We start from the raw sequence: 71,864 nt of genomic DNA, 5'->3' as shown, positions 1-71,864 counted from the left end.
ACCTGGAACACTAGGTGATTCCCTTCAGCCCGGGCTTCCTTAGACCCTGGAGGTCCATACCTGATTCTGAAATCTGAGACCCTAAGCAGACACTGTCAACCTCTGGAGCAGCGTTGCCTTGGATGTGTGTGTTTGTGTGTGTGTGTGTGTGTACCAATGAAACTTCAGTTCCCCTTGTGCTCCCCCAATAAACTCAATAACTTCTCCCCCTCCCAAAAAAAAAACAACTCAACTTGCACTAGCCACATTTCAAGGGCTCAGCAGCCACCAACGGGGAACTGCTACCATATTGGACAGCAGAGGAATAGCAAGAGGCCACCACAGTCCTACCCAGTAATACCAGTACCACTGGCCTGATATAGTGTCTGAAAGTGCATCACAAGCTACTCTTACGGCCAGAAGCATCATCTTCAGAAGGCCCCAGGTACCTGCAGATGCACCACCCAGGAGGGTTAAAATATCAACCCAGTAGACTATGCCATTAGCACACTACCCACTTGGGCCATAATGACTTGGAGGCAGAAAAGGGGCTGCTATGATTTTTTTTGCCCTGCCCTCAGTTATTTAGGAAGCACTATGTCCTTAAATGAAATGCTTTCCTCTTAAATTCTCTAAGCCCAACTGGCTGCTTTGAAAGCTCCATGCTTCTGGTTCAGTAAAATTGTCTCCTGCCCTCTTAATGATCTCACCTGAGCAGTCCTGGATTGTGGGCCTGGGCCTGTGCAGAATTACAGTGGCCTAAACCCCACCTTCCTTTCTGGACCCTCTCTCTGCTTGGTCCCCACGTCTTATCCCATCACCAGCCTCTGGGGTCCTATTCCTGTAGGATTTTGCCATTAAATCCCTTAAACTGGGGTCCAAGCCAGTGTGAGCTGCCTGAGCAGGACAAACTTAAGCCAGAAATCACAATTCAAGATGAAGATATTAGAAAGCTGCTTCTTGAAAAGACTCAGCTGCTAGAAACAGCCTCATTTTCTCATTCATCTCTCTCTATCCCAAAAAGTAGGTTATCAAAGTTGTAAGAACTTAACATTGTTTCCAAGGGATACAGTAAAGCTATTTTTGTATTGAATGAGTGGAAAATGCCTCTGTAAACACTTAAATTTTTCTTAAATTAGCAGTTGTGTTAAAAAAAAAAAAAAGAAACACCCAAAAAACAAACAAACGAAGAAGCCCAAAGGATTTCCCAGAGCCAGCAGTTCCAAAGTTTTGGGGTAGGTCAGTAAAATTCTAAAATAAAACAAAATAACAATAAAAAAGAAACAAACAGAATGCCTGGGTGGGTCAGTTGGTTAAGTGTCTGCTTTCGGCTCAGGTCATGATCTTGGGGTCCTGGGATCAAGTCCTGTATCGGCTCCCCAATCAGTGAGGAGTCTGATTCTCCCTCTCTCTCTGCACCCCTTCCATACGTGCCCACACTCTCTCTCAAATAAATAAAATCTTTTAAGTAAAAAAAAAAAAAAAAAAAAAGAGAGAGAGAAAAAAACAAAACCTTTAGGCATGTTAAGAAAAATGTTCCAAAATTTGGAACTAAGGAAAGGGGATCATTATTATCTTTCCTTTTTGAATCATGCTAGCTGAATGTAGGAAATTATTATTATTTTATTATTATTACTTTAAAGATTTTATTTATTTATTTGACAGACAGAGAGACCGAGCACAAGCAGGGGAAACAGCAGAGGGACAGGGAGAAGCAGACTCTCCACTGAGCAGAGAGATGGATGTGGGGCTCGATCCCAAAACCCTGGGATCATGACCCAAGCCAAAGGCAGACGCTTAACCAACTGAGCCACCCAGGTACCCCTGAATGTAGGATATTAATCAATTTTGTATCTAAATTAGCAAACTTTTGCAAACATTCTTTCTCTTCACCGTTCTAAAGACTTCACTCTCTCCAATTCTCTTTGTTCTTTTTGTTTTTTTAAAGATTTTATTTATTTATTTGAGAGAGATTGCAGAGCAAGAGAGAGCGAGAGCATGGGGGGGGGGCAGAGGGAGAGAGAAAAGCAGACTCCCCACTGAGTAGGGAGCCCGAAGTAGGGCTCCATCCCAGGACCCCGGGGTTATGACCTGAGCCGAAGGCAGACGCTCAACCACCTGAGCCGCCCCTCTCCAATTCTCTTTGAACTAGCCTTACCATCTTGCTGGTTGCCCATGAGTTAAATAAATATTTGACATTTGCTCATTTTTTTATTTGCATGAGATTGTTTTTAACTTTTTGTAAATTATACTTTCTCAGTAAGATTGGCAAATTTTATTATGTCGAGTAAAATTTGTACTATATACATAAAGTTTATACCATCTACTATGCCTGTAAAAGTGGAAGTATTTACTAGAGAAGAGCAGGAAAACTACAATGGGATGGGGTGTAGGACAGTATTTAAATGGGCAGCGTCCAGGTTGTTGGTTCCCTGAAAGGTGGCTAATGAATGCAGAAAAACATTCAGGTACTTACTTTTTTTTTTTTTTTTTTTTTAGATTTTTATTTATTTATTTATTTGACAGAGATAGAGACAGCCAGCGAGAGAGGGAACACAAGCAGGGGGAGTGGGAGAGGAAGAAGCAGGCTCACAACAGAGGAGCCTGATGTGGGGCTCGATCCCACAACGCCGGGATCACGCCCTGCGCGGAAGGCAGGCGCTTAACCGCTGTGCCACCCAGGCGCCCCAACAGGTACTTACTTTTTAAAAACAGCTTTGTTGGGGCGCTTGGGTGGCTCAGATGGTTAGGCGTCTGCCTTCAGCTCAGGTCATGATGTGGGGTCCTGGGATGGAGCCCCGCTTCAGGCTCCCTGATCGGCAGGGAGGCTGCTTCTCCCTCTCCCTCTGCTGCTCCCCCTGCTTGTGCACACGCTCTCTCTGTCAAGTAAACAAATAGAATCTAAAAAAACAAAACAAAAACCTAATAGCTTTGTTGAGGTATAAATGACATACAATAAACTAAATATATTTGAAGTGTTCAAATTGGTAGTTTCCCACATATATCCCCCTGAAGCCACTGCTTGGGTTCTACATAGCACCATGGCATACTTAATATTTTAAGTTAAAAGAGTTTGCAAAAATGGCACCTTTCTCCCCTGAAATGGGTCATAAAACCCTCATGTGAGGAATGCCCTCCTTATACTGGAGGAAAGGGGCATACCTGTCTCTGAAGACAAAGAGACGCCAAGAAAAATCCTAACACACAGGCTTTGTTAAGTTTCCCCCAGTTTCCTACACTTAGCTCATTCTCTCTGACCTACTAGATTCTTCCATGACTGCCCACTCTTCATCAAACCTAGAAGGCAAATACTCAGATCTCTTTCTTTGGGTCTTCATTTCCTTATGAAGGCTCCCGTATCATATAAAATATATATTAAATAAAATTTTTAATTTGTCTTTGTCAGTTAAATTTTTAGATCCAGCCAGAGACCCTACGAATATTCAAGGAAAATTTTTCCTCCCCTACACCATCATCATAATCAAGAAACTTATCCATTACCCTGTGCATTTTATAAACAACAGAACTTGTGAAAGACAGTGGTCATTTATTTTTGGGGGGACCACGTAAAAGGTGGGTGCAGAGAGACCTGAGTGGGAAGACCATCTTTAATGAGAACCTCCATTCTTTAATGAGCACATCCTGTTTACCAAGCCCTGAGCAAAATCTAGGCAGAAGGTTGTGTCTTCTGAGTTCCTGCGTGGGTAGAGGCCCAGGACTCACCCAGCAGGAGGCCCGCCCTTGGGCCTCCCACTGTGCCTCTCCCCTTCCCACAGTCAGAGAGGGTCAGATACGGTGCAGCTGAGACCTTTTGGGTATCAGTGGTGCTGAGGATGAAAAGTGTCTGCTGGAATTACCCCTTTTCTAATAAAGAGGTCACTTTAATCTCAGAAACAAGATGGAGACGGTATGCTTGTCTGGAAAAGCTGTCTCCAGGGACAGCTTCCCCACTCCTGAGCAAGTTGGTTCTAATACAAATAGAGGCAGCAGTTACTGGACACATTAATTTCCCTAACTGATTGTCTTTGATCCCAAGGCTGGGTCTTTGCTGCTCTACCCCAGAAGGCATCACACCGGCGCTGGCGTGCATGCTTAGGAGAGCCGGCTGTGAGTGGGCAAGCCTGGGCAGAAGGGAGGAGGATGCCCAGAGTCATGCGGGACAGGATGGAGAACCCAGTGCGGTCTCCTGAACCAGCTGGAGAAGGAGAGGGAAGGGGAGGAATGAGGGAATGATTTCTGTGTAATGATAGTCTCAATGGAAGCTGAGCAATGCATGAGATTTTGCTGGATCGGTACTACCTTCCTTTTGAGAGAGTAAGTGAAAAATGTTTTGTTCAGAGAGAAGGACTACCGGTACCCAGCCACACCATCAGACTTCAGCTGAGGAGGATTACCGATGGATGAGGGTAACAGGGTGAGAACCCTGGGGCTGTGACGACTAGAGGTGGGAGCAGAGTGTGGGACACCTCGGGGGCCAGGGGTGCGCCCATAATAACTAGGCAACACGAGGGGAGGTGGGCACTCCTGGAAGACTGGAATTGCAGGGAATCTAAGTGTACTTGGTGTTAAAATATATATCTGGAACCCGCATAAAGCCAAGAAGATGACTGTGAAGGGATCTAGAATATGTCATTTTAAGTTTTGTGTATGTGTTTTCTAGCTCCTCTTATCTGCCTAAGAGCAGAGCCTCCCCCTAAAAATCAACTGTCATAAATGCTCTCCTTCAGGAGCTGGCAATCAGGGCTAAGAAATCACCTAAACACACATTGCCACAAAGCTCTCATCTATCTCCTATCTGTTCTCCTGAGGGCCCACTTACCTTTCCTAAAAGTCATTTGTTTCTTCAAAAAGGCCCTTTCTCCTCATCCCTTCCCCTATTAGGACAGCATAAAGCCCCAAATTCTAACCGGCTCTTTGAGTCGCATTTTGCTATGAAATCCCACATTTGTGCATGAACAAAAATGCTTTTTTCTTCCTAATCTGTCACTTGCAAGTTTAATGACAGGCGGCCAGTGACTAAACCGAAAAGGATAGAGTAAAAGTTTTTCTTCCCTGATGATTGTATGTTCTTTTAAAGATTAACTGTTTTTGTGCCACCTGGGTGGCTCAGTTGGTTGAGCCTCTGCTTTCTGCTTGGGTCATGGTCCCAGGGTCCTGGGATCGAGCCCCACATCAAGCTCCCTGCTCAGCAGGGAGTCTGCTTCTCCCTCTGCTGCTCCCCCTGCTGGTGCTCTCTCTCTCTCTCCCTCTCTCTCACACACACATGCTTTCTCTCTCTCGAATAAATAAATAAAATCTTTTTTTTTAAGAGAGAGAGAGAGATAGCAACAGAGATAGTGAAAGAGATAGCGAGAGATAGCATAAGCAGGGAGGAGAGGGAGAGGCAGGTTTCCCACTGAGCAGGGAGCCCAACACAGAGTTCTATCCCAGGACCCTGGGACCATGACCTAAGCTGAAAGCAGACGCTCAACCGACTGAACCACCCAGGTGCCCCAAATAAATAAAATCTTAAAAAAAAAAAAAGAATTATTTTTTTAAAGATATTATTTTTTAAGTAATCTCTACACCCAACATGGGGCTTGAACCCACAACCCCAAAATCAATGTTGCATGCTGTACTGACTGAGCCAGCCAGGCACTCCTAAAGATTAATTTTTAAACAGAATGTACCATTGTTTGGCTTTGCTAATTACTATTAATTAAGGGCTTATATTCTGTGAAGTTGCATCTGAAGATTTGTGTCTAGTAGAGATGCATATGATTTTCATATGGGAGAAAAGATAATCCCAATGCTTACCATTTATTGCCTCATGGGACATTATCCAATTTTTATATATAACGCAGCAATCTTATTCTAACATTTCTTTATTAAATTGTCTATAAATACCCAACTTCATATTTTGACATAACTGTAGATTCACATGCAACTGTAAGAAATAATAGAGATTCCGATACTCTTTACCCAGTTTCCCCCAGTGGTAACATGTTGCAAACTTAGAGCGAGCTATCACCACCGAGATACTGACACTGCTGTCGTCAAGCTGCAGAACAAATGCAACGGCACAAAATCCCTCACCTTCCTTTGTTATAGCCCCACCCACCACCTTCCCCTCTCTACCTTGCCTGCCCTGACTCCAGAATGTTCTTTCACTCAGCCTTACCGTCTCACTTCTTCCCTCATTAATTAGAAAGCTGAATGAAATCTTTAGCCCGATGTCCATTTTATATCTGAACGAATCTCGTTTTTAAATCTAATTGAAAATTGCTTTGACACCGGGAAGACTCAAAGTTTTGAAGCTGGGTGTTGAACAGCTTTGGGGTCATTCCCTCTTCAGCACGCCCCTTTCTCCGCAGGCAGATCCAAGCCTACCCCATCACTGACTTCTTCGGGGAATTTGACTTAGCCTGACCTCCCCGGGCAGGGCTCCCAGCTCTTACACTGCCCACCATTCGGATGGTGCTCATCAGTTGAAACACTTGTCAGCTCTCCTCCCTTCAACACACATGGCTCCAGAGCGAGATCTCTCTTCTGTGGTTCATCACAAACTGCCTTTGATTGCATTTTTCAGGGCTAGCTTCCGAGAGGGCTGCACAGGAGACGGTCCATCTCTGTTCCTCCCCAGCACCAAGGCCTTGTCTGAGAGGGCTTCACACAAAAGAAACTCTAATTTCTTTTGTAGAATTTCTGGAACATGGAGGTGGAAAAGCTTTGTGATGTTCCCTCAAAATACACACAGGAGACTGCCAGCCCAAAGCTGGCCCAGGACCTGCCCGTGATCCAGATTACTGGTCCGACAAAGAGAATCTGCCTATGGACACGAGGTTCCCATGGCAGAAGGGAGGTTTCTAGGTGATCACCCAGCTTGTGTCTCTTCCTTGGTGTTGTTCCCACTCAGTCCTGGTAAGTCAAAGTCACATACCAGGTGAGGTCATTGAGGAGCAGAGAAACTATGTGGAAGCAAAGAGTGGAGAGCAGAAGGAAGGCTCCCTAGGAGGTAGCAGGGAAAGCCTTGCTCCTAACCTCCCCAGTCCAGGCCCCTGGGGGCTTTCCCACTGCACGTTTTCTAGTTCCTGAATGCCTGTGAGATTGACAGCCCCACGCACTCCCCGTTCAGAGTGGGCGTATGTCTCGTGAGGCCAGACACACCTAATATGCCTCGCCTGTTTAGAACGCAGCTATCAGTGCCTAGAAGAGCTTCCCTAACTGTTCCAAACGCACAGACCTAAGATGACTACTGTTTGGGGCAGGAGGCGTGGCAGATTGTGGTCCAGCACCATTCCGTGCCTGTTTGCAGCCCTGGCTGCTCCAGAAGAGACTCCACCTGGAATTCTGGACAGGATGGCAGGAGAGAGAGAAAATGACAGGCAGAGGTGACACTCCTGAGATGGTCAGGGAGCAAAGAGAGGCTTCTGCTTTGAGACTGCTTACAATCAGTTGCAATTTTCCAGAGCTGCTGAACTCAGGGCTGTGGTGAATAGAGACTGTCCTCATATTTCAGACTCTTGAAACTGATATGATTCAGTTCTTTGACTGGAGGCTCAAATACAATTACATGCCTATGATCTTATAGGGGAGTGTCTCTTTGGCATGTGGAATATTTTAGGCTGGTTGTTTTTTTTTTAAGATTTATTTATTTAAGAGAGAGTGCACATGTGCATGGAGGGAAGGGCAGAGAGAGAGGGAGAAAGAATTCCCCCAACAGACTCCGTGCTGACCATGGAGCCCCATGCAGGATCTCATGACCCTGAGATCACAACCTGAGTCGAAAACAAGAGCCAGCCTTTTAACTGACTGAGCCACCCAGGTGCCCTTAGGCTGATTTTTTTTTCTAAAGATTTTACTTAATTTGACAGAGACAGCCAGCGAGAGAGGGAACACAAGCAGGGGGAGTGGGAGAGGAAGAAGCAGGCTCCCAGCAGAGAAGCCTGATGTGGGGCTTGATCCCAGAACGCTGGGACCACGCCCTGAGCCAAAGGCAGACAATTAATGACTGCGCCACCCAGGCGCCCCTGATTTTTTTCTTTTAAGATTTTATTTATTTATTCATGAGAGACAGAGAGAGCGAGGCAGAGGGAGAAGCAAGCTCCCCGCAGAACATGGAGCCCGATACTGGACTCCATCCCAGGACCCCGGGATCATGACCTGAGCCAAAGGCAGATGTTTAACAGACTGAGCCACCCAGGCACCCAGGCTGATTATTTTTAAGAAACAGAAGGCTCAGTGGGGCTTCTGGGTGGCTCAGTCAGTTGGGTATCTGCCTTTGGCTCCGGTCATGATCCTGGAGTCCCAGGATCGAGTCCCACATCGGGCTCCCTGCTCAGCCAGGAGTCTGCTTCTCCCTCTGATCCTCCCCCCATCTCGTGCTCTCTCTCTCTCTCAAATAAATAAATAAAATCTTTAAAAAAAAAAGTGAGAAAGAAAGAAACAGAAGGCTCGGGAAGAAACTTTGACTTTCCCCTTAACTGCCTAAAAGAATTTAAATGGAGGACCTGCTCCAGGAAGGGAGCTGTCACGTAGATAACTGTGTGAACAGTATATGAACTGGGGTGGTAGACAGCCAAGAACCTAGCAAAATCTGTTTGTTACAGTTCCTCTCCATGCCCCGCTATTTCGGGATGGCATAGCAAACATTAGTTTACCAGACATTTATTCTTTTTCATCTGTGAATTATCTTCCTTCCTTTTCAAGACCCAGACACACACCCCCCTTAGCTCTGGATGGCAGACAAGCCTCAATTGCCTGACTGCCTGTGGGCCTCATATCCTTAGGGAGCCCCAATATGTATGTAATTAAATTTGATGTTTTCCTGTAAATCTGTCTCATGTCGGTTTAATTCTTAGACCAGCCAAAAGAACCTTGAAGGGTAAAGGAAAATTTTATTCCCCAACAATCTCTCTGATTTTTCAAATCTATCTTTCCAGCTCTCACTTGCCCTCATTAGCAGAAAATCCATTATTCTCCTCTAGAGGCTTCTGACTCAAATTATTGCAAGTGTTGATTGGCACTGCTTTTGAAGGCAGTCCTGCACAGACCACCAGAGCTTGCCCCCTGCTGCAGGCTCACACCCTGTGGTGCCCACACCCTGCTTCCCGGGTTGATCTCTCTGCACTGTAGAATCTCTGTAATGATCTCTTCACTGTTCCCAAATTACACTGCTGCATGGCCTTGTCTGGGTCCAAGTTGTCTTCCAGCCTTGGTCCCTATGGCCCCTGTCAACACCTCACAGAAGCTTTGGTGTCCTTTGCTGTCCAGCAGCTACATTCAGAAGCTACATCAGACAGTAGAATTTGGGGTACCACGACCTTCTGCAATGGAGAAGGCTTTACCACCAGGCTCTGTATATAAAGGGAGAGGGCAGCCAATCTTCTGGTACTAGAAGAAGGGCCTACAAGTTTTACTTTTCTATAACAAAGGGAGTCCCTCAAGCAACTTCCAAGAACAAAAAAGACTAGTTCCAAGGTGGCTTCGATGCCTCCACACACAGAAGAGATTGGAATCACCTTTTTAAGTGAAATTTCACAGTTTGAAATAGTTCCACATATAGCTGTAAGAGATAATATGGACAGATCCCATGAGAAATCCCATGTACCCATCATCTAGTGTCCCTCCCGTCCCCATAGTAACATCTTGTAAAACTAGGCTACAACACCACAAACAGGATATTGACATGATACAATCAAGATGCAGAATAGTTGCACCACCACAAGGATCCCTCTCATTGCTCTTTTATGGCCCCACCCACACCCATCCACACCCTTGTCTTCCAGTAACCACTAATCTTTATTAGTTTGTCACTTCGAGAATGCCATATAAATGATGACAGTACATAACTTTTGGAGATTGGCTTTTTTCAATCAGCATCATCCCCTGGAGATTCATTTAACTTGCTGTGTGTGTCAACAGTTTGTTCCTTTTCCTCATAGAGTATTATTCCAGTTTATTTAGCCAGTCACATTTTTAAAAAAGATTTTATTTATTTATTTGTCAGAGAGAGAGCACTAGCAGGGGAGGGGGGCAGAAGGCAGAGGGAGAAGCAGGCTCCCCGCTGAGCAGGGAGCCTGATGAAGGGCTCAATCCCAGGACCCTGGGATCATGACCTGAGCTGAAGGCAGATGCTTAACTGACAGCCACCCAGACGTCCCTAACCATTCACATCTTAAAGGTCATCTAAATCCTGTACAGTTTTTGGCGACTACAAATAAAGCTGCTCTAAAAATAGTACAGGGTTTTATGTGAGCATGAGTTTCCATTTCTTTGAAATAAATGCCCAAGAGTACAAATGCTGGGTTGTATGGTTATTGCATATTTAATTTCATAAGAAACTGCCAAACTGTTTTCCCAGAGTGATGATACCATTCTACACTTCTCCCAGCAATGTACCCGTGATCTGGTTTCTCCTCATGTTCTCCAGTGTTTGCTATTATTGCTATATATTTTTTTTTTAAGATTTTTATTTATTTATTTATTTATTTGACAGAGATAGAGACAGCCAGCGAGAGAGGGAACACAAGCAGGGGGAGTGGGAGAGGAAGAAGCAGGCTCCTAGCAGAGGAGCCTGATGTGGGGCTCGAACCCAGAACGCCGGGACTACGCCCTGAGCCGAAGGCAGGCGCTTAACCGCTGTGCCACCCAGGCGCCCCTATTATTGCTATATTTTTATATTGGATATTCTGAAAGGTGGGCATGCTATCACCTTGTGGCTTTAGGTTGTGTGTCCCTAATGACAAATGACGTTGAACTTCTTCTCATGCGTGTATTTGCCATCCACTCTCTTTGGCGAAATGTCTCTTCATGCGTTTTGCTAATTTCCTAATTGGACTGTGTTTTTGGTTTTTTTTTAACTGAGTTTTGAGGGGCGCCTGGGTGGCTCAGTCGTTAAGCATCTGCCTTCAGCTCAGGGCATGATCCCGGAGTCCTGGGATCGAGCCCCACATCAGGCTCCTCTGCTGGGAGCCTGCTTCTTCCTCTCCCACTCTCCCTGCTTGTGTTCCCTCTCTCGCTGTCTCTCTCTCTGTCAAATAAATAAATCTTTTTTTAAAAAATGAGTTTTGAGAATTATGTATTCTCAAGACTTGCCCTTTGTTGGGCTTGTGGTTTGCAAATATTTTCTCTCTGTCACTTGTCTTTTCATTCTCTTAACAAGGTCTTTCACAGAGAAAAACGTTTCGTTTTAATGAGGTCCAGTGTATCAATTTTTTTCTTTTATGAATCATGCTTTGGGTGTCAAGTCTAGGAACTCTGCTGGCCCTAGATCCAAATTTTATAGTGTTACTTTGTAAACTGAAGTCCTTGACCCTATGGAGGCCAAGGACAGACCTCTCCAAAATGTACCATTTTGGCATATTGGTTATTTTAAAGTTACTTAAGAAATAGCCAGTGTGAGAGAATGTTCTGACTCCCATCCCACCTTGTCTCCAGAAAGCAGGAAATAAATCTACCATGTGAAAGTTACCCTCCCTGTTCCAGGAGTAGAGAGACATCCTTACCACGAGAGAGAAAGAATTCAGAGCCAAGGCTAGATAAACAGACCTGGTTACTTTTTACTAATTTACTACCCCAGCACAAATTCTCTTTAAAATTCCTTACTAACTGAAGCTCCTGAAAATAAGTTTTCTTTGTCCTGTCAGTTCCCCCCCAGAGTTGCTTCTTTGTCTAAAGCACATAAAAGCTGTCTGCCTTGATCATTTCTTTAGGTCTCAATTTTATTATTGGTCCTCCAAGCCCAGGTAATTAAACTATTTTTTCCCTGTTAATCTGACTCATGTTAATTTAAGTCTTAGACCTGCTAGAAAACTCTTGAAGAGCAAAGGAAAATTCTTCCTCCACAACAATCCATTTTGAATTAAAAACTTGTCTCCCAAGTTCTGGTGTTAACACTACCGAACTGGACGTCCCCTCCCAGTCCCTTACTCTGGGACACAATTCTTTGTCCAGGAGAATCAGAACTCTGTAACCTCAGTACCAGCTCCTCTTCCGCTCGCTCAGGCAACACTGCTGGTGGCAAATGGTGTGGCTGTGAGCTCCTAAGGCTGCGTCTTCTAGTATTTTTGGATCCCCCAGTATCCAGCTGACGCAAAGATCTAGAGAATTCACGAACGCGTGACAGACATGGGCAGGGAAGGCTGCTCCAGAGGATAGGACTTTAGAGGACCAGGGGCAATGAATGGGGGCCCACCAGAGGCCAGCCCCCCCCACAATTCAGCTTTTACAGTGAGATCAGCTCAGTTCTCAAGTTACTCCTACCAGGTCTTTGCTTGTGCATGCGTGTGTGTGTGAGATATTCCAGGCAGTTTCCTGAGCCAAGAGGAGCAATGCAAACAAGAAAAGTGTCTGCAATGTACTCCATAAATACTAGGCTAATGAAAGAGGTGAGAGGAAGGGGAGGAGAACCAAGAAGGGGCTTTCCTGGGTCTCTGGCACCCAGATCACCCCCAATAGTCCCTGCAAATTTTTATGCCATGCCCTGAATGATGTTCTCCCCAAAACTCACATGCTGAAGCCCTAACTCTCAGTGTGACTGTATTTGGAGATTGGGCCTTTTGGAGGTGATTCGGGTTCACTAAGGCTGGGGCCCTAACCTTATAGAACTGGGGGTCTTAGAAGAGGAAGAGATCCCTTCTTGCCCACACACTGAGGAAAAGCCGTGTGAGGACATAGCAAGAAGGTGGCCATCTGCAAGCCAGGAAGAGAGCTCTCACCAGGAATGGAACTGGCTAACACCTTGATCTAGGACTTCCAGCCTCCAGAACTGGGAGAAAATAAATCCCTGTTGTTGAAGCCACCCAGTCCGCGGCATTTTCTTATGGCAGCCCGAGCTGACTAAGACAGATTTTGGTACACAGAGTGGGGTGCTGCTGTAGCAAATATCTAAAAATGTGGAAGCAGCTTTGGAACAGGGTAATGAGTTTTCAGACGCATGCAAGAAAAGCCTAGATTGTCCTGAAGGGACTATTGATAGCAATATGGGTGTGAAAGCCTGTGCCTGGCCGGCTCTCTGCACAAGTCTGCCCACCTTGGCCATAGCTCTCAGACCTGCCGGAACGCAGGACTCAGGCTGCCCGTGGACCTGGCCAACGCTGTTCATCCGTAATCTCCTGTGCGTCAGGGTGCTGTCAGGATAGAAGGGCTGGGAAGCCTTTCCTGGAAGTAGACATCCCAATGCCCCCACCTCTACCACCCTTGCAAGACAGCACCCGCTTCTATCCACCTCAGTGTTCCCAAACCTCACTCCTGTACTCCATGGTTTTTACATCTGTGTTCCACCTTCCACGTTACCACTAAGTGTACTTATTTTAATCAGCTCTGCTTTTTCCACTTGAAAATAGGTTTTCCTTAAAAGTAAACCATATGGGGCTCCTGGGTGGCACATTCGGTTAAGCATCTGCCTTCGGCTCAGGTCATGATCCCAGGGTCCTGGGATCGAGCCCCGTGTCGGGCTCCCTGTTCAGTGGGGAGTCTGCTTCCCCCTCTCCCTCTGCCCCTCCCCCCACTTGTGCTCTCACTCTCTCTCTCTCTAATAAATAAATAAAATCTAAAAAAATAAAAAAATAAACCTTATGTCCTTAACAATGCCATAAAATGGAACACATGGTTCTTATAAGGAAGGAAACTCTACAAATATAAATACAATTCATTCATTTGAAATATAGTTACGGGAAAGTGTTACCTAACCTTGCCGGCACTTGCTGCTCCTTTTGCCTACCATGCTCTCCCCCCCAGTATTCCATGGCTCACTCTTTCTCTTCCCTCAGGTCTCTGCTCAAAGTTACTTTATCAGTAAGGCCTTCCCTGACCACCACATGTAAAATAACTGCTCCTCCCCTTTACTCTGACTTGCTTTCTTCAGTTATACTTAAAACCAAATGGTGGTATTTTATTTATTCTTTTTTTTTTTTTTAAAGAATTTATCTATTTGAGAGAGAGCGGGAGAGAGAGAAAGAGAGAGCAAGCAAGCATGAGGCAGGGGGAGGGGGAGGGGGAGAGGGAGAGGTAGAAGCAGACTCCCCACACGACCCCGGAATCATGACCTGAACAGAAAGCAGATGCTTCACTGACTGAGCCACCCAGGTGCCCCTATTTATTCCTTCTTTTTATGGGTCTTTCTCTCCTCATTAGAAAATGAGCTCCCATAAGGTAAGGTGTATATTTTTCACTGCTGTACCCCACAGCTAGATGAAAGCCCAGCTTAGGATAGGTTCAGTGAACATGCTTGAATGAACGAATGAATGGAAACATGTTACACACACATATGCACACAGAGCTGGGGGGAACGGGAGAGAGGCCAGGAGAGGTTTGTAGCCCCAGGGCCACATAATGCCCCAAATGGGTCTCCTACATACTGGTGTTGGGCCTGAGTCCCTGGTCCAGCCTCCTCATTCCCCTCTGGGGTCCCCTGTGTCATCTCATCTCAGTCTACCCTGGGCCACAGCTATTTTAAGAAAACACATCTTCAAAAGGAAAGGGGTCAGAATCTTTATCTTCTGCTTCCTGAGAGGCTTCTGCAATGGTCACCTTAGAATTTATCGTCCAAACTGGCACGTGAGTGGAAAGGGGGCGCTGTTCACATACCATCAGTGCAGTGGGCATGGACTGGAAGTACATCCACCCTCCCCAGCCTCCCTCTGCAAGTAGCCTCACTCCTACTCTCCAGCAGTCAAGTGAGAGCTCCTAAGCATAGAGACAGAGTGAACACTTGCCTAGCAAAACAAAAGACAAGAACAAAACACACTGGCTTACAGCTTTCACCCAGAACAGGGAGCAGCAGAGGTCTGCAAGGGGTGACCTGAGAGCTTCCCACTACTGTACTGGTGGGGAGCACTGGGCAAACTTACAATGGAAGGCTTTCTAGCTGAAAGGAACAATGACGTTTTTAATGTTCTCATCAGATAGAGCTAAATCAAATTGACCTCTGAAGCTAAAATATAAAATATTTACTGGATCAGAGCAGAGATATACAACGTTTTATGGTGAGCAAATAGCTCCTCAGTTCCCAAAATACCCTAATTGAAAGAATCAACACGTCAAAGGAAGGAATCCACAGATCAGAAGCGCTGTGTGCGAGGAGAGAACCACGAAAGCAATCAGCTTTCTGCAGCTGTATCCCCGGAGCTGAGGTTTTCAGACGTTGAGCCTCAGAAGAATCACCTGGAGACTCGGTTAAACCTGCAGCTGCCTGAGGCCAGTGCCAGAGATGGTGAATTCTCAGGTCTGGAGTGGTGCCAAGAAATTCACGGTTGTAACAGACACACGTCCAGATGGCTGTGTGACAAGTGGCCTTATAATGGGCTGTCTGCTAATTCCAGCCATTATGATCATTGACCACTGTCCACCTACTCAGAGTCCAGTGCTCACTAAGCAACCTCTGGTGACCTCCTGGCTTTCCTTGTGCTGGTCTTACCCGTCAGTCTTTGCGGGCTTGGCTACTGTGAGATGTTCTACAGAGACTGATCACCTGAGGGTGCACAAGCAATGAATTTCTGAGCCTCGGGAATGAAGCATCAGATGGGATGGGATGCCCTCACAGAGGTCTTGCCACCCATTGCCCTTTCCACGGGCCACCTCCTTCAGTTGGAATAGCATGCCGTCTTCAATTTGCCAGTCTTAAAGCTTCCTGGAGGAAAACTCCATGCTGCTAGATAAGATATCCACCAGTCAGTCAGTCAGTGAGTTCACATTGTTAAGGGAGGAAAAATTTGTCCTCTACCCTTTTATGTTCAGTAATTGGAGACTTGTAAATTAAACTGACATGAGACATACTAGCATGAGAAAAGACAGATTTTTATTCATTTACCTGTATTAGGGAGTTCACAGAAAAACGGGACTCAAGACGGTGGTTAGGATCTGGGGCTTATATACCATCTTAAGACAGGATGGGGAGGGGCAGGGGGGCACTACTAGGGAAGAAGTGACTTTTAGGAAAAATAAATGGCCCCTTTGGAGAATGAATGGGAGAACTGATCGTTTTATGACAGTGTCTATTTAGATGATTCCCTCTCCCAGTGCTGACTTGTACTGACTTCTTAACTTTCGTGATAAAGTCAATCTTCCCTGTTGTGAAGCTCCTGGAAGAGGGGATTTATGACAGTTGAATTCTTTTGGGAGACTGCTTTTAGGAAGCTAAAGGAAGTTCAAAAAAAGCTCCTTCCTGCAGCTGTTAATTCTCAAATGTCTTCATCTCAAAATAATCCTCATGCCACTGTGGTGAAGGGTAGCAGAATTTGCCACCCTAAAATATGCCGCTTTGGTATATTGATTATTTTTTGAGTGGTACGCACTTGAAAACCAGCACAGACAGGGAGAGGCTTTCTCTGAACTGCCCTTATCTGCTTAACGACAGATCCTCCAGAAGGAGTTCTGTTGTCATAGCTCTCCTCCGGGTTTCACCAACCCGGTCAGGTTGACTCGTCACAGGAGAGGAGACTGAAAGTCTGCACCACACCCAGACAACCTTCGTCACAGACTACCATACCCACCCCCACTCTTCTTCCGGGGCCACTGTCTTCCCTAAAAATCATTCACTCTCTCTCCTGAGGCCTGCTTTCCTCCCTCCCCTTCCCAAATTGGAAGGCATTTAATCCTGAATTCTCAAGCCACCTCTTTGAGTTACTCATTTTTCCCTGGGTATCCCCCATGTACACATGAGGTCTACATAGTAATACATTTGTTTGGTTTTCTCTTGTTCATCTGTCTTATCACAGCAGTCTCAGCCAAGAACTCAGAAGGGTAGAGGAAAAATTATTTTTCTTCCCCTACAGTGGCATATTCTGGACCTTTTCATCATTAAGCTGAGTCTGGCGCTAGGCCTGGAGGAGAGGAATAGGAATGAGTCGGCACAGAGGGAGGAGACGACATCCCCTAAGTCCTACAGCAGCCCTAGCTCCAGGGCAGAAGGCACTGTCTCCATGTTGAGGGAGCTCCTGGCCTGACTCCAGAGCCATAAGTCAGTCTCTTAGGAGGTGATGGGGGGGGGGGGGGTTACAATAAAGGCAGAGAATATTATATGTAATAAACATACAGTAACAGCCACCATGGATTGAGTGCTTACTATATGTCAGAGACCTTACATGCTTTATGCGATTTTTGTTTGATTTTCTTTCTTTCTTTCTTTCTTTCTTTCTTTCTTTTTCTTTCCTTCTTTCTTTTTCTTTCCTTCTTTCTTTCTTTCTCTTTCTTTTCTTTTCTTTTTTCTTTTCTTTTCTTTCTAGATTTTATTTATTTGACAGAGAGAGAAAGCACAAGCAGGGGGAGTGGCAGGCAGAGGGAGACGCAGGCTCCCCTGCAAAGCAGGGAGCCCAACGTGGGACTCAATCCCAGGATCCCAGGATCTGACCTGAGCCAAAGGCAGTTGCTTAACCAACTGAGTCACCCAGGCACCCTGTTTGACTTTCATAAAACTGTTTTTCAGGTAAGGAAATGAGGCTCTGAGAGGTTGAGTAATGTGTCCAAGGTCACACAGCAAGTAAGGGAGGGGCAGGGACTTGAAACCCAAGCATCCTTACTCCGTCTCACTGGAGGAGAAAATCTTGAGCCCGCTTTGCTCCTCTTCCTATAAAAACAACCCTCTGAGTAACCTGAAGGTGTGAGGAGAATTGTAAACCAGTGCTAGGATGTTCCACATCTTTTTGGATTTAATTACTCATAAAATTAGCCTCCTCAAGAAACCTGAGCTCCTCTCCATGCTTCCAACCACATACACACCCGCTTTTCCTGCTGTTGGTATGTCCAGGGATATGAAGAACTTGCTGGGATTTCCAGGAATGCAAGGCTCCAGGTCAGGACTCACTTGAGGCACTGCAGATGGTTGGAGGACCTGAGGATACTCTGAGTGAGGGCCTAAAACACCTGCTCAAAGGCCTCCGAAAAGCTTTCCTTAGAGTTGAGGCATGGGTTTTCAAGTGGAGCCTGGGCAAGAGTTGGGTGGAGGGTGCGTGTGCTCCTGGGCTAATCACAATATTTCAGAAAACCCAAGTGAAAGCTTAAAATTTCCCTGAGATGAGCTTTACTGCTAAGTAAAGTCCCAGCTCATTCATTTTCAGCTGGAATGACATCATCTGTGTGACATCTCATACTCACCAGAAGCTGGGACTGGTGACTACAATGACTTCTGGGTAATCAAACTTGGAAGCAAATTGATTACTAGAAAAATATCCAGTTTGCCTTCTAGAGGCATCATTGGTGGAAGAAAGGCTGGAAACAACACTAGTCACGGGACTCCGCAGATCCTGGGTAGAAAGCAGCACTCCCCATTTCCACCTCCTTCCTTCCTCCCCGTCTGCCCTCCATGCCTCCCCAGTGAACAGAAGCAGCACCCAGGTGCCCTAGGCCAGTGTCCAACACACACTGAATGACCTCAAGTCAAAGTCCTTAGCAGCTGGCCTCAGCAGTGCAAAGATGGTCTCTAGACCCAGAGACGGGGCTGGGGGTGGGTGGGGCGCGTTTCAGTAGCTTACGGTCCTACCACATGTCCAGCCTGGCTCAGCTGCTGGATGGCGCGCTTGGCTCCTGGTTCCTCTGGCACAGGGCAAGAGGAAGAGTCCAAGAGAAGGCTCAGAGGGAAGATGGGGTTGTTCAACAAGTGAGAGGCCAGCAGGCCAAGCCAGAGCAGATGCTGAGGGAGGAGATGGGCTTCCTGCCCTGGCCAGCTCATTGCCTCTGGTGTGGGAGTCAAACTTTAGGAATGACAGTAACACATTTAGAGAAGCAGCTGTGACAGGTTAGGACTGCTGGTTTGACCACTTTAAGGAACGACCCAGGCCGGCCTGGCCTATCTGTCTGCGTGGTAATCGGGAGTGGCGTTTCATAAGGTCCAGGGGTATAAGGAGGCTCCAAAGGGGAAGCCAGGATTATTCCCCTGTGAATAAGGAAAGGGGGTTTGAACTGCCACCTGAAACAATTAGGGTAAACACAGAGGTACCAGGGGCCATTCAATAGGGTGCTGATCTCTTGCCTGAGCAAAGCCTTCTGCAACCCCTGCCCACCAGCAACTTGTACCTCACCCTGAGCCAGGTCGCTTCTTACCTTGCCTTAGGCTAGAATGCTCATCAGCTTGACCTCCAATTCTCTAACCCCTACCCATCCCGAGGCCAAGTTTATGGACCCCCACCTCTAAGACGCTCTTGAGAGCAGACACTTGTTTGCCGGCTCTATGAGTTCAGATTAGGCTGAGAGCAGCTGCAAGGAACCAACTAGAAAAGTATTTTCCTCTCTCAATCAAGAAGCCGGGGGCGGCAGTCTGGGGCTGACAGAGCCCTCCCGGAGCCAGGGGCTCAGGGTTCTTCTAGATCTGCCATCTACCATCTCAGGGTGTGGCCTACAGTGGTTTTCAGGTTCCAGCAAAGGCCAGAGGGCAAGGACAGGAAGAAGGGGTGAAGAGCACATGCTGGCTGTCCTTTACAGATCACTCTGGGAGCTGCCCTAACTCTTCTGTCCGCATCTCATTGGCCAAAACTTGGTCCCACGGCCTTCAGCAGCAGCCTGAGGGGCTGGGAAGAACGGTCTCCATTCTGGATAACCCTGCGCTCAGCCAAAATCTGGGCTCTGTCACCTCAGAAACAGGGGAAGTGGATACTGAGGACAAAAAATTCAGGCAGAGACCCAGTTTGTCCGGAGGCGGATCCTTCTCCCACAGGACTCAGGAAGGATGTCCGCTCTAGAGCCCCTCGGCTCCCCGATCTCAAGGGCATCGCCTCACTGCTCTTTCCAGACCCCTTGTATCCAGAGTGAGTCCCCTCTCATCATCCCTACTGCCACCACCCTGCTCCAAACCATTGCCAGCTTCCTACCACAAACCCAGAAAAAGATGCCCAACGTCATTAGTCATCCAGGTGATGAGGGAACGGAAGGCAAGCTGAAGACAGAGCAGAAGCTGACACCCTGCAACCCCCCCCCCCCCTGCCATGGGATGTATGTGACATTCCTCAGGCACTCCTGGCTGCCCTAAAGGACAAAGAAACAGTCCTTACTACCTATAGCCCATTGACAAGTCCTTGAAACAGGCACAGTGACTTTCCTCTAGGAACTCAGCTGCCTCGATGTTAATACTTTGCTAAGGGCAAAAGGCAGTCCTAGCCTGATGCCCTCCCCTCCACCAAGATCCTGTAAGTCTAAACTTCCTTTATCTCTAACCCCCCCAAGATATGTGTTGGCAACCATCCCCCAAGCATATGGCCCACCGATCTACCTCTGAAGGGTCTCATGACTCAGGTTTTATTAGACGTTAATGAATGACTTTTTCTCAACAGTAGCTAGCCCCCTCAAGGTCCTGGAGACCTTGCTTCCAAAATTCCTTAGAGACTTACGCTACCCCTAGCCCCCTCCCCACTTGAGGGTATAAAATAGGCCATTCCTCACAACGCCAGGGCAGCAGCTCTTTCTGCCCACAGGTCCTGTCCCCGTGCTTTAATAAACCACCATTTTGCACCAAAGACGTCTCAAGGTCTTCGGCTTCGGACCCCACCCCACTGAACCTCACCTGTACCTCATCACAGGGAGGAAAAATTAAAATCACAATGAGATACTACTATATACGCACTCAAATGGCTAAATTAAAAAGACCAGTAATACCAAGCATTGGCAGGAATGTGGCTCAAGCGGCTTCTCACACATTGCTGGCGGGAAGGCAAAATGTCCAGTCACTTTGGACACTGGTTTGGCAGTTTCTCTTCAATGAAGCACACACTTACCAACTCTGTGGTACCAACCTGTCTCCCTGCTTCCACCCTTGGACCGTATAGACTATTCTTAATACAGAGTAATCCCTCAGAGCCAACATCTGAGCACAAGCCTCTTTTGGCCCTAACCTTTCACGGGTATCCCTTGAAGAGAAGATGGCCGCAGGGACTCCCGGGTTACTTGACACCGCCCCCCCCCCCCCCCGCAATCCTTCCAGCCAGGCTGGTAACCACCAGTGAACTGAGTGGAGGTTCACAGATGCTGTTCCCTACTGCTGCCCAGAGTAACTGCTTTTAAAAAGGACACTTCCCGGTCAGAAACCCTGCCCAAGAAAGAGCCCACCCTCCAACTGTGTTTCTCCGAACCTCCAGGCAGCCTCCTGGCTTAGATCTTTCCAGGCAGCCTCCTGGCTTAGATCTTTCCGTCTCTGTTCCCCGCCCCTCCACCAGGCCTCCTCCAGACATCCTTAGGGCTTCCTCCCTTTGACAGTGACTGAAGCATCCCATCTTGTTTAAAATCACAATCCCTTCCTTACCCCATCCCGCAGCTCTGCTTGATTTCCCTAGGGGCCTTCCCCGCCTTCTAATTCTCTGTGGCTTTCTTATTGTCTCTTCCCGCTGAGGTGGCAGGAATTTTTATCTTCAGGGCTACATCCCCAGGGCCTGACCCCTGGCTCACAATGGGGAACTCTTCCTGAATGAATTGAAGAGGCCTCCAGGGCTCAGCTCGTCCCTGAACACCCCCCTGCATCCTTCAAGCCTCAGTCACTGGGTTGTTTGTTTGGGGTTTTTTTGTACCCTTCCTTTGTGTCCCCTCTCCCTCCCACTCCTGTGCTGAGGCCCTTCAGGGCGGGATGTGTCTCCTCCTACTCTGGTATGCTGTGGGTGTCCAGTCAGCGCTCAATTCAGGTTTTGTGGGAGGGAATTCTGTACTTTATGACGGAGAGACAGCTGGCCCTCACCCCTAGCCTTGGATGTGTGTGCTGAGAAAGTTCCCAGATACAGGACAGTAACGTCAATCAGTCATTTCCCAGGAAGAGGTTCTTAAATAGAAGAGAAACTGAAAAGGAAAAGCCAATTAGGATCAGGGAGACTGCTGCCCTGTTGAGCCCATTTGTCCCTTAGCTGAAGTGGATTTTTGACTGGACTGGCCTCTCTCTGAGTTGGAGCAGAAGCTGATGGAAGGCCCGTTTTCTTACTTTGCAAAGAGCACGCTGTTAATCAGAACAGTGGGAACAGTGAGAGTTCAGCCTTCAGCTCTGCATTTATATAAAAGTGCCCTTGGGGATGAATGTGCAACAATTATCCTGACCAGAGTCCTTTCCGGGAAGGACAAACCCTAGAGGAGCGGTTAATGTCGAATCCGAGGAAATCATCTCCACACCGTGCTATTTCCGGCTCAAGACCATCTGGAAAAGGGGCCTGTGCTTTCAAAATGGAAAGAAAATGAGAGAGTGGGCTCTTTTTTGAGGGGGTGGGGGGAACGCTTTTTAAAGCAGTTAACCTGATGAGGGGGCACTTTGGGGTGGAAAGAAAAAAAATCTCGTGTTCCAGTTTAGCGTTCTGTTACTTACCAGTTATATGATGCGTGCAAGCCGCACGCTTCTGTCAGCTTTGATTTCCTCATTCATAAATGGAGGCGATGATTTCTATCTACCTCCTGGGACAACTGCGTTGATTAAATTAGATTGCATACAGGACAGTACACACAGAAAGTAGAAAGCCTTCTACAAATGTTGGACGTAGCATTGATTGAGCAAAGCCACCCTGTGCCACTCCACCCTCCAGGAACGCCAGCCTGGTTGGGGAGAGGGCACAGGACAAGGTACAGCCCAAGTGTGAACTGAGGTCACCCAGTCCCCTGAGGCACCTCATGATGGCTTTGAACCCCCACTCCACAGCTGGCCCTGCCTAGCATTTCTCTGCGTTCTTGGGGGCGGGGGCAGAGTTTGCAACCTCACTCAGTAGAGGGGATTAGGAGGCAGTCTGGCCCAGGGATTAGAAAGAGGGGCTCTGCTTTCACACTGTTGGTGGGACTGCAAGCTGGTGCAGCCACTCTGGAAAACAGTACGGAGCCTCCTCAAAAAGTTGAAAATAGAGCTACCCTACAACCCAGCCATTGCACTACTAGGGATTTACCCCAAAGATACAAATGTAGTGATCCGAAGGGGCACCTGCACCCCAAAGTTTATAGCAGCAATGTCCACAATAGCCAAACTATGGAAAGAGCCCAGCTGTCCATCAACAGATGAATGGATAAAGAACATGTGGTGTATGTATGTGTGTGTGTGTGTGTGTGTATAATATACACACATATATACATATAATGGAATATTAGCCATCAAAAAATGAAATCCTGCCATTTGCAACAACATGGCTGGAACTAGAGGGTATTATGCTAAGCAAAATAAGTCAGAGAAAGACAATTATCATATGATTTCACTCATATGTGGAATTTAAGAAACAGTGCAGAGGATCATAGGGGAAGAGAGGAAAAAGTAAAGTAAGATGAAACCAGAGAGGGAGGTAAACCATAAGAGACTCTTAATCATAGGCAACAAACTGAGGGTTGCTGGAGGGGAGAGGGGTAAGGGGATGGGGTAATCACTAGGTGATGGACATTAAGGAGGGCACATGATATAATGAGCACTTGAGCACTGGGTATTTTATAAGACTGATGAAGCACTGAACTCTACCTCTGAAACTAATAATACACTATATGTTAATTAATTGAATTTAAAGAAAAAAAAAGAAAGAAAGAGGGGCTCTGGATTCAGATGGCCTGGGCTGGAGTGCTAAGGCACCAGCTGTGTGATCTTGGGCAAGGGATGTAACATCTCTGTGCCTCGGTGTCCTCATCTGCAAAATGAGGATAATGGCATATACCTCATTGGATTATCATGAGGATTGACAAAGATTCTTGGCTTGACCAAACTTCAGTCAGACTCCTGAATCTTCTTGTGGGCACACCTGTGCACTTCCTTGTAAAATCCACTTTTAGCAAGACCCCTGCTAATTCAGTTTAACCAGAACCCCTCACCTCGATATCTCCTCACCCTCAATATCTGATCAAATTCCTCGTCCTCCCCCTCCTCTGGGTGTCGTCTCCAAGGAGGTCGGTTTAGCTAGCGTCTCCATCACCCCTAATGTTCCTCTCACCCACCACTTCCTTCCTGCTGCCTAGCTACAAATTCCCATTTGCCCTGCCTTATTCCGAGTGGAGCACGGTTCTATATCAGAGTTCCTTTTCCCCTACTGCAATAGTCCCGAATAAAATCTGTTTTTACCCCTCCCATGACTGTCCCACTCTGGCTTTTCTGTGGCAGAATTTTTTTTTTAAAGATTTTATTTATTTATTTGACAGAGAGAGAGATAGCCAGAAAGAGAGGGAACACAAGCAGGGGGAGTGGGAGAGGAAGAAGCAGGCCCCCAGCAGAGCAGGGAGCCCGATGCAGGGCTCGATCCCAAGACCCCGGGATCACACCCAGAGCCGAAGGCAGATGCTTAATGACTGAGCCACCCAGGCGCCCCTTCTGCGGCAGGATTAAGCAAAGTTAAGGTCAAAGTGCTCCAAGCCCCGTGAACAGCAGTCCAGGCTGTAGGCCAAATGCCCATCGCAAACGTGCTGCCCCTACCCTTGCCAACCGCAGAACGCCGCCCCTCTCCTTGGAGTATTTTGAACCAAATGAAGACAAAAATGAAAGTAAAAAGGCTGTTTCAGTCCTAGCAAAAGTCACTGAGGTACTGAAAGAGGTGGAGGAAATGTATACAAACATACGCTTTACAATTTAGACAGCCGAGGACGCCTGGGTGGCTGAGTTGATTAAGCATCCCCCTTCCGCTCAGGTTATGATCCCAGGGTCCTGGGATCGAGCTCCACATCGGGCTCCCTGCTCAGTGGGGAGCCTGCTTCTCCCCCTCCCTCTGCCATTTCCCTTCTTGTGCTCTCTCTCTCCCTCTCTGTCAAATAAACAAACAAACAAACAAATAAATAAATAAATAAAATCTTATAAAAAAACAAATTCTGAACTGCGCGTCTACCAACTTGGCTCCTGCCACATCACGGGGTCTCCATCCCTCCCTTTTGCTGAGCAAATGTCTTGTCTTGGGAAAGTAGTTCTGCCCTCACTTCCTTGAGTTGCATCCCTCCAGGTGCTGCCCAGGGCCTATCTTCTCACAGCCAAACCCCAGAGTTCTCCTGAACAAAGACGGTTTCCTCCCTGCGCAGGATTCTGGCGCTCCTGCAAAGATGACCCGTACTGTTTTCTCACTCTACCACAAACCCAAGGAGAAGGTGGCTGGTATCGGGGTCATGAGTGTTTAACGGCTGGAGGAGAAAGGGGTAGCTCGCCGATGGAGACCCAGGGAAAGGCTGGGGAAGAACACGGGGTGGGGGGCAAGGGCACAAGACAGGGAGGAGGAGGGAGCATGAAGTGTGTCGTCCGTGTCCCTCCCCTCCCCCGCCCCGCTGCAGGCACAGACAGGAGTCCTGAAGAAAGCTTTGCGTCTGTTCCAGACCTCCCCTGCACCTCAGGGCTGGGTTGGCAGAGGAAGCCAGAGGCACCTTCTCCTCCCAGTTTTTCAGAGCTGGCCTTACCCACATGCAAAGCAGGTGGCTACTCATGCTATGTGGTGTAAGCACCCCTAGAAAGATCCCGCATTAGTTTCCTAGGGCTGCCGTAATAATTTACCAGCAGCTTAGAGGCCTGAAGTCCAAAACGACTCTTCAGGGGTCAAAATCAAGGTTCTCTTTGGAAGCCCTGGGGGAGAGTCTGTTTTCTGCCTCTTCCAGCTTCTAGAAGACCCTGTGCTCCCTTTTTCACATCAGCTGACCTCTTACTTCTGTCCTCACATCTCCTCTCCTAATGTCCCATGTCCCTCTGTCTCCATCTTACAAGGATACTTGGCATTACATTTAGGGTGCACTCGGGTAATCTGGTGTCATCCCCACAGCAAGATCGTCTGCCAAGTCCCTTCTCCCATATAAAGTAATAGATTCACAGGTTCCAGGAATTAGGACACCTTTGGGGACCAATAATCAGCTTACTGCAGACACCCTTCCTAGAAACAACCTCAAACCCATTTCTTGCCCTCAAACATCCCAGCAACTAGTTTGGGGGTCAGTGTGTACACGTAGACCCCACTTCACAGTTGTGGGGCTGGGAGACGCCAGGCAGCTTGTCCGAGCATCTCTTCAAACCCTGAGAACCCATTGGGAAGAATGGGTTGGGCATAGTCCAAAGGAGGTCCTATCCCAGCTGCCCACCCAGGGGCCAGACTGTAACTTGCAAGGTCAGGGGTCACACCTCTCCATGAGGTGTCTTCCCCACTCTCACCCCTCAGCTCTGCTCTAAGGACAACCGATTTTGCCGTGTGATCTTGAACAAGTCACTAAACCTCATGAGTCTGTTGCCACTTCTGAAAACAAGAGCTCAGACCACATCATCTCTTGGGAGCCCTTTCAGGAGCTCTGGGGTCTAGGATCCTTACACACAGTCTGGCCCCACACTGATGGCAGATGGGGAGAGGAGCCCAACTGCAGGACCAGAAGCTGCCCGTTTGAATTGGCCTGACTGGGGCTGCATCCTGGTTCAGAGCTAAAGACAGGCCAGCCTTACAAGCAACAAGAATCAGGAAACCCAGGTTCTAGCCTCCAGTCTCCTCACGCCTCTGGGACCTTATGAAAGTCGCTTTTACCACCGCAGAATCTCATTCCCTGAGTATAAAGTAGAAAGGAGGAATAAAGAATATCTTCCTCATCTACTTCCTAGGAGTGTCGTGAAGATAAAATGATATGCAGTTGGAGGAAAGCACATCACGGGTGTCAGAGACAAAACCTGGACAAGTAAGGACATTCATTTTATTCAGGCTCCTGCAAGAAGAGTGAGTGCCCCATGAGATTAGACCGCCTCAGAGCTCTGACTTGGGCTTTTCCAGGGAAGAGGGCACAAGGTACAGGGAAGGGGACTTGCAGTTGGAATTGTGTTGCGATCTGGGGAAGTCTCGGCCAAACAGGTGATGTTCATCTGTGTCTAGCTGGTTTCCAGGGGACCAACGGTTCTAATCTTAACTGATCATCATGAGACAAAGAGCTGGGAAGTTGGCAGGGGAATAAGGGAGAAGGTCTGTGTTTGACCTTGATTCAGGCCTCAAGATGCATGGGGTCTTGCTCTGCATTTCTTCCTCTTAGGCAGGCCCCACCCACCTGCACCCGCCAGGAGCGCGCTGGGTTCACTTACCTGGAGTCAGCCTCAGCATCCACAGATCATCAGTCTGGCATCCAAAAGGAACTGAAAGAGAAATGTAAATTTTTACTATAGTCATCTGATAAGACATGAAAGGCAGCTTATAGCATAGAGAATATATTAATGGGTATTTCTACCATGGCTCAGTTACCCCAAAATTGCCCCTCCTTTACACATTCTCAAGACCCAAATTGCAGGGCTCCCCCTGCTCACTTCCTGCCCTTTTCAACACAAATCAATTCAGCCACCCTTAAATATCAATTTCCCCTTCACTCTTTACACCAATTTACACCACAAAAGCCCAGAAACCTAGGCTGGATGTGAATCTAAGTCTGTCTTCTTTCAGGTTCCTGCCTGTTTCCCACTTCTGTCCAAGAGGTCTAACCCCCTGCTGTCCAGCACCCTCCTCCCGTGGGGTTCTCTGTCCTGGCTCCACATGGGATGCCCCGGGTTCTACTCCAGGGTCCCTGGTGATTCATCTGGGGTTTGGGCTGCTGATCCTGATATGCAGCCCATCCTGGGAGAGGGTCCCTGTTCCCACTGTCATCTGGGAAGCCTTCTGTCACTGGCGAGTGTCTAGTTTTCCCCCACCAGACTGCACTCACTTCCAGGGCAGGTCTGGGGTTCCCTTTACCTTTGCACCCCATCCCCAAAGCCCGGTACCCCATTTGGTCTTACAGACTTTTGGTGACAGAAGAGAACTTAGGAACTTAGGGATGATCAAAAGCAAAGCTCTTATTTTATAGGGGAAATTGAGACACAGAAAAGTTCAACAATACATTAGTAGTCACACAGCCCATGAAAGCAGGTGTCCCACCTCCTGGGGGTTTGACTCCTCCTGAACCTCCTCACGACCCTCCCTCCCCCACCCCTCCCCCAGTTTCAGGGGAGGGACACAGCTCCCCTTCAGATGACTTTGGCTAGGGCCCACCCAGTCCTGGCTTCCCTAGCCCCTCTGGGGGACCTGGGGCCCAAACCCTGGGGTATCCCAGCCTGTGGGACTCCAGCAGCTGGTGGAGGGAGGAAATCTGGGCCCCGTGGCCTGCAGAGACCCATTTCCAGGCTAGCCTTGCAGTTTCTCTGGCTTTCCCACAACAGGTAGGAGCCATTGCGATGCCCCCACAGTCATAAAGGGCCCTTTGTTCTGAGATCTGTGCTCCTGGCCAGCAACGCCCTTCATGGATGTCACCCCCAGCATGGATTTGGGGGACCCAGGTGCCAAGAAGGAAAGTTTCCTGGCCTGGAACCTGTCTCCACCTACTAGCTGCCAGCTGAGGAGGGGACTTAGTGAGGAGATTCTGTTGGGAGATAGGAGCCTGGACCTCCCAACCCAAGAGGGCCCCAGAGAGCTGCAAGATTCAGGCCCTTGAGGGCAGAGCACATCACAAGTTGCGGGGGCGGGGGGGGGGGGGGCATTGTCCATGAGGCTGGAACCCAGGAAAGCAGTGGGCCAGGAAACCTCTTCAAGGCGACCAAATAATTGATTGTATTAATTTCCTATGGCTGTTGTAACAAATCACCACAAACTAGGAGGCTTAAAACATAAATCTATTGTCTCACAGGTCTGAAAGCCAGGAGTCCGAAACCAAGGTGGTATTTGGGCTAGTTTCCTCTGAAGGATCTCGGGGAGGAAGGCTCTAGAAGGGCTCTCTAAACTGCAGGAATGCTGGAGGTGTGGAGTCACACCTCGGCCTCCAGCTGGCCCTGAACTCCAGATCTGAGGCACTTGGGCAGCCTTGTCCTTGAGTCTCCGAGAAAGGGGGTCTCAATCCTATAGTGAGCCCTCCAGAACATTAATGGTCGTTCTTCAATAAAAGACTTCCATGGTCCAATGCACTTGGAAATACTGGATTAAATAAAGCTAACAGGAATTTGCAGACCCTTTGTTTGCTCCCGGGCCTGCGCACTCTCTAAGAGGGCACGGAGTGTGCTCCCAGGTGGAGCTGGTGTTCCCCAGGGGAGACCATCCACGGCAGTGGTCCCAAAGCCACATCTTTTCATCTGCACTGTTTACTTCCTTGGTTCTGTCTGACAGACATCCCTCCTGGAATGAATGACATCCCTCTTGAAATTTACAGTCTACCTCAGGTGTGCTGGGCAGGGAGGTTCACCTTAAGGCCAGACCCTTAAAGGGAAACCAGGCCCGGTGGGGGAGAGGGTGTCATGGCCACAGCCGTGGCCAGAGAGGCCCTCCCACCCCCACCCCAGGGAAAGGTGGAACTCAAGCTGCTTGAGGCTGACTACTCAGCCTGCTAGTGGCCCCACCGGTGGGGGCTCCTTCATTACACCCGCCCTCAGGTGTCACACCTGTCAGGCCCCTCCCTATGTGTGCTTGCTAAGGTCTTCTCTCTCAGCCCAAACTGGGCCAGCCATAAAACATGCCTCCTGGGGCGCCTGGGTGGCTTCGGCTCAGGTCATGATCCCAAGGTCCTAGGATGGGGCCCCGCATCAAGCCCCATCAAGCCCCACATCAGGCTCCTTGTTCCGAGGGGAATCTGCTTCTCCCTCTGCCTCTGCCTGCCGCTCCCCTGCTTGTGCTCTCTCTCTCTCGCTTTCTCCCTGTCAAATAAATAATAAATAAAATCTTTTTTTAAAAAATGAGCCTCTTGGCTCCAGGCTCCCCTCTACACACCTTCCCTCCTTCATGGCTTCTTCCTCCCAATGCTCCTGGCGCCCAGCAACTCTGCTATAGGGAGCCTCACTTCAGGGGCCCTGCACCTTTCTGGGAGGTGTTTTCTTATTTAAACTTAGCTGTGGCCCGAGGGATTTTAGGAGTTGCAGCTGGAAGAGAGGAGGCTTGCTCGCCCTCCCGAAACTCCTTCTCACTGGTGGCCTCTACTGCGGTTCTCCTCAACGCAGGTGTACATGAGGTTCTCTGACCACCTCCAGCTCCGTGAGGCTCTGGTGGCGAGCGTCAGCATTTTATGAAAGCTCCCCAGGTGACTCTAATGCACTGCCAGGTGCAAACCACAGCTCCAAAGCCTGGCTCCTGGAAGGGCCACCCCCAGGTGCTGGTTAGAAACACAGACTCTCAGCTGGCCCCCAGCTGCTGAATCAAAGTCTGGATTCCAACAAGGTCCCCTGGTGGTTCATATTCCCATTCCCAACACCTGTGTCAGCATCCTGTTTGGGGGGGTGGTGGCAGGGGTGCAGGACCATGCCCTAATCCCCACTCTGCCCCTCACCTGCAGAGTCACCCAGGGCAACTCACTGCCCCTTTCTCCGCACCTGGGTTTCTGTATCTGTGACATGCACAGGTTGGACAGTCGCCCCTGCCACCACCGGTTACTGAGGCCAACGCTGCGCAGCCACAGCTGGACACTTCTGTGCTCCGCTGCGGAGACTCTTCATTGAGCCACGGAGCTCAGGCTTGCCTCACTCATTGTCCCCACAGAGCGGACTCCCTGCGGTGAGACGCTGAGCTGCACAGTGACCACCAGCGGCGGAGCCCCAGGCAGCCCTCTGGGGCCCTGGAGCCCCTCTCTGTGGTAGAGTCCCAGGCAGCCAGCCTGGCACACAGCCTCAGGCTACATCTCTGTCTCTAACTTCCTATTTTTCTACTGAAAGTCTTTGCTTCCCAGCAAATATCTTCCAAAGGACAAACAGCATTGTTTTCATGGTTAAAAGGAGCTTTTGTGGCAGCTTAAGGTGTGTGGGTTGCAAATGGATGTGGGGGTGTGCTCCAGGCCTACCATTAGTGCTGTTGGAAAGAATGGAAAAGAGGGGCATCTGCTAATAATCCCCTAATGGTGTGCTGATGCTGAGCCATAAGCTACAACGTCAGACGGCTCTGCACAAAGATCGCCATAGAAAGATCCCAGGAGCCCTGGCTCGGGTAAAGACACCACCCCAGCACCCCCCAACAAGTCGGATATGCTTAGAGTAACCCAAATCCTGAGACTGTTGTGGAAAGAGTCATGACAGCTGCCTTTCTGCCACCCTACATCTGACACCCCCTCCTTAGGATGGAGGGTCCCACTTCATAAGTCTTTAGAGGAGCAGGCTGGCTTCCCATTCTAGAAGCTGAGAAGGCCACCCACTTTCTTCCAACTCCCTTGTGGTTAGGGGTGTGGACAGTGACCCAGGTTCCACACGTTGGGCATTGGGGCAGGAAGGGACATTTATTCCCAAGTAAGTGACTTACAAGAGCAGACACAGAGGCCACCCCATTGGGTCCACCATGGTGGCTGAGGTGGACAATGAGATAACAATCTGTAGTAACAGGTCACCTCAGTCTCTGGTGTCCATGTTCAGCCTGGGCAGTGGTCACGCTGCCTGTAGGTCTGAAGCCATGGGGTCCTCACCTCTTCATTCCCAGGGAATGATTTCAGCCCCTGGCTACCTTGTCTTCTATTGGCTCCCACCTGATCTCTGAGCTGCCTGCTTCAAATTTTAGGTAAATCTGTGAGTATCCCCCTACCCAAAAATTTTTTTCACTAGTTTCTTTTTCTGCTTACATCTATTATTACTAAGAATCTGACTGAATCACATATTAACTGAGAAAGCACCAGGAAAATGTTAGTTGTCCATATTTGAGGTCTCCAGGCAGAAAATCCTCATAGATACCCCACCCCTAACCTGGCCCAGGCGGCTCCCACAACAAACTCCCCGGCCCCTCAGGGTCTGCAGGGCCAAATCCCACAGATCTGCCTGCAGCCCGCAGCACCCTGGCAGGCCAGGTAAGCCCAGAATGAAATATGTTCCTCAAACTTATTTTTCTTTCACAGAGCCAAGGACATAAAATTGGAAATAAATACACCAGCCAGAGGGTGAAATGGGGTTTACTCTGTTTCATGGCCACTGTAATTATTAATAAATAGGGTGTGATTGCTGTTGGGGCATGACTTGCAGGGAGCTGTGGAACACATTTTCCTACCTTTCTGCAAGTCTGGAAAAGAGGGAACGACAAAGATTCAAGTACTCACTGTCCCAGAGAGGGTGAGTGGTTTGCCAAGGTCTCACAGAGCAGAGCCGGAGCTAGGAGCCAGGCCTGCAGTCTCCAGCCCCAGCCCACCCTGAGGGATCTGGACACAGACTGCGCCTAGAGGCAAGGCTTGAGCCAGTTTAACAGCAACATAAAAACTATATGGGATTGAGTTGCATCTGAGTTACTCTGCTGCATCCCTAAAGACCCCCATCAAGATGGGTTTCACATTTCTTTCTCTTTTTCCTTTTTAAAGATTTTATTTATTTATTTGACAGAGAGCGAGCAAAAGTAGGGGGAGCACAGGCAGAAGGAGAGGGAGAAGCAGGCTCCTTGCTGAGCGGGGAGCCTGATGTGGGACTCGATCCCAGGACCCAGGGATCATAACCTGAGCCGAAAGCAGATGCTTAACGACTGAGCCACCCAGGAGCCCCATGACGGGTTTCACATTCCCACCTGCAGAGCGCTCACCATCTTCAAATAAACCAGCCAGGCCCTTGGAGGCTGTGCTGGTCGGTCCGGGGCCTGAGTGCCCTCCAGGTGCACAGCAGGAGCGGGGGAAGCCCAGGCCACTTCTCGCAACTTACTCTAGAGATTTATTTCCACTCACACGCTACAGGATGCACACCTGAGGCATTCACTGTGGCCTTGTTTCCAGGAGCAGGAAACCTAGCCAACAGCCCATGTGCCCGTCAACAGGGCATGGGGACACACCCTGGGGCTTGCTCACTGTGGGTACTTCTGCCACTGAAAAAACACATGAGCAGGCTCTCTATGACGGATGTGGAAGGAGCCCCAAAATATATCGTGAGGTGAAAACACCAAGCTGCAGAACTAGGTATAGGAACTACCATTTGTGCAGAAGAGGGAGAACACAGATCTAGGACTATATCTGTGCCTCCGGAGCATACTGCAGACTTGCAACATCAGTGGCTTCTGGAGAGGTGGATTGGGTGGTTGGGAGACAGGAGTGGGAGGGAGAATTTTCACAGAATGTCCTTTTGTTCCTTTGGAATCTGGAACTATGACAATGTATTACCTATTAAAAATAAATAAAGTCAGGGCGCCTGGGTGGCTCAGTCGGTAACGCGTCTGCCTTTGGCTCAGGTCAGGATCCCAGGGTCCTGGGATGGAGCCCCACATTGGGCTCCCTGCTCAGCGGGGAGTCTGCTTCTCCCTCTCTCTCTGCCCCGCCCCCCAACTCATTCTCTCTTTCTCTCTCAAATAAGTGAGTAAAATCTTTAAAAAGAAAAATAGGGTCCCTGGGTGGCTCAGTCAAGTGTCTGCCTTTGGCTCAGGTTATGATCTCAGGGTCCTGGGATTGAGCCTCACAACAGGCTCTCTGCTCAGCAAGGAATCTGCTTCTCCCTCTGCCTCGCCCCTTCCCCACTGCTTGTGTTTTCTCTCTCTCTCTCTTGCAAACAAATAAATTTTTAAAAATAAAAAAAATAAATAAAAATTAAAAAATAATAAATTCATATGATGGTTTGTGGTTGCATAGGATGTTTTAAAGATATAAAGATAAGGACTGAAAGAAACGGATTTCAGATGGTCAGTTTTCAGCCATCAGTGAGGGGGACACTTGGGGAACTGGAGATCTCCCAAATCCGGAGGTGATGGTCTTGTTTGTGAAGGGAGGGGAAAGAGGGTGGGTCATTCCCAGAGCCTGGGGGGCCCCCTCGAGGGTGGGCCAGTCTGCAGATCTCCCTGGCCCAGGTAGGATGAAGGGCCCCAACAGCCCTGCAGGGTGTAGGAGGCAGTGCAGGCGTGACTCTCCTGTTTGCCCAGCTGCACAGGCTTGGGTGCTGCCACTCAGGGCCCAGGATCACCAGGAAGACGTGTTGTCGGAAAGGGTCTCCCTGCGGGAGGGCCACACCCAGTATCCCACCATGAGGGTTATATCCTCTTGGGTTATGGTGTTGCTCTGTTCCAAGCTCCAGTTCCAAAATATACATCTCGTGGCTGAGGATCAAGGGACATCCCAAATACCATCCCTAATAGCAGTTTACCAAACCTTCTCACCTGGACAGGAGGCACGCAGGTGACGTGATAGCCTCGACAGTAGGTTGAGTAATGGCCCCCCAAAAAAAGATTTGTCTGCCAGGAACCTCAGAAGAGGATTCTGAAAAATGGTCTCTAAAAGTATAATTAAGGTAAGGATCACAGGAGATCATTCTGGATTAGGGTGGACCCTAAATCCAGTGACAGGTGCCCTGATAAGGGAAGAGGTCAAGAGATGGAGAAAGCCACAGCAGGATGCAGGCAGAAAGTGAGGCACCCACAAACTAAGGGATGTCAGGGATTGCCGGAGCCACTAGAACCTAGGGACATGCATGGATCTGGTCTCCCTCAGAGCCGCTGGAAGGGACCAACCCCACCAACACCTTGATTTTACTTGTGACCTCCAGAATGATGAGAATATAAATTTCTGTTGTTGAAGCCGCCCAGTTTGTGGTGTTTTGTTATGAGCCCTAGGAAACAGACACAACCTTTGAGCTTTGTTGGGGAAGAAGAGGGGGCTCGGGGCACAGAGGGTGACCCTCAAGGACTTTGCAAACTAAGTGCTGGCCCAGCGGCAGCCTGATCTCAGGAAGGAGGAACAGTGTGGCCTGTTTGAAGACCCACGTCCAGGAAGTCTGGGTCCCCTTGCGCTCTGGGACGACTGGTCCCCAGTTCCCTGGGGCAGGAGCATCCCCCGCAGTGGGTGTTTTTCTCTAATGGGGAAGGTGTGCCTGTCCTGTCGCTAGGAAACAGGGAGCTGGGCCTGCGGGCTCCCAGCCTGGAGCGAAGGCAGATGGTGGCAAGATTAAATAGTGCCTTTCATTTCAACATAGGAAATGTTTTCAATTCTCCTCTCTTGTGTCTCTAAAAAAAGGCAAGTGGCGGAAACGTCCCGCTGGAAATTTATTAACAAAAGCCCAGGCAGCCCAAAAAAAGCAGACTTTTTTCTTTTCACATGTCTTTCCAAACAGCCTGCAGGCATTTTGAGAGTGGGAGCTCTGCCCTTTTGACATGACCCACCAGACACTGCGCTGAGCCTCATTCAGTCCTCACCGATGCTTGACAAGGGTAGTTCTATTGCTAGCCCATTTCACAGATGGGGAGACAGAGGCCTACAGAACGGAACTAACCAGTTGGTAAGTTGTGAAGCTGGGACAGTGCGGTCGTTCATATGTGCGCCTTAGTGGTGATGTTTGTCAAAGTACTTGGAATGACAAGAAGAATTCAAATACAGACTCTCATTGTTATTAATGTAATGAGAACAAAACCGCTCTGTCTTCTCTGCAAATTCATTTGGGGCAAGGAACTAAGTGGATCAGGAGAGATGAGATGCAGAGGTTACCCTGCAGGTCAAAGTGTGTGGGCTGGATCAGCCTCTCCGCCTCTGTGCCTATGGCGGCACAACTTTAGGCTCTGCAAGACCCAGTCTCTCAGGCTGCTCAGCCTAAGGCAGTAGCTAGCCAGGGCCGGTGTTCCCCCAGCACAGTCTCCCTACTGTGGTGCACCTGTGGTGAACAGAGGGGAAGGAGGAGATTTTAGGCCCCCCAGAATACATGGAAACAAGTGCCCAGATTGCAGCTGGCTAACAAAGAGAGGGAAACAAAGAGAGGAAGAAAGGGGTACTAGAATTTAGATCCATAATGGATGAATGGGGTAGAGGGAGGGGGAGCTAGGCAGACATGTCCCTCATCCTCTATTCTTTTCCCAACCTTACCTCCCTCTGTCCTAAAATAAACACTGCTCACCGACTGAGTTGTTCCTACACCAATAGTGATCCCTTCAGTGTCTACACCTTCACTCCCATCAAAGTCATTTCATATCCACCGAATCCCCTGGAGCTCAACCCAGTGCTGAGAGATGGGTAGAACAGACACTTACCACCCCCTCCCCATTCTGTGCATGGAGAAAGTGAGGTGCGGACCCATCTCTCCACCTCACCTTCCATTTCCCTTTCCTCTAATGCTAACACTTAAAACTCTGCCTCCTTTCCACTCCTATCACCAAGATCTTATTTCAGGTTCTCGCCAGGCCAAGGCTCATGGCTCTGCCTTCAGTCTCTCCCCAGACTAAGGCACCCTTAGTGCTGCCCCTCGATTATGCTTCCTAAAGCTCTGCTTTCATCCTGGTCAGATGTCATACCACTCACTGTTGCTCCTTACTGACAACCCATCAGAACAGAATGCCACTGCCTGGCTTCCAGGGTCCCCTTTGATTAGTTATCATCTAACTACTTGTCTTATTACCTCTATCTGAAACTATAAGCAATCTCTGTTCCAGCCACACCGTGCTCCTCTCTGATTAATAAATTCATGATGTCCATTTCCTGCCTCAGTGCCTTTGCTTATGCTCCTACCCGGCCTGCCTTCCCTCCACTATGGACAATTCTCCAGTAGTCATTCTTTAGGATACAGAGCGAATCATCAAACCCGAGATCGTTCCCGTCCTTGAATTCATGCTTACAGGGCGCTACACTTCAGCACTTGGTATTCAGCCTTCATCATGACCCCCAAGATCCTCACCTGGTGTTCGTGCCCCTGTGTAGTCTTCCTCAGTAAGTGGAGCCGACCCGTATAACCAATAGGAGGTGGCAGAATCCCAAGGCTTATAAAAGACATTTTATGATCTCTTGGATCGCCTGCTCTGGTGGAATTTAGCCACCACGTCAGGGTCAGAAGGACACTTACGCAGCCCTATGAAAAGGTCCACGTGGTGAAGAACTGGGGCTACTAAGCCACAACCATACTAATGGCAGGCAGGCATCTTCCTGCCCCTGTCAAGCCTTCAGATGACTCCAGCTTTGTCCTCATGAGAAGCCCAGAGACAGACCCCTCAGCTAAATGCCTTCCAAATACCTGACCTACTAAGTTATACATTTGTCTGAAGCTGCAAAATTTGGGGGTCATTTTTTACAGTAGTAGACAACTAATACAAATGTCTGTCAGATGGGGAAATACCTTCTTAAATCTATTAAAATTCAGGGACTATGATTTTTTCCCTCTTCCTTGCATTTCCCATGATTCCTGTCACAAAGATGGACACTTTAGAACATGCACACTGTGTCCTTGCTTGCTCATTCGTTCAACAAATATTTATTGAGTACCAGTGTGCCGGGCACCGTGTCTACCGAAAAGGACAAAATAGATCAGGTCTCTGCCTGGAAGAGCTTATGATCCAGTCATTAAATCATCACAATATATAATTGCCACATACATGCTTTGAATACAAAATAAAGGTAGAAGAGCCAAGGGACCTCATTACATTGGGGGTGGGGAGTGGTCAAGGAAGGCTTCAGGGCAAGTGACAAAAGGGTAAGTAGCAATCACTTAGGCAATGGGAAAGGAAGTGAGGAAAGGCATTCCAGGTATGTGAGTGTCATTGGGGCTGACCAACTTTGGCAGGAAGCAGAGCGAGCCGGGGACACTGGCATTAGATAAGGTCTGTGAGGAAGCCCGGGCCAGATTGTCAGGAGTCAGTCTTATGAGCCATGTTAGAGGTAGTTTTGATTTTATCCTCAGTGCATGGGGAAGTCACTGGAGGGGCTCTATGCATGTCCCTGGCAGGAAGCTAAGAGGATAATGCTTTGGAGATGGAGAAGTATAGGGCTGTAATGATGTGGCCAGTGGGGGGCTCCCGCCATCATCCTTGGTGGGAGAAGACAGTGGCTTGGGCTGAGTTAGTAGCAGTGGAAATAAGGACAACTGGACAGTAGCAAGAGATGTTTTGGAAGCAGAATGGACAGGAATTGGAGGTGGACGGAACAGGGGAGAGAGGCAGGTGTCAAGACTCACAGGTTGATCGGTTGCAGGTTCAGAACCTTCAGCAGACATTCCACAGAGGCTGCCTGGGCCAGGCCCTTTCCTACCTAGAGTGAGAGGGGACCTCTTCCTCTGGCCCATGACCCCACCTCCACTTCCCAGCAGCTCTCACCAGGACCCAGCAGCCCTGTTAGCTTCTGCCCAGCAGCTGTGCCAGACCTGTGTGTCCCACAAGGCAGGGAACAATATTCATCTTTGTTCATGGCTATATGGCCAGGGCCTGGCCCAGGGTCTCGTGCAGAATAAGTGCTCAATCAATATCGGATGAAGGAACATATACCAAATAAATGGGTCAATAAGCACATAACAGCCCTCCCGTACCCCCCATGTCTGTCCCTTTGATCTTGCTCTGGATATCAAATCCAGCCCCAAGGAGCTCCTGTTAGGGCCTGAGCCCTGCAGACTGGCCCAGGGCAGGTGGGAGAATTAAGGAGCCAGAAAAGGCACAAGCCCCAGTCTCTTGGTCTTACCTGCTGCCCCTTTCAGCCCTAGCCGCCTTGCTTGGGTCCTGGCCCTGGCCCCAGTGCTCTGCCACGGCACCTCAGAGGTCCTGGCTCATACCCCGAGACCCACTTCATATCAACTCTGGACAGCCCTCTGCCAAACAGGAGGCAGAGCTTCCAGAGCTCGGGTTCTAATACCTGACTGTGTATCTGCGTCAGCTGGGAGCTTGGTGCAAGTGCAGCTTCCCTGGGGCCCTCCCCCAGGGAATGTGACCCAGTAGTTCTTGAGGCCCCAAACCGCATGCTGAACAAGCACTCCACATGTTGTAGGGGGCTCCTGGAGGGCCCTCTGAGAAGCTCTGTTGCAGAACGTTGGGCCTGGGTCGCGTCGGGATCGCACAGGGCCAACCTGAGCGTCCTCACAACCTTGGCAACAGGTTGAGTAAGAATCAGGCCTTGCCCAAGGGACAGGGTCTTCACAGCGATTAGAAAACATGCCTGGGGGGCGCCTGGGTGGCACAGTCGTTAAGCGTCTGCCTTGGGCTCAGGGCGTGATCCCTGCGTTCTGGGATCGAGCCCCACATCAGGCTCCTCTGCTATGAGCCTGCTTCTTCCTCTCCCACTCCCCCTGCTTGTGTTCCCTCTCTCGCTGGCTGTCTCTGTCAAATAAATAAAATAAAATCTTTAAAAAAAAAAAAAAAAGAAAACATGCCTGGGCCAGGCCTGGGTGTGCTGACACGAGGGGACCTCTCACATCGTATCAAACATTAAAACACACTCACACCCCACTTTAAATGTCTCTCTTTGCTCTAGGAAATTGGAAGGACTTTTATCCATGTTAGCTTTCTAAAATATCCGTATTGCTCTTATGGTCATATATATACATTATATAATAACATAACCACATATTTATTAGGCATTTATATAACAGTAGAGTTCAATTGTAGGTGCCCACTGACATTTCCTGGGTATTTAATTAACATTTGCTAATTTCAATTTAGAAATTTCTTTTTAAGATTTTTAAGTAATCTCGGGGCACCTGGGAGGCTTAGTCGGTTAAGCATCTGCCTTTGGCTCAGGTCGAGTTATCCTCTGATCTTGAGATGGATTCCCGTATGGGGCTCCCTGCTCACTGGGGAGTCTGCTTCTCCCTTTCCTTCTGCTCCTCCCCCACTTGTTTGCGCTCTATCTAAAATACAATACAATACAATACAATATTTTTAAGTAATCTCTATACCCAACGTGGGGCTCAAACTCAGAACTCCGAGATCAAGAGTTGCAGACTCTTCCAACTGAGCCAGCCAGGCGCCCCTCAATTTAGAAATTTTTGTCTCTTGGAGCCATACATTTTAAATTCGGGTTTCAAATATTTTCTATAGGCCCTAAAAAAGCCAGCAGGCCCAGAGCAAGGTGCCCATAAAGAAGCACTGTGTCACCTGAGGCAGCTTTTCCAAAGCCACTGCGGGGTGGGAGGGAGGTGTCTGGGTTAGCGCAGGGCAGGGGGAGCCTCCATGTTGCCACACAAGCACCCAGGCGTCATCTCGACACTGGCGGGGTGGTGAGAAAAGTAGTGCTGGGCTTAGTGTGGCGGATGTCCACCTGCCACCTGGGTACTAAATATAGCCCATGCACAAAGCCCTCTCTGCCTGGGCACCTGCAGAGTCGGCTTAATTGGCTAGAATTGCCACAGAGAGAAGCTCTGTTAAATCGAATTGAAAACAGCCTTTGCCCCATCATTCTAGGATGCCGAGGTTCACAATTAGACAATGGATTTTTCCTGCCAGCAACAAACATTGCTGCCCGTCACTGATAAATCCTTTAGGCTGATCACCCCTGGTGCTGAGGTCAGGCCCGGTGTCGATGTCGAGGAGTGCTTACTTTCCCCACTGCCAGGACAGAGGAGGACATTCTCCCTCCAGTGTTCTGTTCCCTAGTGCTATGAACTAAATGTTTGTGTCCCCCTAAAATTCATATGCGGAAGCCCTCACAGTTTTCTGGAAATGGGGCTTCTATGGAAGAGAGCAAGATTAAACGTGTTCATAAGGTTGGGGCCCTGATCAGAGAGGACTACTGTCCTCTTAAGAGACACCAGAGAGACCCCTCCCTGTGCTCACAGGAAGGGGTCATGTGAGCCCCCAGTGAGCTCGCAGCAGCTTACAAGCCAAGAAAAGAGGTCTTCAAATGAATCCTACCTTGCTGGTACCTTGATCTTTGACTTCCCAGGCTCTAGAGCAGTGAGAAATTTCTGTTGTTCAAGCCACTCAGCCTGTGGTATTTCGTTATGGCAGCGTAAGCTAATTAACTTAGTGCCTTGCTTCTCCAGTCTGGGAACCATCAGCACCCAGACTGTAGGCCCACCCCACCGGAGCCTGCATTGCAACAGGAAGGCCAGGTGGTTCAGGCACTCTAATTAGAATAAGGTGTTGAGCCCCTGGGCTAGCATTTACTCCTCGGTATGAATGAGGGATTCTCCAAGGAGAATACTTTGGGGTGGGAAAAGAGAACACTTCAAAATTAAACAAGTTGTGGACCTCTCAGAATTGCCAAAAGTTAGGTCTTACACAACTCCATTCATGGGTAGCCTGCTGGAGGCAGTGGGGTGGCGGGGCGGGGCGGGGGGGGGGACACTGCTACTCTGAATTAAACTAGCCTGGACTAGGAACTGGCAGATGGAAAAGGGCAATGGGGAAGTCTTTATTTATTTTTTAATTTTTAAAAAATATTTATTTTCGAGAGAGAGAGAGAGAGGTGCTTGGGTGGCTCAGTTAGCTCAGGTCATGATCCCGGGGTCCTGGGATCGAGCCCCGCATGGGGCTCTCTGCTCAGCAAGGGAGTCTGCTTCTCCGTCTGCCTGCTGCTCCCCCCTGCTTGTGCCAAATAAATAAATAAATAAATAATCTTCAGAGAGAGAGAATGTGTGCACACCAGTGGGGGGAGGGGCAGAGGGAGAGGGAGAAAGAGAATCTCAAGGGGACTCTGGGCTGAGTGCGGAGCAGACATGGGGCCCAGGACCCTGAGATCATGACCTGAGCTGAAATCAAGGGCTGGTTGCTTAACCCACTCAGCTACACAGGCGCCCAGGGGTGGGGGGGGAGTCTTTAAATATCCTTCAATTGACTGGATACGATTTTTCCCAAAGGGGGAGAGGGGAGTGGTAAGTTTTAGAGTGTGCATCCACCATGGTTGAAGAAATGACAACAGACTTAGACTGTTTGCCCTATCACCTCCCCTCCCCTGGGTGTCTGTTAGTGGGGGGGGGGGGGCACGACAACACGACATTCAGTCCTACGTATAGACTCTACTCAACCGCTAGTGGCTGCCAGCAGCGCTGCACTGAGGATTTTAAGGCCTCTTCTGAGATGAGTGGAAAACAGAACCCTGGTGGATTAGCAATGCCTGCCAAGGCCACGGAGTGGGAGGGACAACCAGGTGTTCGTTGATTTCACTCTAACGCCAAAGGCATGGTTGATACACAAAGTCATTAACCGAGCGATTAGACCTGGCTCTTCTGTGCTGATACTATCCTTTATTTGTTTGTCATTTATTTGTATAAATAAGATTTTTGAATTTAACTACTCGTAAGGGAAAAATACGCAGGATTAGAAAAAAATTCAGAGAAGAGGAGTAAGTAGGGGGAATTCACCCTCCGAGATCGTACCATAATTCACTGGCTCCGTTTTCTCTTTGTAGTTGTTTTTACAAGTTAACACCTCTGAAATTAAGGGGTGTCATTGAGGCTGTAGTCGTCACCTGTCCACGCACAGCAAGAACACTGGCTGAGACTGTCAGAGACTTGGAAGAAAATCCTGGATCAATAGTGGAGTATTCTTTAAAGAAATGCTGTATCATCAAATTTAACACTCTTGAAGACGGAGGACAATATTTGTTGGAAAACAAGGACATCCATGCTCAGAATCAAAATAGGAATATGAAGACATTTTAGAACTACCTTAGCCAATTTATTGTGCGTAGATTTTCTTTCTTACGTATGTCCAAGTGTGAGATACAATAAACTTCTTTGTCTACATAAGTCTTAAAAGTGCTCTTTCAGGAAGTATACATTAAAATTGTAAGTATAAATTTTAAATTTTAAGCATTGTGTTATGATTTAACTGGCAGTTATCGGTTTCATGTCTTTCTTGGTGGTACCTAAAATAGGAGTGGACTTTACAATCAATGGCATCTTGGATTAAATAAAAAGTAGGTTATTGTAGAGCAACAATTCAAACATTGCACTACAAGAGTGCAACAGATTCATTCAGTCAGTCAGTCAACAAGTATTTATGACGTACTTGGTATATGCCAGGCACTCTCAGAAGCAGAAGAGTGTCGTAAAAGAAAATAACAAGCCTCTGCCCTCATGGGGACATACCTGCTAACAAGAATAGGTATACAATAAATAAACACACAAATACTGTTTATAATACTTCAGGGTTGGTAAGGACAGGGTAAGAGGACAGAAGGTGGGGGTGCGGGTTAGGGTTTCTATTTGATATAGAGTTTTCAGAGAAGACCTTCCAAGAAGGTGGCATTTGAGTGGAGACCTGAGGAGGTGAAGGAGAGAGCCATGGGTAAAGCTGGGGGAAGGGCATTGTATGTAGAGGAAAGAGCATGTGCTAAGGCCCTGAGGTATGAGTCCTCTTGGCATATTCAAGGAACAGAAGGGGGACCAGTGTGGCTGGAGCTCAGGACAAAATGGGTACGGGAAGGGGATAAAGGTGTGAGGGGAAGAGCAGGTTAAGTAGGCCTTGGGGACTTTCCTGGGACTTTGAGAGCCACTGGAGTATTTTGAGCAGAGGAGGATTTGAACTAACTTAAATTTTTACATCTAAGGCAAGTGGAATCAGGGCTGCTACAGAAAGACCAGTTAGGCAGCTACTGTCATAACTCAGGTAAGAGACAGTGGGGCAGGGATGGAGGTGGTGGGAGCCAACTGGATTCTGGGTATATCTGAGGGCAGAGCTGACAGGAACGAATGTGAAGAGAGGAATTAAGACTTGAATATTTTTGAGTTGAGCTTTGGAATGAATGGAGCTACTGTTTTTGGGGTGGGTAACTTTGTGGGAGAAGCAAGTTCTGGAGAAGATCAGGAGCCTGGATTCAGAAATGTTAAGTCTGAATGCAGATTAAGCCTCTAAGTGGAGACTCAGAAGACAGGAGTCTAGAGTTGAGAGAGAGGTCTGGGCCAGAGAAGTAAGTACTATGTACCATCTAAGCACAGCAGGGCTTTGTAGTGAAGCTGGTGAGACCTGTCTGAGAGAGAGAAGGGAGAGGTACCAGGATAGAGCAGATGGTGGGTGCCATGAGACAGAAGAGGGAGTGGAGGAATGCTGAGCCAGGCTGAGAAGGAGTGGCCAGAGACAGGGGTGAGTACCAGAGGAGACAAAGCTCTCTCCAACCATGTCTCCAGACTGTGCCTGTGGCAGAGCCATGGACCAGAGCAGAAGTCCCCGGGAAAGATACCAGTACTTAGAGGAATTCAGGGTTCAGTAAAGATGGCATTTCAGACCAACGGGGTTGCCGTCGGAGGAAAAAAGTGTTGGATGGGATAGATTTCAATGTGTCCAATATCTAAGTGTATAAATAAATAAACTTTTAAAATATATACTGGAAGAAACCATAAAGAAAAGGTATTTTTTAAAGATTTTATTTATTTATAGAGATAGAATGAGTGGTGGGGGAGGGGCACAGGGAGAAGGAGAAAGAGAATCTCAAGCAGACTCTGTGCAGAGCCTGACAGAGCCCAACACGGGACTGATCCCATGACCCTGAGATCATGACCTGAGCTAAAATCAAGAGCCTGTTGCTTAAGCAACTGAGCCACCCAGGTGCCTATGAAAAGATTTTTAAAACAATCCTTTGTTGGTATAAAGCAAAAAAGAGTGATAAATGTGCCTACATAATAATAAAAACTATCTGTGTGACAAAAATGATCTCCCAAAAGCCCAAAGACAGTGTCAAATTGAGAAAAATATTTACTATTCATTTCAACTTGATTTTCCTCATATCAAATTCCATAATGATGACAACATTTAAAATATTTAAAACAATCAATAAAAACATGGGTAAAAATTGTGCACTGGCCACTCAAGGAAAGGGAAATGCAACTGGCTTCTAAGTCTCTCTGAAAGATGTTCAGACTCACCCACAATAAGAGAAATGCAAATTAAAATTATGTAAGAGAACAGTTTCACCAATTGAATTATTTTAAAAAATCAAAATTTGATAAGACACTGTATTAAGGAGGGTAAGGGCCTCTCACTGCCTCCCGGTAGGAATATATATAAATTGGTAAGAGCGCTATGGAGAGCAACAGGGGCAACATTCATTAAAATTATGAATGTACCGGCCTTTGGACACAGCATTTCTTTTTTTTTTTTTAATTTTATTTATTTATTTGACAGAGAGAGAGAGAGAGAGCAAGAGACCACAAGCAGGGGGAGCGGCAGAGGGAGAGGGAGAAGGAGGCCCCCTGCTGAGCAGGGAGCCTGATGTGCGGCTCGATAGCAGGACACTGGGATCATGACCTGAGCCGAAGGCAGACACTTAACAGACTGAGCCACCCAGGTGCCCTGGACACAGCATTTCTTGTTTTAGGAATATACCTGCCCATGTAGGAAATGATGTATATACAGGGTTATTCGTGTATGATTGATTTTGTCTTTAATGCATTTATTTTGAAAAATCTCACACTTAGAGAAAAATTGCAAGTATGGTTCAAGGAGCAATTTTTTTTTCCTGAACTGAGAGTAAATTGCTGACTTCACAACCCCCCCCCCCCCCGCCCTGCCACCGGGTAAATACCTTAGTGTGTATTTCTTTCAAATAATTCTCCTTCATAAACACATTCTTCATAACCACAATACAGCCATGAAATTAGGAAATGAACAATTAAGGAAAACATTGAATAAACCCTGTGGTGGTTGGAATTAGAATTATCAGTGTGAGCACATGGTTTTCCGAATACAGAGAGACAGGAACAAGTGTGGACACGAACAGGCGTGTGCGTTCTCTAGCTCTGTCCCGACAGCCCCTGGAGGCGGTGACATCCCAATGGCAGTGAGCACACCTAGGGCCCAGAACTAGCTTCGGGACAGCCTTTTCCTTATTCCCTCCCTGGAAGGAGTGCTCCTTGGAGAAATGGCTAATTCCCATGTAGAACAAGCCAAGGACAAGGTGAGCCCAGAACCGTCCTTCAAGACTATGATAACGTTTTGAAGCTACGAACGTGTTTGCTCAGCTCGTCGGCAACGTTGCTGTAGTAAGATCATTAAAGCCACTCACCATAAATCCCGTACTCACTATGTGTTAGACACTTTCAGGTACTATTTTGATTCACCCTTACAGTAACTCTGAGAAGTAGATTATCCTCACTCGTATATGAGGAAAACAAAGGCTTCCCAGTAACTTGACCTAGTGTCCTTGAACTCGGCTTGGGGTCCCCAAGGGTCTCACCCTGACTTCCTTTTCTGGCCCTGCACCCTGTTGTCAGGGGACCCCAGTAGCTTTGTCTGTACCACGTGACTCTGCGCTCCAGCCTCCATGGGTTGACCGGGAATCTAATGCTGGAACCAAGTAGGTCACACAAAGTCTTGAGGGACATGCAGACATGGCTTGAGACTCAAGAATGAGAGACACCGGGACAAGCGATCGCTGAGGCTGAGGCAGTTCAGGGGCAGCACTTGGGAGCAAGAGCCACTGAGGGCTCCTGCTAAGTTGTGCCTGTCAGTCCTGTGTGTGACCCTGACTGCAGATGGAGCTAGCCCGAATCCTTTCTATCGCTAGCACCAAAACAGTCTTAGATCATAAGCCAGAATCACATATGGTAGAGGTGGGATTTGAACATTAGACTCCGAAGCCTGGTTGGTGCTTCCTTCCTTCCCTTCTGCCTTCCTGCCTGCCTGCCTGCCTGCCTGCCTTCCTTCCTTCCTCCCTCCCTCCCTCCCATCCTCCCTCCCTCTCTTCCTTTGTGAGAGAGAGAGAATCCTAAGCAGGCTCCACGCTCAGCAGCACTGAGTCCAACTCAGGGCTCAATCTCATGACCTGAGATCACGACCTGGGCCGAAATCAAGAGTCAGACACTCAATGACTGAGCCACCCAGGCACCCCAAAGTCTGGTTCTTTTACACTATTCTGCACCATTGCTTCTGGGAACCAGTTAGTCACGCTGACAATTATACATACCCACAGCTATTCTAACAAAGCGTTTAATGGGATCATTCCAGGCAACAATCCATCCAGCCATCCTGCAGGAAGACCATGCAGAGAGGGTGAGCCCCTGAGGTGACACAGAAAGACCCAACCATCCTGGTGGCCCAGCTGGGATGTTGCTGCCAAGAAGCCAGCCATGAAAGTGTAGGCATTGTGAATATTTCAACCCCAGCTCCCATCTGGCTGCAGCCACCTGAGAGAGCCCCAGGCAAGACCAGCAGAGGAACCACCCAGCTAAGCCCCGGGTACCTTGCAGAATTGTGAGAAATAATAAAATGGTGGTTGTTTTTAGCAACTAGGTTTGGGGATGGTTTGTTACGCAGAGCAGATAACCAAAATAGATGGCTTCTTTGGGAGAGTGGCCTGTAAGATGAACAGCCAGAGACTGAGTGGGAATGGGGATGGGCTGGCCCTGGGGGAAGGCAAGCCGAGGCAGAGGGATCAGGACGGAGCTTGGAGCATTTGCAGAGCTACGAGAGACCCACATGGCACAGCGGCACCGTGATGGGGAGGGTGGACCAGTGGAGGTGAGAGCGAGGCCCTGCAGGTCTCTGAAGGAGCCTGGCCTGGAATCCAACTGCAGTGGGCACCACTGAAGGATCTGAGCAGGGGGCGGCATGATTAGATGGGGAGCTTTCGATGTCTCTCTGGCTGTTGTGTGGGCTGCTGTGTGTCAAACATTAGACTCAGGGTTAGAGGCAGGGAAGACAGGTTGGAGAGCCGTGGACTTGTGCCTTTGAGAGGCTTGAATGGGGGTGGTGGGCTTGAAGGGGAGGGAAGTAAAGGAGCTCAATGCATAGTTTGGGGGAGAATAGACAGGGCTTGGTGATGGATTGGATGTGGGGTATGAATGAGAAGGAAGTGCCAAAAATGACTCCCCGGTTCTTGAGTTAACAACTGGGTGGAGGCTGGTGCCATTGACTGTGATGGGGAAGCCATGGGAAGACAAGACTTGGGCTGGGGGGATCTAGAGCTCACTTTGGCACACATTACGTTGGCGATGTCAGGGAGACATCAAGTAGAGATGTGAGTCGGCAGTTGCACATGCAAGTTTACATTTTAGAAAACTGATCTGGGCTAGGGATATACATTTGGGAGTCGCCCGCTCAAAGATGATATTTAAAGCCATGTGAAGCAATGACTTTGCCTACAGAGGAAGGAGGGAGAAAAAAGGCTCCAAGGGACACTAACGTTAGGTGGAAAGTAGGATACCTTGGAAAATAACCTGACTTACGAGTCAGGACATCCCTTGAGAGCATGGGAAGCAAGTTCGAGATGTTTCCACATAATAGCTGCTTGGATATTTGAAGACGGGGCAGTGTCCCCTACGGGACACCTCCAGATGACACCTTCCACACCCTCTGTGTCTTTCCTCGTAAGGCAACATTTCAAGTCCTTCCCCATATGGGTCCTTCTCCTCTCAAAGTCCCTGTAACGGAGTGTAACTGTCCGGGTGAGACTGCCCAGCCCAGGTGAGACTAGCTAAACAGCATGACAGATACCAAACAAGCAGTGACATGGGGACAGCTGAGGACAGATGGACCACTCACCGTTGTTGCTGAGAGATTTTTCATTGCCTTTCCCATCTGTGGAAAAGGGCTGACGATTTCAGAGAAAGCCCCATAAACAACTGCATGAGCTCAGGCACTCTGTTACTGCCTGACAGCCTCGGTGGCAGAGAACTAGATTGTTTCCCAGGGCAAAAAATAAAAAATAAAATAAATAGTGTAAAACTTCTAACAAGATGCGAGCGTCAGAGGCTGCTTGCCTGCTTTATGGGGATAGCTCAAGATGGATTGTTTGGGGAAAGCCAAAACCTATAAATACAAGAGCAGAAAAGTTCTCCATCTTTTGCTCATTTACTCCACAAACTTCTTCATTGCTGAGACGCCAAGGCCCAGATAAATATGCAAGCTATGCCGTTGTTCCCTTCCACGCCCCGCCTGGGGTAGGAGGCCTGCAGTTTCCATTCGTGCCATTCCGATTCACCGTAGGAGTTTTCGGCTTTGGCTACTACACGTTGTGCCCAGAAATCTCGAGAGCAGTAAACATGCATATGATCACATGCGGTCCCACGTGCAGGCGTGGACACATACACACATGCACACACACACACACACACACACACACACACACACACACACACACACACACCGTGCACCATACCCCCACTCCTCTGAGATGCGGAGTTTGAAACCTGTGTTCAGTATTATTTTGGCAAGAAAGTGTTCTTCACTCTTCACCTTTCCTTTCTCCTTTCATGGCTAGCCAGTGTGGATAACATCTTTTGCAGGGACAGACTTGGTCAGAATAACGATGGGGAGGTTCACCGGCAAGGCCATCAGGGTTATTGAGAACAAGGTTGGTTTGCTTTATAGATGCTCCAGCTGAAGAGGGAGGGACACTAGGGAGACAAGGGACCCCCCCATGTGAGTATCTGGGTGTTTTATTTTATTATTTTAAAGTTGTATCTATTTAAGTAATCTCTCCACCCGAGCTGGGGCTGGAACTGATGACCCCGAGATCTAGAGTCGCATGTTCTGCAGACTGAGCGAGCCAGGCGCCCCCATCTGGGCGTTTTAAAGAAGGGCTTGGCCCTTCCTGGGGGCTCTAGGTAGAGAGTATGTGAGGATAATCCTTCTAGAGCAGTGATTCTCCAAGTGTGATCCCCCCACCCAGCTGCAACAGCACCACCTGCAAACGTGTGAGAAATGCAAATTCTCAGGCCCCACCCCAGACCTCCTGAATCAGCCTCTGGGGGTGGAGCCCAGCCATCTGTGGTTCACACGCCCCACAGGGGATTCGGATTCACTGCTCAGGCTGGAGAAACTTCTCTGGAGGATGACTTTCTTTCCAGTAATGAACTATAGCTTCATACTCGGTTAAGTATTATGTGCACATAATTTCCCATTTGGAAAATGTAACACAAACTACAGAATATTTGGGAGGGGAGGCAGGAAGGGAGACAATGGCACATTAGAATCCCAGAGGTAGAGTTTTATGTGCACCAAAGGGAGGCAAGGACTAATAGAGGTTGTGAAACCCTGATTCAGAGAAAAGGAATATGGTCTTTCTGAGGCAGGCCGTGGGGGCTGGGTCCCGGAGTCCAGGCAGCAGGGGAATAAGAGAAGGCCAGGCACTCGTGCCCACCCCCCAAGGCCAGGCCTAGAGCAGACTTCTCTTAGGTGAAGTTCTGTTTTTACCCAGCAGACCTTATGGGCAAGTAGTGTGTGCATGTGTACTCACCCACGTGTGTACATAGGGTGCGGGAAGCAGCTGCCACACACACCCCACCAGCGTCTGGCTCTCAGCCCTCGAGCAGTCTGGTCTGCAATATACCAGAGACCCCAGAATGCAAACAGGGTTGATCTCTAGTTTCCAGGGACCCCTGGAGTGATTCCTGAGCCAAAGTCAACCGCCCCACCTCAGACATTCAGATCCTGTTGGCTTGGAGTGACGCTGAGAAATCTGCATTTTAAGCAAGCCCCCTTGGACGAGGGTCAGTTAAGGATCACTGTTTTTTTTTTTAAGATTTCATTTATTTGCTTGAGAGAGAGTAAGTGAGAGAGAGCACAAGCTGGGGAGGAGGGGCAGTGGGAGAGGGAGAAGCAGACTCCCTGTTGAGCAGGAAGCCTGATGCAGGACTCCACCCCAGGACCCTGGGATCACGATCCGGCGCCCCAAGCATCACTTTTAATTTCGGCTTAGGTCATGATCTCAGTGTTGGGAGATTGAGACCCACGTCGGGCTCCATGCTCAGCGCTGAGTCTGCTTGTCCCTCTCCCTCCCCCCACTCGAGCTCTCTCTCTCTTTCTCTCTCTCTCTAAAATAAACGAATAAAAGTCTTTTAAAAAAATAAATAAGCAAGCCCCTTCCCACCAAGTAATTCTGAGGCAGGAGCTTTGTGGACCGCACCTAGGGTATTAACAGATGCTTTCCTTTTGGGTAATGGTGCTTGGGGGAAGGCAGGGTGACACTGAGGAGCCAAGAAGGAAATACGCTTGGACATCAGCATGTCTGACAGGTCCCGTCCCCCAGTGTGAACCAGTTACTAAGAGGCAATGGGACAGAAGGATGGCCTAGTAAGGCATGTCGTCGCTGGACACAGAGGTATTCATTCGGGCAGTAAATGTCAGGCTCTTGGTTGACCATTGGGGTGTCTGAGGGTTGCCTAGCCAGTCTGATCATCAGAGGCATGCTACCTGTTCTTTCTAGAAGGGAGGCATCACACGGCCACAGCAGCCGTTCTCTGGGTTGAGAAAGAAGCTCGGGGCCGTCTGTAGAACAAACAAGCCTCTGAACGCCCACCGAGGGTGGGAGAGGCGTGTGTGCAGCGTCGAGTTTATAGTCGGGTCACTGTGAAGGCGGTTCGAAGAGTTGGGTCAAGCCTCGCCCAGACACCTGCAGGGTTCTCCAAGAGAGCCTTCTGTGACGGCGGGAACGTTCTGTACTGCCGCCTGATGAGGCAGCCACCAGCCACACGTGGCCATGGAGAACCTGAGATAGGGCGAGTGCGGCCGAGGAACTGATGCTTAAACTTGACTTCATTGTAATCTATTTAGATTTAGCTTTAATGACCTCACATGGCCGTGACGGCTGCATCGATGGTCAACCGCAGCGGGAATCTCACCTTATAAACTACATCTCAGTGCTGGGATGGAGGCAGCTCGCCCAGCACCCTCCCTGCGGCAAATGGCTCCTCCTTCCCACCCAGGGGCTGTCTATCTAGACACTGTGTAAGCCGGAGGCTGTGGAGGTAAAGCCTCCTGTCTCCTTCCAGCTCTTTCTCTGCTCTGAGATGACGATGTCTCCCAGTTATTTCCCAGCAGCCACTCCTGTTCCAGAGCTGTCAGCCTTGCCTGGTTCAAGGTCCAGGGGCTCATCCGAGGCCGGAAGACAAGCTCTGCTCTTTAGTTCTGGAAAGCATGTGCAGGGGTGGGGGTGGGGAGCAGTCTCATGACCCTTGCTTGGAACACAGGCGAGCTTCGTAACTGCTTCCCTCACGCTGGTCTCCCCATTTCCCACTTAAAGATAAAAAGGGAGATTGAACATAAAATGAAACAGCTATTCTAGACGATGACATTTTTAAAAGGCAAGTGCATCATAGACACTGTAAACATCCAGCTGTGGGAAAAAATATGAACCCTCAGCTAGCCACACAAGGCTGCCCCACACGGTCAAGCAGAATCTCCGGGAATAAAAATCCCTCACACAGGCAGAAAATGGCTTCAATTACTTGAGACAGATTCGGCACATCTCCACCAAGGTTGGCAAAAGACTTTCATCTTCGGCTTCCACCCAGGCTGCCCCTGGCCAGAAAGAGGCCGGCAGCACGGGGCCCGCACTCCAGAGCTGCCTGAGGCCAGGGCACACAGCAGGGTGTAGGCACTGATCCAGGGGAGGAATGGGGGGCCACTGGGTAGGGTTGAGGGTGTGACCTCGGAGGTCACAGAACCCAGAGGGGAGAAAAAAAGGGGCTCTAACTCCGGTGCTCAGTACCAAGAAGATCTGGAAGGTCAGCTTAGGAGCTGATCAGATAGTGACTCTGGCCTCTGGATCCCTTGAAAGTGGGTCCCAGAGGGAGGCAAAGGCTGTGGCTGTTCTCAGCTGGAGTGGTCCTGGCCCCCGGGCGGGACATAGTGCCTGGCCATGCCACTCAGCAACAGCTAGCTTCTCAGTTGCTCTGAGAACTGCCCACTCTTCCCAGGGGGTGGGGTCTGGATATTCTCCTTAGAACATTAGAAAAGACCTCCATTCTCTGGGCAGAAGACGTCCTGGATGGGCCAGGGGTCACATATGAGAAGGCCTTGGGGAGGAGCAAGATGCTGAGAACGCAGGGACAAGTGTCTCTTCCTTCCCAATGTCACCAACCAGCCCCACTGTCTAGAAGGGACAGCAGTCCCATGGGGCAGCTCCAGAGGTAAGAGTAGCCTGCTTACTATAGCCCAGGATAGTGACCGCGTGGCTATGGCCCTTAAAGTCAGGAGTAGAGTTTCTGATGGCTTAAGGATAAAGAGCAGCAGAAGACCTATGAACAGAGGTCAGTTCGTCATGTAGCTTTGCGAAGGTTGATGATGGAGGATGACAAAAATCTCAAGCCCAAGGCTATAGCAAGAGGCAAAGCCTGACATTTGGAATCTCCAAAGCCTGCCTCCTCCTCCCTCCTTCTAGAGAGGCTGGGTGCTGGCAGGTCAGCGTCTCAGGGTGTGACTCATGTCTCCCTGCCTGGGATGCTGGCAGCCACCCCCCGCCCTCGCAGGCCTGCTTGAGACATGACTGCTCACTCCTTTTATTTATTCCCTGTTCCTCAACCACCTCTCCTCACCCCACCCCATGACTAATGTGCTCCCACCACCCCAGGGCATGCTGGGAGGGCATCATCACCAGTGCAATTATCTGGATCGTTGAGCCCCCCAAACGTCTCTTCACCCCCCAACATCAGCTTTGTTCTGAAATTATCCATACAACCCCAGCAATTCAGATGCATGGTCTACACAGTGAGAATGAATCCTCAGCCACTGGTTTCCACTGGTTGCGAAGGTCTGCTCCAGGCTGGCCAAGAATTCCTTCGCGTTAGCCATTTCACCATGGGGCTCTATTCAGACCCTCAGTGTTGGTATAAAGATTATTTTGAGCTAAAGACCTTTGAGATTCAATAGATGCAGATAAAAGCCTTCTCGGAGCTTCTCTTATCTGACTAAAAGCAGAAACTTCTGAGAAATGAGGACGGCCATAAATTCCCTCTTTGGTGTCGGTCTACTCCCAGGAGACAGATCAAGAAGAGCAAACAAGCCATCAGTCCCCTCCCCAGGGAAGTTCTAGGGCTCTAAAGGAAGAAAGCCCGCGCATCTGCATAAACACACGTCATCACAGACTTTATCTCCCATTTGTCCTCTTAAAAACCCATTTGTCTTTCCCGAAGAAACTTATTTGCTCTTCCCTTGGGAGCTTTCCCCTTCTCTCCATTTTCTCTACCAAGTTAAGTATATAAGCACCAAATTCCAACCGCCCTTTTGAGTTACTCATGACCGAGCATTCCTTCACATGGGCACGACGCATGTGTAAATAAACATCTTCTTCCTATTACTGTGTGTCGTCGGTTTAATTTGCAGTATCTAGTCCCTGAACCTAAGAGGGTAGAGGAAAAGTTTTTCCTTCACTACATTACCATCCTCTCATACCTCAGAAACATGTCCATTTGAGAGCTAACGGGATCTTAGAAATGATTTCATCCAGTGACACACACGAGAAGCTCCAGGATCTTTTAAAACAAAGACACGTCCAGGCCATGCCCCAGAGATGTTCACCAGTACGACTAGCACTAAACATGTGCATTTGTTAAGGAGCGTCCCTGTCCTCCCGGTTGGGAACTTCTGCCTCTGTCCACCCCTGCCGTCTGGCCAGGGAGAGAAACAATTTGCCACGGCTCAAGCTGATTAATTAGTGGCCGAGCCGGGATTGGAAGTGCCTACAGGCCTGTGCCACCTCTCCTGCATACAGAAGGGCCTAACTCCCTGGCCAGGCGTTCAAGGCTCCCCGAGTCTGTCCACCACCCTCCAGGCCTGCCATTCTTGTCCCTGAGCTCTTCCTTTAGCCTTTTGGTCGTACTGTTGCCATAGCCTGACATGCTCTCCTCACTCCTCCTCTCTCCCTCTTGGAAGTGCCTCAGTCCGTTCCCCACCCTGGGTCCCAGCCCAATTCACAGTGAGCCCTTCCTCCACCAAACCCTTCCTGCCTGATGTGGACTTTGGGATTTAATAGGCTGTGAATTTGTCTTTTTGTTATGGAAGCTCAGAGAGGACAGGATGTCTTCCCAGTCTCTCAGGGGGTCGTCCCCACAGAGTGTGCTGAATAAATGGGACCGTGTGAGCTGACGTGATACCAGTCCGTCCCCACCCCCCACCACGCCACAGAGGCTCAGAGGAAGCACACTGCACCTTCAAACATTTGCTTTGGGAACTTCCCAGCCCGGGCTCCTTTACAGATTAAATGCTGACATTTTCCATTTGTGTAAATGTTCCCAACAAGACTGAAAGACCCACCTGCTCTCCTAGCAGGCTAGGAAGACTAGGTAAGTGCTGGGGGTTGGGGGAGGGGGACAGTCCCCGCACCCCAGGCGGACCAAGGGTGCATAGGAAACATTAAGAGGTAGTCAAGAAAGGACCGACAGTCTAACAGGACAGAACGGGAAACATGCAAGTTGTGATTTTAAAAAATTCAAGAATCCAATTAGGAGCCCAGCTCCTTCCTTCCGCCAGTTTCATCTGCAAGGACACAGTTGGCTGGAGACAGGTGGGGCTGCCAAGTGTGGACACCTGGGAGGACGGATATTGGCCTGTGGGCCCCTGCTGGCTCCTCCGTGCTCAAAAGGGCACTGGCAGCCCAGGGCGGCTGCCTAGCTGGAAGACAGGCCTCACCATCTGCCCACCCCTGAGGGCACAGGCATCTTCCTGCTGGGGGCACTGGGGGTTTCAGCCCAGAAACCAGCCCTGCCAAGGTCTCTGTCCCCAGAAGTGCTCCTCAGGAGAGTAGGTGAGGAGGTGACTGGGATCTGTAGGTGCTGCTGGCAACTCAGGGGTGTGAGGCAGCCGGCTCCCTGATCCAAAGCAAAGGGACCTCTGATCCAAAGCAAAGCAGCCATGACTCGGCAGCCCCAGGGAAACATACATAGAGAGGAGCTGCTGGTTCACAACTGCCTCTCTTCCATTTTTCTCGCTGCTACTTCCCTCTCCTTGAAAAGCAGACCTGTGCCTCCAGTGTCAGACTCCCTTCCTTCTCCCCTGCTTGATCACCCCAGCATTTTCCTGCCTCCCCCAGCCCAGACTTACATTGTCCCCACCCCCCTTGCATGGAATTGCTTCTAGTCCCCTACACAATCATTTCTGAGGCTCAGTGTCTTTGCTCTTACTGTTCCTTCTACCAGCAGCACCCTTTCCCTGGTGCCTGGAAAACTCCTCCGCATGCCTCAAGAGCCAGCATTAATGTCACTTCCCGGTTGAAGCCCTTTCTGACTCCACTGTGCACTCAGTTTTGGCACTATTATGGTGTGTGTTGCATTATTTGGTAACTCTACTTACATGTCTGTCTTGTTCCCTCTTACCTCTAAATAATGAAGTCCTTGAAAGCAGTGACTGTTTCTGCAAATCCTTTATGCAACATAGTGTCTAGTTGGTCCAAGCTATCAATAAATATTTGTTGAATGAGTGAGTACAAACTGGGTTGTCATCCTGCTTCATAACCCTCAATGGGGGCCTCTTACCTGGGGACTAAATCCTTGGCAATTCGTTCCACACACTTTCTGTACACATCATGGACTAATTTTTCCATGTCTGGCATTGTGGAGAATTACAAAAATACAATAGAAAGGATTGCCACCCAGAGTTCCAAAGAGCAAGACAAGAGCCCAGATGAAACGATGAGGAAAACAGTGGGTGCCCCTGGAATATTTCAGATGAAGTGAGTGTTGTGTCCAGCAGGAGGAATCCAAGACAGTCTCCTGGGGCACCAGGTCACATGTGAGTCAGCTCCAAAGAAGAGGTAGATTTGAGGGTGCCTGGGTGCCTTTGTCAGTTAAGCGTCTGACTCTTGATTTCGGCTCGGGTCATGAGATAAAGCCCTGCACTGGGCTCGGCACCTGATGGCAGGAGTCCAGGCTCGGATTCTCTCTCTCCCTCTTCCTTTTCCCTTGCCGTGTCCCCCACCCTCCACACTCTCTCTTCTCTCTCCCTCTCTCTCTCTCAAAAAAAAAAAAAAAAAAGAGGCAAAGTATTCAGGATGTGTTTGAGGACTGTTTGGCTGAAGTAAAGCCTACATAGAGTGAACAGCAGAAAGCAGAGGTGGACAGGGCTTGTCCAAACATATGTCCAGGATGTGGCTCTCCTCAGCAGGCTGGGCTCCAGAAGGACTCCTTCAGAGATGGGTGGCCACAGGGTCTCTGAGGAGGTCTGGTGGGGACAGGTCTTACCAATACTCCAGCTGTCACAGCCCCAGCAGAGGGTGAGGGAAGGGAGCAGGGTGGGCTAGTGGGGAGAACAGAGAATGTCTTAGTTTCCTCACCTCTCTGACATTTCCTAAATCCCATACCTAATAGTGGCCTGGTCTATGGGGAGCAGCTCAGTCCACTGCCCCCCCTCAAGAAAGCCGGCAGAACCTCTCCTACCCCCCTCTCCCTTCAGGAAATGGGGACCTGTGGCTCTCTCAATCACAGGACAGGCCAATGTTTCTTAGGCACCATCTACCTGAAAGATACCAAGTGAAGCACAGGAGCAGATACCCAAGGGCAGGGGACGTGGATCTCTAGTAAGTCACTGCATACATTATAAAACACCCACAGAGGGACGTCTGGGCGGCTCAGTCGGTTAAGCGTCTGCCTTCAGCTCAGGTCATGATCCTGGGATCCTGGGATAGAGCCCTGCACTGGGATCCTTGCTCAGCAGGGAGTCTGCTCCTCCTTCTGCCTGCTGCTCCCCCTGCTTGTGTACGCGCGTGTGTGCTTTCTCTCTGGCAAATGAATAAATAAAATCTTAAAATATAAATAAAATAAAACACCCACAGAGCAGGCCAGGGATCAGGTGAATATAGGATGCAACTGGCCTCAACTTCTTAGGGTGACCCTATAAACTATTGTCTAAACTGGGCAAGTGAAGGAGAAACTATTAGTTATATGCTAGAATACAGGCATGAACAGGGACTGCCCAGGCGAGCCAGCATGGTAGTCAACCACCCACATCGCTCTCAGGTTTCCAGAATTTCCATGTTCAGACCTATCCTTGGCCCTGAGCTCCAGAGCCCTAGTCAATTGCCTGCTGGGCCTTTCTTTTCTTTTCTTTTCTTTTCTTTTCTTTTCTTTTCTTTTCTTTTCTTTCTTTCTTTCTTTCTTTCTTTCTTTCTTTCTTTCTTTCTTTCTTTCTCTCTCTCTCTCTCTCTCTCTCTCTCTTTCTTTCGATTTTATTTATTTATTTGACAGAGAGAGAGACAGCCAGCAAGAGAGGGAACACAAGCAGAGAGAGTGGGAGAGGAAGAAGCAGGCTCCCAGCAGAGCAGGGAGCCCGATGTGGGTCTCGATTCCAGGACCCTGGGATCAGGCCCTGGGCCAAACAAAGGCAGACGCTTAACACCCAGGTGCCACCCAGGTGCCCCTGCTGGGCATTTGTTTGGATATCCAGCAGGCTACTCAAACCACAATGCGTCAAAATTGAAGTCAGCATCTCCCCCCTCCCCCACCCCAACCACCAGCATTTCCTCCTTCTGTCTGCCCCACTCACATGTTCCAAGCCAGACCATGGGAGTCATCCTGGATTCCTCCCCCTCACCATACCGAGCCATGCCCCTACCTCTCTGTCCTCTCACCTACTCAGGATTCCTTGCCCTTGAAGGACTGGCCTTCCTGCCATTACAGCCATTCATTCACTCACTGAAAACACTGTCAGATGCTGGGGGTTAGAAATACATACAACAACGTACAGAGATAAAGCAAAGGTGGCAAAACCACGACCAATCCATCCACCAAGGTGGGAGGACTTTGGGTGTTGATTGTACCATTTCTGCAACTTTTCTCTGGGTCTTAAGTTTTTCAAAACAGAAAACTAGGTGCATACGTGTGTGTGTGTATGTGTACGTGTGTGTGTGTGTGTATATATATATATATGAAGAGGGGGGCCTGGGTGGCTCAGTCGGGTAAGCATCTGACTTCAGCTTGGTTCATGATCTCAGGGTCCTGGATCGACCCTGCATTGGGCTCCCCACTCAGCAGGGACTCTGCTTGTCCCTCTGCCCCTCCCCCCTCCTACTCTCTCTCAAATAAATATATAAAATCTTAAAAAAAAAAAAAAAAGAATAGAGGGGCGCCTGGGTGGCTCAGTCAGTTGAGCATCCAACTCTTGATTTCAGCCCAAGTCATGATCTCAGGGTCGTGAGATTGAGCCTCCCAATAGGCTCCAAGCTTGGGGAGTCTGTGTGGGATTCTCTCTCCCTCTCCCTCTGCCCCCCCAATCCTCCACCCCCTCACCTGTGTATGTGCACATTCTCTTTCTCTCACACAGAAACTTTAAAAAAAGAAAAAAGAAAGAGGGGCGCCTGGTGACTCAGTCAGTTAAGCTTCTGCCTTCAGCTCAGGTCATGATGTCCCAGTCCTGGGATCAAGCCCCTCATTGAGCTCCCTGCTCAGCAGAGAATCTGCTTCTCCCTCTCCCTCTGCTCCTCTCCCTCTTGTACTTTCTCTCTCGTTCACTCTCTCTCTTAAATAAATCAGTAAAATCTTAAAAAAAAAAAAAAAAGACTATGGGCCTGAATAGAAATTCATCCAAATGTTAAGTTTCTTCTGCCCTGACTTGAGAGAAACCAGTAACCACCAAATGTCAGAGCCAGGTCTGCTGTTAACAGTTCCACATTTATCGGTCAATGTATTGTGTTTGAACTTAAACATATATGTGTTTAATTTGGGGGAAACATTAGAAAGAAAAAAAAAACTCAGATAAGTGGATAAAAGAAAACTAAATCACCCAAAATCTCACCGCCCAGAGGTAACAATTATAATTATTTCAGAATATGTCTTCCTGGTCATTTTTATGTGTACATATATTTTAAAATACAAAATGGGTTATGCTGCACACAGTTCTTTTAGTCCACAATATATTATAAACACCTTTTTATATTGATACACACACTGGCATTTTAGTGCTGCACTGCTTTCCATGGAATAGGTGCCCCATAATTTATGTAACCCCATGATCCTTCCCCCCGCACACACACAAACACGAGCCCTAACTCCCGGATTCTGGCACCTTCCATGACTCTAACCCAAAAAATGGGGAATGAAAGTCAATGCAGGCCCTTTGTTTAGGGAGGTGACACGTTGCTATTTGGGCTTCAACGGAAAAAATGAATACTGACAGGTTAGAATTAACTGGGAAAAGCGCCTCATCTCAAACGCCAGGAGCATTTCAAAAGGTAGGGCTCCATCTACTTGGCAGCTCTGCCTGAGAAGGCCAGCAGAGCCTCAGGCCACGCCTGGGCCGCAAGCAAGATTGAGAGGAGCTAAAAATAGATCCAGAACTAAGCACTGAGACTTTTCTGAATTCATAGGCATAAGCATAAAGGCTGTCGCAGAAGGACTTGCTGCTCCAACATTTTCCATCCACGGCACATCACGGTACCTAAAATTCCTAAGGGTTATGGTTTTTCTAAAAGGCTCCTGTTAGAAAGTAGGCAGCTATCCTGGGAGGAGGGCAGAGCAAGTCCCCCATTGGGAGAGAGCCGACAGAATCGGGGCTGTGGAGTCAAATGGACTGGGGCTCGTGTTCTGGCTCTGCCCATCACTAGCTGTGTGACCTTGAGTCAAGTCCTCAACCTCTCTGAGCAGCTATATCCTCATCTGTAACCAGGAGATAAAAGGCTACATCAGAGAGCTGTGGTGAGGGTAAAATGGGCTGCGGCCAGGGGAACTGAACAGAATGAGGCTTATTGTTATCACCAAGGATTTGAATTTGTTTCTCAGTCCGTTCAGGGGTGGTTTTAGGAGAGCTGAGTTTTCTCTGAGTTGGTGGGAAGCATGAGAGAAGTAGAGTAGAGCCCCCAAGCATGATACCCAGCAAAGGTGTGCACACCCAGGACCAACCCAGGCATTAGGGCAGCTACAGATATGCTGGGAGAGTCATTGCCATGCCCTCGGCATTCACACATTAGACATTCAGAGCATCGAGTATTCTTCAGTTGACTCTGAAGATTCATGACCTGTAATAATTTCTGTTTCGCTGAGACATTCGTAGAATCACATGAACTCAGTGAAAAAACGTGTTCTGCAGATTTCCCAGGAGTGGGCCCTAATGAGGATTTGCAGCAGACATATTGAGAGCCTGGACTAGAATCCAGGTCTGTGGACCACCAACCCCTGACCCCAGGCCTGATCTCTGCCCACAATCCCAGTGGGGCTCATCACTCAGGGCCGCCCTGCCCTTCCTGTGACCAGACCCGACCTGGGGCCTTCTGGGAGTGGAGCGGTGAGTAGGAGGGTAACTGATGAGTCTTGGGGCCATTCTGGCACCATCGACTGGCAAGTTTAATATGGCTTAAGTGGGTACCCTGGAGTGAAATGCGTCACCTCTCCTAGTTTCCTAGGGCTGCTATACAAAGTACTACAGGTTGAGTGGCTGGAAACAAGGGAAGCCAAAGTCTGAAATCAAGGTGTTGACACAGTCATGCTCTCCCTGAAACCAGGAGGGAACAGTCCTTCCTTCCGTCTTCCAGCTTCTGCTGTTTGCCAGCAATCCGTGGGCTTCCCTGGCTTGTAGATGCAATCCAATCTCTGCTTCTATGGTCACGTGCTGTCTTCGGGGTGACTCTGGCCTCTTCTTGTAAAGACACGAGTCCTACTGGACATGGGGCCCACTCTACTCCAGTACTACCTCATCTTAACTAATAACTTCTTCAATGACCCATTTCCAGATAAGATCACATTCGGAGGTACTGGGGGTTAAGACTTCAACATATTGTTTTGAGGGGAATACAGTGGGACCCATAAGAGCTTCTAAACCCATTTTGAGATGAGCATTCTCTCTTCAGTGCCTGAGCTCAGATCAGAGCAACATCGAACACCGTCTCCAGGGGAAGAACTCCCAGGAGAGACCCTAGGGACCTGCCGTGCCTGAGCATGTACCAGAGATGGGGCACAGGAGATGGACTCAGAGAGCCAGACGTAGACAGGTGCCTTGCCCACCCCCCAATCCATCATCATGACTCGAGTCTTTATGGTGCCATGTAGTGACACTCAGGGTGTTGGGGCCCCGAAGACCTGGGCTCTGCCTCCTGGGCACTTACAGTCCCTACAAAACAGGGAGGCAGGAAACAGAACAGAGAGAAGCCCCTTTTCCCCACCGCACCCTCATAGCCTTGGCTCAGGTCATTACAGTCCAGGCTATGTGGCCAGAGGGATTGCTCGAAGGGGACTGAGCCCCAGCTGGCTGCCTTGTCCTGGGACATCCAGCCACCCCTGCCGGCCTGCCAGGGAAGAGGCAGGCAGGAACTTCCTGATGCAATTGCTCAGGTACAGTCCAAAGGGAAAAGAGATGACAAAGCCCTTTCTACACATTTAATACACTTTAAAGTCCTTAACAAAACAAATCTCAGGGCCTGAATAAATTGGCTCCCAGATGCTGGCCAAGGTACCAGCTGGTTGGAAAGTGGGGGGAGTTGGAGAGAGGATGGGTCAGTGACCAGCGTGACCGAACAGCCTGTCCCCTCCCCCAGGGCCGGGTGACTTCTTAACGAGGTGCCTCCGCTGACGGTGTTGGAGTCTGGAGTCCCAGAGCCTGGGCATGCAGGGAGTCAGCGGGGTCTCCCTCCGCTCCCAGCACTTGGTCTCCCTGCCCAGAAGCAGCGCCGGGACAAAGGTTGTCAATCATTCCTCCCTGGTACCACCTGCGGTAGAGCGCTACGAGCATCTGGGTCTGGCCCCCATGCCTTGACTACTCAGGAAGAGGTCAGCCTTGACATCACCCCCAGAGAAGAGGGTCATCTTGGAGGCCAGTTGGCAGCCACGGGCAGGGCCTGTTGGGAGAAGAAGTGAAGGGGCCTTTTGCCATGCCCTCCCCTTCAGGGTCTGTTCTGTGACAATGGACGTCTGACGTGTCTGGTAGGAAATGGGCTGCTCCCTCCTGACAGAGATGACCTGCCGTGGCTCTCCCCTCAGTCATCTCCCCAATTCAGCGTTGTCTTCTCCAACAACCTGGGAGGTGAGTTTTCCTCCTCGGTGGGCACCTTCTCCCCAAACTGACCCGGCTGTGGTCAGGCTTGTCTGGCTTTGTGTCTCCCTCCTTGGCCCCTGTGGACCCACATGGAGGTGCCTGAGATGGAGTCTCCAGCTCAGAGAGAAGGCATGGCTACAGATGTGAACACCAGAGTTTAGGGATAGGATTAGGGATTAGCTTAGGGATACAGACCAAGAGGAGAGTTTGGCCTCAGACAGAAACAGGGACGGTTCCTCGTTAGGACAGGAATGAGAGGCAGGTGAGCACTGGTGGCATGAGTGATGGGTCAGTGAAGCATTCCCTCTGATGGATTGTGTTCTCCACAAAGGATGTGGCATCTACGAAGGGGGTAGGGGAATGTGGCTGTGAGGGGAGGGGAGAAGGCCGAACACTGATAGGGCAGGCAGGAAAGGGACAGGAAGGGATACAAGGATTCCCTGATGGTACTGAGTGCACATTTGAGATCTGGGTATCTAAAAAGGCAGCACAGCTGGGATGCATGATGGACCTCTGCAGCATGGGCGGGGATGGGGGGGCTAGGGCTCAAGGCCGGTGACAAGGAAGTTCCGGGTATTTGCAACAAAAGCATGACAAGATGGACCTGGACAGCGGGCTCTAAGCCAGATAAGGGGAGGGTGGGGGGATGGTGGGGTCAGTATGATGTGACCCTGTGCCCCAGGCCTATTGGTTGGATTCCTGGGACAAGGACGGAGGACAGTCTGCCCTGTCCTGGTGCATTAAGCAGGGACTGGTGAAAGCAAGCAACTGAGTGTCATGACCAAATGGAAGGTTTTTTACAAGTCATTTATAGCTAATAATAAAAAATTGAAGCCTGGGAATTATTTTCTTTTTATTGAGCCTACTGAGGGTTATCTCTTCGGGTCGTTTTCTCTTACTTCATCCGACTAAGCTTTTGTGGATTGGCAGAGACATGGCTAGAGTTATAGCACTCTAGATAGTGGGCAAAACCTGCAGTGTAGCCTTTTATGCAGAGCCCACAGTGAGCCACATCAAGTAGCTCCAGGGGCTTTCATGCATCCGGAGGGCAATGCTTTAGGGGTCTTCATGCCTGGTAATCAGGCTCATATTTCTACTTCGGTTGCAGAGCTTTGTGGCTCATGGAATTGGGGTCATCCAAATTCATATTCAGAGGTTGTCATGGGGCCCTTGGCCATCTACCATCATCTCTTTTCTCCTTCCAGAGAAGGAGTTACAGCCTGGTACGGCTGCCCCACCACATACTACTTCCCAGCATCCCTGCGGTCATACATAGCTGTGTGAATAAGTTTAAGTAACTTAGTGGAGGGGCGGAAATAATGTGGGCCACTCCCAGCCTGGTGTCCTAAGGCACGCTGTGCCGCCTCCGCATTTTTTCCTGTTTCCACAAATGGGATCACAGAGGGACCTGCAACCCGGCCTCAGCCAAGGGCAAAGCCAAAGGGATGGCAAAGAAACAAGATGGAAAGAACCTGGCCCCTCACTAAGGGCAGCAAAGCTACCTGTCAGCCAGGGATGCTCACCTTAGACCGTGTCTTAGGTGGGCTTACTTGGAGCAGACTCTGTCCTGGAGGTTTATTGGGGTACACTGTCGGGAACAGCACCCATAAATTTTCAGGACAGAAGCTGAACTGCAGTGAAATCAGATAAGAGGCTTCAGCCGGTCCAGTGGGGAGCTCTGGAGTTAGGCTGGACCTTCAGAGTTATCCTAGATTGAGACAAGGGGCTGGGACTGTTGCACTCCAGATCTATCTGTCCTTCTTGGATGCAGGCTGTCTCCACGAAAGGATGGAACTTGGGTGAGGCCAATCCCTTTGGCCAAGGGCAATTCCCAGAGAGGGACTCAGCTATGAGCCCTCAACAACAACACCCCACCAGCATCTGGGCAAATGGGGCCTCAGTCCTGAAAGGGAGCTCTGGGTCATGCCCCACAGTGTCTACTGCAGACTGTCACTTAGGGAGAAACTTCTATGTTCTCTAAGTCACTGATGGATTGTTGGGTCTCTTTATCACAACAGCCTCTTGTCAGCCCTACCTAATAAAAGTCTGTGCTGGTTTACGGGTGTATATTCTGTCCTCAACCAGACAGAAATTCCCTGAGACATGCCCTAGGTCAGTGGTTTGCAGAATGTGGTCCCCAGACCAGCGGCATCAGTATCACCTGGGAAGCTGTTTTCATTGCAAATCTCATACCTCACCCAGACCTACTACATCAGAAGCTCGGCAGATGGGGCCCAGCAACGTGCGTTTCAGCAAGTCCCCCAATCACATCGAAGACTGAGAACAACTACGCTGGGTATTCTTTCTTCTAGACTCACAGCACCAACCGCTGCAGAGCACTCTGGCACGGAGGGGATTTACAACAGCCTCTCCTTCAAGTCCTGGGGCTGTGCATGAAGACGCTGACAGCCTGGGGTGCCTGGGTGGCTCAGTTGGTTAAGCATCTGACTCGTGATTTCAGCTCAGATCCTGATCTCATGGGTCTTGAAATCGAGCCCCCATCGGGCTCCACGCTCAGCGGGGAGTCTGCTTGAGATTCTCTCTCTCCCTCTCCCTCTGCTCCTCCCCCAACTCAAGCATGCAAGCGCACATCCTCTCTCCCTCTCAAATAAATAAAACCTTAAATCAAAACAATCCTGCTCACAGCCTGATGTTTCACCTGCTGTCTGGGTCCCCACTCTTGCCCTCTGTCACTATCCACCGCCTTCTCTCCTCTGCCCTGAAGATGGAGTGGGGGGCAGAGGCATTCTTACAGCTTTGGGGCCAGGCTGATCTGGCTTGCAATGCCAGCTGTGTTGGCTGCTGGTGGCTACTGGCTGGTTGACCTCAGAAAATTGCTTGCTGGGCCTCAATGTCCTCATTATACAACTCTACATAGTTACTGTGAGACCAACACAAGAAAACTTACTTTAGTGTGTACCACTGCCTGGCACCCCACATTCCATGACTGTTAGCTCCTGTTTCTCACTGTCCTGCTTTGTTCCAATACAGAGTTCTGAGACTACGTCTCAGGGTAAATTATCAGTGACTAAAGCATTGTGACCCTTCCAGGGGAATTGGCATTTTAGCTGTAGCCCAAGGATCAGATTACAACTAACTTGGGGGTTTTGGGGGGTTTTTTTTGTTTTGTTTTGTTTTTTAAGTTGGGTGGTGTGGAGGAGAGGTGAGGCTCTCTTCCCAGCTCCTGGAAGCACCCATGCTCACGGTGCTGTCTCCCATGTCTGGACTCTTGGTGACCATTCTCCAGTGGCCTTTGACTTTGAGGAACCTCTGTTCTAATAAGGGTCTCTTTATTTCTTTTTAAAGTTTTTATTTATTTAAGTAATCTCTACATCCAACACGGGCTCGAACTCACGACCCCAAGACCAAGAGTCACACGCCCCTCTGACTGATCCAGCCAGGCACCCCAATAAGTGTCCCTTTATATAGACAGCTGGGCAAACCAGCTGGGCTTCAGATGCCTGCAGCTGTCAGATGAGCCCTGAGTGCCCCGTCTGGATCACAGCAGAGATCCTCTGTAGACCTGCTTCAGTTGAAAATCATCCCCAAGATCTCTAAGACACCCCGTGGCCCAGATCTTGGGGTTCTCCAAGGTCAGCCCGACCTGAAAAAGGAAAGCAAGGAATTTCAGGGACACCAAAGAGCCCCCTTACCCCTAAGAACCATCCTTGACCTGCTAGTTCAGGGCTGATAGTTCTTAATTCTGGGGCCAATGCCTTCCATTGTACACTGGGAGAAGCAGAAACCCAAAGGGGAAGGGCTGAGTGGCTTCCGTTTCATTAAAGATGAAGTGACTGACAGCAGGCCTTTCCTGAGTGGCCATCCTGGTAGGTGGGAGCCCTGGGCAGCTGAAGAAGGAGGGTGCCTAGGTCAAGCCACAAATTCAAGTTCACTGATCATACCTCATCACCCAGCATGATGCTGGCATTTCATTCCAACACTTGCTTTTCTCTGAGATCTTTATTAATTCTGTAAGCTAGCTTTCTGCATTCTGTGTCAGCAGCCAGGAATAGGAGGAATTCAGTCCTCTCACCAGATCCATAGCCAGTCTAGCCTCAGGAGCACTGGTTTGAGATGCTGCATGCCTGAGAAGTTGAAGCATGCATCGAGGGAGCCAGGCCTTGCAGTGTCTATCTTTAGGGCAGCCCAGTGAAAGTAGGCATCACTCAATTCTGTTGGGGAATGTCCTGCAAAGATTCTGTGCAATGTCCCAGACTGGGAACCTGGAACCTTCTGCTGAGTCAGTGCCAGTTACGACCGTCTGTATTTGGACAGAGAGTTTTGGGACTCGCGGAGCTCTTTCCCATGCATCTCACCTGCCCACCACCTCCCTCCTGTGAGGAAGGGAAGGCAGGCTTAGACAGGGAAGCAGGATCAGAGAGGCTAAGGGATTTGCCCCAGTTACACAGCTAGTGAATCGGGGCTTATTCCCAGGACTTTCATCTCCAAATATGGTGCATTCCCCATTGCCCAGTGGAACCATCCTAGCAGCAAAGCTCAGAGCAGATCTGCTCACTCCCATGGCATCCACCAAAGAGGAAGAGAAAGGAGGGAGGTCTGGGCTGAATATGACCCTGGAATCCTGTGGAAGGATCTGCTCTATCTCACCATTGCTGCTCATCCTTCTTTGGGGGCTGCCCAGACACATGCGTTGGGATTTTATAATGGCTTTCCCTTATGGCTTGGGGTTGTTCATTACTTTTCCAAGGAGACAGAGGCCTGGGATTAGGTGAGTAATCTCTCCAGAGAAGGCACTTTGCATTTTAAGACTTTTCTCCATTGAAGTTTCCAAGATGGACCAGAAGAGAGTCTTGATTTAGAAGAGATATAGAATCTAGCCATGGGGGTCCCAGTCCCAGGCCTGGGACATTAGAGCGGCAGATGCTTGAGGTCCTCAGAGACACCACTGAATGTTTACATACGATCCTGTGTATGTACCACTGCCCTGCCACAGCCCCTCTGGAAAGAGGTGTGGGGTGTGGCTCGCCTGTTGGACCCCAGGCACAAGTGGCACAGCTGACCCTAAGTGTTCCTGCCTCCAGTGGGGTCTCTTCAGACCAGTCTAGTCATAGTTACATTGAGGAAACTGAGGCAGCTTGACAGACTCCTCTCCCCATGATGTCAGAACTGGAGTCAGGCTGACTCCTTCAGAGACAGCTTTACAGAGCAGAGGACGTGGCTGCTCTAGCTGGGATCAGCATCTCATGAGCCCCTCGATGCCCGAGGACCCCTCCAGGAGTCCGCGTGTGCTTTTTCAGAGCATTCTGAGAGCTACACCACGATGGTGAGAGAGGGTCTAACTGAGAAGTTTGGGCAGTAAGAGAAAAACTTCTATATGTAGCATAAAAAAATCTTATAGTGGAAAAATCTATTCCATGACACCGTCCTAACAAATATGTGAAACAGTCTTCCTGATGTCGGCAGGCGAGGAGTACGTTCTACAGCTATTTTATGTCCACATTCCATGAACATGTTTGTTCATTAGGAAAAGAATGATCCTTTCACTGTTTTCTCAGAGAAGCTAGTTCACATACCCAAAACACTATAGTCTTCGTGGCCCAACAAAGATCTTTAAAAACATTTTGGTAGGGGCACCTGGGTGGCTCAGTAAGTTAAGCATCTGCCTTCAGCTCATGGTCATGGTCTCAGGGTCCTGGGATCGAGCCCCGCATCGGGTTCCCTGCTCAGCAGGGAGTCTGCTTCTCCCTCTGTCTCCTCCCCCCTGCTCATACTTACGTTCTCTTTCAAATAAATAAATAAAATCTTAAAAAAATGAAAATAGATTTTGGTAGCTATAATCAAAACCTTATTTAAGGGGCGCCTGGGTGGCACAGCAGTTGGGCATCTGCCTTTGGCTCAGGGTGTGATCCCGGCGTTCTGGGATAGAGCCCCATGTCAGGCTCTTCCGCTATGAGCCTGCTTCTTCCTCTCCCACTCCCCCTGCTTGTGTTCCCTCTCTCGCTGGCTGTCTCTATCTCTGTCGAATAAATAAATAAAATCTTAAAAAAAAAAACCTTATTTAAACACATGTTTAGCAGATAATAACCTCTTCATTTTGCATGCATATATGATCATGTGCAAAAACCAATGGGTTGATTTCCAGTCTATGTTGGATCAAAACACGTCATGGGTAAGTAACGGCATGATTTAGGGGAAGGTCCTTGGTCCATCCCTTCGGTGGTCAGAGATCATAAAGATTTGAAAGATGGACATGCCAGGTTGGGCCAGCTCTTGGTTACAAATGAGCTTCTAGCTGATTTTGAGTTCACATTTTCTGTCACTTAATGTTCACTAAAAGACCTAGACGTCTGTGATCACATGAGGTAAGGGACAGGGCTATATTTCACCTTGCCTTCTGATCTATCCGTATTCTGTTTTATCATCCTGGAACAGACCTTGTTGGCACGTCTCCCAGAGCTCCCAGATCTACCCTTGAGTGTTTCTATGCACCTTTTGCCCAAATTCCCTGTGCCTTTATTTTGAACACCCCATACCAGCGACCGTCTTAGAAAGATAGCCCTTAGGTCACTCCTTCCCCAGCGGCAAGCACCTGGGAGTTCCTTCCTGCTGGGGGAGCTCCTAGCCAATGACACACCAGTAGAAGTGTGGCAAAGATGACCATTCCCAAGAAGGGCCACAGCAGTATCTCTTGTCCCACATGTTCTTTCAGAACTTTGTTGCTGCCCCATCAAGAGGTGGAGTCTAGGGGTGTCTGGCTGGCTCGGTAGGTAGAGTATGCAAATCTTGGTCTCGGGGTCATAAGTTCAAGCCCCATGTTGGGTGTGGAGCCTACTTTAAAAAAAAAAATTGGAGTCTATTTCCCACCCTTTATGACTACCTCAACACAGAACTTGATGAAAGGAGGCTCTAGGATTTATGAGGGTAGGCCATGAAAGGCAATATTGCTTCCAGCAGCCTCCCTCTCTGTCTCTGGACACTTGGCCTTGGAACTCAGCCACCATTTGTGAGAAGGCCCAGGCCACATGGGGAAGGGCTGGGTGAGTTTGCTGGTCTTGGCCTTAGCAGCAGCCAGGATGCATAACCAGATGTGTGAGTGAGAAAGCCTCTGGAGGATTCCACGCCCCAGACTTCCAGCAGCGCCAGCTGACACCGAGTGGAAAAGAGATGAGCTGTCCCCACCAAGTCCTGCCTGAAATGAAGACTTATGAGAAAAAAGGAGTGTCATTGTTTTAAGTCACTATGTTTGGGGATGGTAAAGTGTGCAGCAACAGATACCTGATGGACATTGCGGCGCTACCGTAGTCAAGCCTAAAATGTGGGGTTTTGGGACTGGGTGGCCGATGAGGCCGGAAGGGCCTTGGGGAACGGACGCATGCAAAGCTAGGGCCTTCAAAGAGTCTGGATGGCCCTGGCGGCTCACGGCAGTGTTCCTGTTCCATGCACTCTTCCAGAACCAAGCCCCTGCCACAGAAACATTTATTTCCCGTGCCCCCTGAAACTGGGCAGCCCCCATTCTGCCTGGTTCAGGAGAGCAAAATTAATACTGTCCTTGGGCTAAACCACTGTGCGGGAGGAGAGGGGAAAGGGCTCCCTGGCTAATCTATCAGTTACTCTAAACAAACGAACGCTTGGGGGGGGGCGCCTGGGTGGTTCAGTTGGTTCAGTGCCCCACTCTTTTTTAAGATTTTATCCATTCATTAAGAGAGAGAGAGACAGAGAGAGCACAAGCAAGGCGAGAGACAGAGGGAGAGGAGGAGGGAGAAGCAGACTCCCTGCTGAGCCGGGAGCCTGACATGGGGCTCCATCCCAGGACCTAGAGACCATGCCCTGAGCTGAAGGCAGACGTCCAACCATCTGAGCCACCCAGGTGCTCCTAAGTGCCCCACTCGTGAGTTTGGCTCTAGTCATGTTCAGAGGCAGATCCTCTCCCTCTGTCCCTCCCCCGCTCATGCGAGACAGCACCCTCTCTTTCTCTCTCTCAAATAAATAAGTGAAATAAAACTTTTTTTAAAAAACCACCTAAAACACTGAAGCATGACCTTTCTCTTGCTGGACCGATGTTATCCATAGGCCACAGTTTTGGGTGGGACATGAGATCTGCAGCTACAGAGGCCTAAGGAGATTTTTCTCATGACAATGGGGATAATTGGAACCCAATTACATAGTAGCTCTGCTTAAACTTTGTGATTGCCAGTCCGCACCCTCCAAACAGAGTGGCCTCACAGCCTGTGCCCTGGATTGCACCTCCCCCTGCTCGTCATGTTTGGTCTGAGTTTGCAAACCGCGTCCCATCCCCATTCCTTCTTCGCCGTTAGAGCTCCTCTATTGACTGCTTAATGTCATTCTGAATTCTTTTCATGTTCTTCCAATCTGGCAGGGCCACACCTCTTGCATATATTTAAATCCAACTGGATTCTGAGCATCCCTCCGGTCTTTGTCTGGCTCGCATTGAGGCCATTTCAGACAGACAGAACGCACAAAGATGATCCTTGGAGCATCATTTATAACAGCCTAACAACTGGAAACAAATGAAATGCCTGGTAAAGAAATGATTGCATCTCAGTGAGGTCACACACAGGGTAAGGCAGCAAGGGGGCGGGAAGCACAGCCGTAGCTTAGCCAGGCCTAGGGAAGCCTAAGGGATGGCCGGGGCATGGCAGACCTCAGGAGCAATGCAGCACTTGGGACGGGGTGGCAGGTCGAGGAGCTGTGATCACACAGCTCCTTAAATCAGTGCTGGCCCCACACAGCAAAGTCTGACAGCTGCGGGAGAGGCAAACAGCAGTGGGCGGGGCAGACCTGGGTCTGTTTCTTCCACATCTGCTTGCAGGTGCACAGAGGCACACGGGACATAGACAGAGGACCGACCTCATAGCCATGCCTGGAGCCTGAGGTCCAGAAACCCAGCAACTAGAACAGGTCTGCAGTCTGGGTCTCCCTCCCAGGGAAAGGCTGGATAACTTGTGCATACTGAGGGTCAGGGGTGGCTCTGGGGTGTCTGTGTAGGAAGGGCTTGGGGAGCACAATCTGGTTGGAAGGAGGAAGCCGGTGGGTGTGTGTGGAAGCTGTGTCAGCCTATCAGGTGCAGCATTTTTATTTGTGAATGGAGACTGTAGCTCACCACCCTCTCTGCCATCCTTGGCGCTACCTCTATGAGAGACCAGAAGCATAAAGATGGCCCTGCCTTATCCACAAAAAAAGAGCCTCAAATGGTGTGGTTTGAGCACTGGTGGTAGGGAGAGAAAATTGGACTTGATGGGGGAGGTCCCCTGAGAGCAGAAAATCATGCTCCAATCCCTCTCAACAGAAGATGTTCTCTGGCTAAGTAAGCAGATAGGTTGGCAAGAGTGGCCAGGCATTGCTTTCCAGGTCGAGAAAGCTGAGCGAGAAGATCACACGTGGGCAGGCAGAGCTCTCTAGAAGTCCCAAGGGCTGGTCACCTGCTCCTTGAGTTCCTGAGTTCGCAGGAGACAGTGGTCGCTGAATTCTACATCTAGCTGCTGTATCCATATCAGCACCTGCCCCAGACTCAGAATTAACCAGCCTTTGCATGTATGGGTGATACGTTCCCCTTGGAAGATGAGGAATCCAAAGAGTGTAGGAGGAGAAGTCAAGCTGCTAGGAGTGCTTCTTCCAGCAGCCCGCACAGGGAAAGCCCCACTCCAGGGCTGCACAGCCTCCGAGAGGGTGCAAGCCAGCACGACCTGCACAGAGCAGGCAGGACAGAGGGTACTCACGCTCAAACACTCATGGCTGGACCTGGAGAATGCAGAGTAGGGACGGTAGCTGGAGCAGTGGAGGTAACCCTGAGCCCTGCCTGCTGGGCTCTTTGTGCCACAGGGGGCCAGACGCCTTGCCAGCTGTGGTCAACGCAAC

Source organism: Ursus arctos, unplaced genomic scaffold, assembly GCF_023065955.2.
Source record: "Ursus arctos isolate Adak ecotype North America unplaced genomic scaffold, UrsArc2.0 scaffold_8, whole genome shotgun sequence".
Classification (NCBI taxonomy): domain Eukaryota; kingdom Metazoa; phylum Chordata; class Mammalia; order Carnivora; family Ursidae; genus Ursus; species Ursus arctos.
This window is presented reverse-complemented; position numbering follows the sequence as displayed.